Below are 72,089 nucleotides of genomic sequence, written 5' to 3'. Positions count from 1 at the left end.
TTTTTTTGGGTTGGGTTAATTGATTTAGGCCTGAGATTTAAATTAAAACACAGCCCAACTGATTCTCTTCTTCTTTTATTTCCTTTTCCTTCTCCATTTTTCAAAAAATAAAACTAAAATCCTAATTAAATTATAAAACCCGAACTAACTTTAAGGATATTAATTAACTCTAAGTAATAATTATCACAAATAATTAAATACTATATTAAAAACAATAATATTACTGTGGACATGGCCCTTGACAGGGAATTATGAAGGTCGAGCATTAAGGTTGTAGGTTAGGGGAAAGTTGTGAATATTTCTACAGCACAATAGAGTGAGACTAACTAGTTAGGAGTTAGACTAAGAATGTCATTGGTCGTCTATTGATGCAGGGCTTTACCTGCTAGTTTTACTATACCAGCCATCTATTTCGTATTTCGTATTTTGTATTTCATATCTCTTATATTGCTGTTATTTTATTATGCATTTTTATGGTACTAATATATCGACTCCTATTACCTTTTTGAGCTGAGGGTCTCCTGGAAACAGTCTCTCTACCCTTCGGGGTAGGGGTAAGGTCTGCGTACATATTACCCTCCCCAGACCCCACTTGTGGGATTATACTGGATCGTTGTTGTTGTTGTTGTTGTTGATTAAAAGCAAATCACACAATTTGACTAAAAACACACACATGTTATTTTGTGAATTTTTATTTTTGTAAAACACCTAATTATTAATTAATTCCAATAACGTAAAAAAATCAAATCTTAAATGCAGATGCTATATTTTTATTTTAATTTTTTATATTTTTATGCATTAATAAAATTAAACATGCACACAAACATATGCAAACAATCAGAAAATTCACACAATAATTCCTAAAAATAACATATAATTAAAGAAAAGACCTAATTTTGGGAATTCTTTTGGAGTAATTCGTATGAGGCAAAAATCACGTGCTCACACCCATTACCTTCCCACTCAAGAGATCCTGAAAAATACATAAATTAAGAAAGAAGACAATAAAGCAACTTAATTCCTTTGTAATATTTGAGACTGATAGCATATGTATTTGAAATCTGGAATGTATAAAACATTCTGCAGTGATTTATTGGTGAAGACTGAAGAAGCACCAGTGTGACTAATAGAAATTTGTTCACCATTAAGAAGAGAGATTTGTTCGCCATTAGGAAGATAAACCTTATTTCTATCCACATCTATCAATTTCTTGATTTCACTTAACAAATTCGAATATGAACCATATGATTAGAGGCCCCTGTGTCCACTATCCAGTTGCAATTAACTAGATGAGACAAGAAATATAAACTCTTAGGGTATCGTTGCCCTAAATCGCACATGCATGTATACACGTCAATATAATGAGGACTTATGATTAACTATCAACTAACTCTAATTTATATAGTAAAGAACACACTTAAAATAACTTTTTTTTAATTAATTTTACTAACTAAACTTCGTAAATTAAAAGAAGAAAATAAATAACTAACATACTTAGCATGCGGATTTTAATACAATAAGAAATAATATTTTAGTGTTATGATTAGCTAATAATATCTCATATAATAACACTCATAGAAATTTGACAATTCCCATTATCTTATTGAATTTGTTCTAAACCCTATATTTATATGAGATTAGGGATAAAAAAATGCTTTAATTATTTTTGCACTAACTGGCTTGTCATGACCCGGAATTTCTACCGTTGTGATCGTAATGGCGCCTAACATTTCACTTGCTAGGCAAACCAACATTAGAATAATTTATCCTTTTTAACAGTTTAAAATTAATTAATGAAGAAGAACTGATTCAACTACAATAATCAAATTATAAATGCGGAAGCTAAAACTGTAAACATCTGCTGCAAATCCCTGAATCCGATGTCAAAAGTGCACGAGCTACTAGAATAGTACATATAGGAGTTTGAAATAACAAAAAAGCTGTCTGAAAAGAAGATACACACCTAAATAAAAATGAGAAGGGGACTCCAAGAGCTACGGGTGCTGAGCAGATGTACCTCAAATCTCCGCAGCCTGTCCGATCCGAGCTCTCTAGTAGCCGCCGCTGGGAGCGACTCCAAAATATGCACAAGAAGTGCAGAGTATAGCATGAGTAAAACTGACCCCATGTACTCTATAAGTGCCAAGCCTAACCTCAATGAAGTAGTGACGAGGCTAAGGCGGGTCACCTACACTACAACCTATGCGCAATATAATAATGGCAGAAAATAGAAATACAGAACAGGATTTAACAATCAACTATAAACAATAACTAAAGCCTCAAGAAATGAACCAACATCATCCAGAATTACCAATCCTTAGCATTTCAAATTAGAAGATTGAAAACCAAACACATCTCAGGAAATGGAAACACATAGGTTGTTGCGGCGCGCAACCCGATCCCACTGTGTAACACAAAATCCTCCCTTATTTTTACCGTAATAACATCAGCAACAAAGATAATATACATAAATATATTGTGGTGCGCAACCCGATCCCATCATATAATAATATCAGTATGATAGTTCACCCTTATTTTACCATATCAATCCACCCCTATTGCACCTGTTGTGGCGTGCAACTCGATCCCACTGTATAATACATATTCACCCTTATTCCACCATATTAGTCCACCCTTATAACACCTGCTGTGGCGTGTAGCCCGATTCCACCATATCACTACCAAATACTCAATGCACAATCAGATCAACAGTTCAAACCACAAAACCTTTACGATCAATAAATAACAAACTGAACCAAAAGGAAAGCTAGTTCAATGTAGAAATCTACACGAGTAATACTACACAGCGAAACCAATCCAGTAATTAACAAATTAGAAGGTGCAGGTAAGTCAATTTAAGCAAATAGTAGGGAATCATGAAACTATGAAAGAGATAACATCATTAGCATGAGAAGATATTGATTAACAAGTAGCAGTTAAGCATAAAAAGCATTTAGAGCATATAACAGTTAAGATAGGGAAGAAAATAATTAAGGAAAAGCGGGAAATCAGGGAAAACAGATAATTTGGCAGCGTATAAGCACTCGTCACCTCGCATATAGGCCGCTCACATGAAATTCTTATAGCACATAGTCCAAGGGTTTCTAATTCCCTCAAGTCAAGGTTAGACACAACACTTACCTCGCTCCAAAGACCACTCAAAGCTCAACCACAACTTTGCCTTTCAAACAAGCCTCCGAACCGACAATATCTAGAAAATTACCAATCAAACGATTCAAAATAAGCCGTAGGAATCGCCCACGATTACAAAAGATTCAATTTAGGTTATTATTGAAAAAGTCAACAAAAGTCAATTCCCAGGCCCGTTTGTTCCAAACCCGAAATTCAGACCAAAATCTGATTACCCATTCACCCCAAGCCCAGTTATGTGATTTGTTTTGGAATCCGACCTCAATTTGAGGTCTAAATCCCAATTTCTCAAATATCCCTAATTCTACCCGAACCCCCAAATTTCCACCATGAAAACATAAGATTTTAGATTTAAAACTTGTGAAATGTAATGAAAGATTGAAAGAAAATGGGTTAAAATCACTTACCAATGATTTGGAGAAGAAAGAATCTTGGAAAATCGCCTCTAGTGTTCTAGGTTTTGAAAATTCGACGAATGAGAGAAAATCCCATCTAACTTAAGTTTTACACAGCTGGAGATGTTGCAAATGCGACCAGGGGTTCGCAATTGCGAACCCCGCAATTGTGAAAAATTCTTCGCAAATGTGAAGCTTCCCCAGCTCTGCTACTTTCGCAAATGCGAACAAGTGTAAATGCAGACCAGTATGGATCGCAAATGCGACCAAAATTTTGCAATTGCGAAAGTCCTCCCCCCATCCCACTTTTGGCTCGCATTTGCGAGCCAGACCACGAAAATGCAAAGTCTACAAATATGATACACCAGCTGCTAGGTTTTCTAAGTTCAAAACACTCTGTATCCTATCCGCAACTCATCTGAGCCCTCGGGGCTCCAAACCAAACATGCACACAAGTTCTAAAATATCATACGAACTTTCTCGCGCGATCAAATCTCCAAAATAATACCTAGAACTACGAATTGAATATCAAATCAAATGAAAATTTGAAGAAAACTTTAAAACTTCTATTTTCACAACCGAACGCTTGAATCACGTTAAACTAACTCCGTTTCTCACCAAATTTCACATACAAGTCATAAATATAATAATGGACCTGTATCGGGCTCCTGAACAAAAATACAAACCCGGTATCAACAAGACCAAACATTAGTTAATTCTTAAAATCATTAAACTTTCAAACTTTTAATTTTTCATCAAAAATCCATATCTCGAGCTAGGTACCTCGGAATTCGATTCCGTGCATATGTCCAGGTCCCAAATTACGATACGGACCCACCGGGACCATCAACATATGGATCCGGGTCCGTTTTCTCAAAATATTGACTGAAGTCAACTCAAATAAAGTTTTAAGGCAAAAATTCTTTTTTACTAGTTTTTAACATATAAGCCTTCTGGAAAAACACTCGGACCACACACACAAGTCAATGGAAGGCTAAAATGAGGAATTGGGTTTTACAATATGAGATGACCTATTGGGTCATCACATTCTCCACCTCTAAAACAACCGTTCGTCCTCGAACGGACATAGAAAAGTACCTGGGCTGGTGACAAGGTGTGGATATCTACTCTGCATGTCAGACTCGGACTCCCAAGTAGCTGCCTCGACGGGATGACCTCTCTACTACACTTGAATTGAAGGATGCCTCTTTGATCTCAACTGGCGAACCGCCGGGCTAGGATAGCCACCGGCTCCTCCTCATAAGATCCTTGTCTAACTGGACGGAGCTGAAATGTAGCACATGAGACGGATCACTGTGGTACTTCTGGAGCATGGAGACATGGAATACCAGGTGAACTGCTGACAAACTAGGTGGCAATGCGAGCTTGTAAGCCACCTCACCCACTATCTGAAGAATCTCAAAAGGTCCAATGTATCTAGGGCTTAACTTGCCCTTATTTCCAAACCACATCACACCCTTCATGGGTGATACCCAAACCAACACTCTCTCTCCAACCATGAATGCAACATCACGAACCTTATGGTCGGCATAACTCTTCTACCTAGACCGAGCTGTGTGAAGTCTATCCTGAATGATCTTAAACTTATCCAAGGCATCCTGTACCAAATTTGTACCCAATAACCTAGCCTCATTCGGCTCAAACCATCCAACTGCAATCGGCACCGCCTACCGTATAATGCCGCATAGGGATCCATCTGAATGCTCGACTAGTAGTTGTTGTTGTAGGCAAACTCCACAATTGGCAAGAACTGATCCCAAGAGCCTCCGAAGTCTATAACACAAGCACGAAGCATATCCTCAATTATCTGGATAGTGTGATCGGACTATCCGTCTGTCTGAGGTTGAAATATTGTGCTCAACTCAACCTGTATGCCCAACTCACGCTGTACTGCTCTCCAGAAGTGCAAGGTGAATGTGTGCCCCAATCAGAAATGATAGACAGAAGCACACCGTGAAGACGGACGATCTCGTAGATATAAATCTTCGCCAACCACTCTGAAGAATAGGTAACTGCCACAGGAATAAAATGGGCTGACTTGGTCAGCCTATCCACAATAACCAAAACTGCATCGAACTTCCTTTGAGTCCATGGGAGTCCAAAAATAAAATCCATAGTGATATGCTCCCACTTCCACCCAGGAATCTCTATCATCTAATGCAAACTACTAGGTCTCTAATGCTCGTACTTTACTTGCTGATAATTTAGACATCGAGCTACATATGCAACTATATCTTTCGTCATCCTCCTCTACCAATAATGCTGCCGCAGGACTTGATACATCTTGGCAGCACCTGGATGAATAAAATACTGGGAACTGTGGGCCTCCTCAAAAATCAACTCACAAAGTCCATCTATATAAGACACACAAACACGACCCTGCATCCTCAAAATGCCATCATCCCCAACAATAACCTTCTTGGTATCACCCTGTCGCACAATGTCCCTAAGGATAAGCAAATGAGGGTCATCATACTGCTGCTTCCTGATGGGCTCAAACAATAAACACTGAGAGACTGTACAAGCTAGAACACGACTTTGTCAGAAACATCCAACCTCATGAACTGATTGGCCAAAGCCTACACATCTAATGCAAGCGATATCTTACTGACTAGAATGTATGCAAGGCTGCCCATACTCACTGACTTTCTACTCAAAGCATCGACCACCACATTGGCCTCCCCGGGGTGATACAAGATGGTGATATTATAGTCTTTCAATAGCTCCAACCACCTTCTCTGCCTCAAATTGAGTTCCTTTTTGCTTGAACAAATACTGCAAACTTCGATGATCCATGAATACCTTACATGACACACCGTAAAGATAATGCCTCCAAATCTTCAACACATGAACAATGGCTGCCAAGTCTCAGTCATGAACATGGTAATTCTTCTCGTGTATCTTCAGTTGTTGCGATGCATATGCAGTCACCTTGCCTCCCTATATCAATACCGCACCAAGTCTAATATGAGATGTATCACAATATACTGTATAAGGTCCTGAACCTATGGGCAACACTAGCACTAGCACCATAGTTAAAACAGTCTTGAGCTTCTGAATGCTTGCCTCTCACTCGTCTGACCATCTGAACAGGGCACCCTTCTGGGTCAACCTGGTCAACGGGGCTACTATAGATGAAAATTCCTCCACAAAACGACGGTAATAGCCCGGCAATCCTAAGAGACTTCGGATCTCCGTAGCTGATGTGGGTCTAGGACAGTTTTGAACTACCTCAATCTTCTTAGGATCCACCAGAATATCCTTTACTAATACAATGTGCACCAAGAAAGCGACTGAGCTCAACCAAAACTCGCATTTTTAAAACTTAGCATATAACTGGTTGTCTCTCAAGTCTGAAGTACGATCCGAAGATGTTGCTCGTGCTCCTATTGACTGCGCGAGTAGATCAAAATATCCTCAATAAACACAATCACAAAGGAATCCAGGTAAGGCTTAACACCTGGTTCATCAAACCATGAATGCTGCTGGGGCATTTGTCAGCCCAAATGACATCACTAGAAACTCAGAATGCTTGTACCGAGTTTGAAATGTTGTCTTAGGGACATCAGATGCTCTAATTCTCAACTGATGGTAGCAAGGCCTCAAATCAATTTTCAAAAACACTTTGCACCCTGAGGCTGATTAAATAAGTCATCAATTCTCGGCAATGGATAGTTGTTCTTGATGGTGACTTTGTTCAACTGTCGATAATCTATTCATTATCCTCATCAATCCATCCTTCTTCACAAACAACATCGGCGCACCCCAGGCGAGACACTAGGTCTAATAAAGCCCTTATCGAGCAAATCATTCAATTCTTTCAACACTGACAGGGCCATACGATATGGCGAAATAGAAATGGGCTGAGTTCTCGGAGCCAGATCAATACAGAAGTCAATATCTCTATCGGGTGGCATCCCCGACAGATATACGGGAAACACCTCTGAAAACTCACGAATGACTGGTACTGAATCCATGGAAGGAACCTCCGCATTAGAATCACGGACATAAGCTAAATAAGCTGGACACCCCTTCTCGACTATATGTCGAGCCTTCACATAAGGGATAACCCTGCTGGTAGAATGGCCAGGAGTCCCTCTTCACTCTAATCGAGGTAATCCCGGCAAGGTTAAGGTACCATCTTGGCTTGACAGTCCTATATAACATGATAAGGTGACAGCCAATCCATACCCAAAATGACATCAAAATCAACCATATCGAGAAGTAGAAGACCTAAGCTAGTTTCAGGACCCCTGATGATAACCACACATGAACTATAGACATGATCTACAACAATAGAATCTCCCATAGGTGTGGACACATACACAGGAGCACTCAAAGAATCACGAGCCACAACCAGATATGAAGCAAAATAGGATGACACATAGGAATAAGTAAAGCATGGATAAAATAGAACTAAAGCATCTTTATGGCAAACTGAAACAATATCTGTAGTGACAGCATCGGATGACTCCGCCTCTAGCCTAACTGGGAAAGCATATCATTGGGGCAGGGCCCTACCACTTTGAGCTACATCCACAGGACGACCTCCTGCTAGCTGACCTCCACCTCTAGTAGCCTGACCTCTACCTCTAACGGCCTGACCTCCACCTCTAGCCGCTTGACCTATACATCTAGGTGATGGTCATACTGCCCTGCTGGAGGTGCTCGAATTGCTTGCGGTAGCTCTCTCTCTCTGAGTGATAGAAAGTAACTTCTTAAGAAGTACCTGAGAGAATTAAGGCTGTGCACGGATCGGAATTGATCGAATTTAGCATATTTCGGATTCGGATTCTAGAAAATGCAATCCGAATCTGATCAGAATTATATTGGATCGGATCGAATTTTAAAGTTTGGTTCAGACGGATCAGATTTTGGATCGTATTATTATGCCTCAAAGTTGCAAACTAATATGTATATTTTCTTTGTAAAAGAGGCAATACATTAAGAAAAATTCATGTTTATGCAATTATGAGAGTACTATGGTGCCAATATAGTTAAATCTAGAAATTATAAAGGTAATAATTTGGAGGAAGATGTAAAGGAAATACTGACTATCCGAATTAAAGTGTAGTATTTATACATTGCATAATAATTTCGAATTTAAGATCGGATCGGATTATAATATACCAATCCAAATTCGATCCATAAGATGAATTTTTAATAAACACAATCCGAAATCTGATACAATCCGAAATCCAAAATTTAATGGATCGGTTCAGATTTCAGATATCTGATTTGAATAAATAGCCCCAGAGAGAACTGGTCCCAAGTAAAGAGGAAACGACTCAGCTGGTCTGGTAGATACATAAGCCTTCCACCATCTCTTGGCAGAACCCATAATCTGAAATACAGCAAAGTCGACCCCATTGGTCTCCACTATGCCTATGTTTCGCAACATCTCATAGTAGCGGTCAAGATAATCTTGTGGGTCCTCAGAAGATGCTCCACTGAAGTGATCAGGGAAGAGTTTGGTAAATTTGTCCAATCTCAATAAGCCCTCAGAAATTATGGCATGACTACCACCAGCTTGTGCCGCATCAGCTTGCTGAACTACCCCAACTGGTGGAGCTGCTGGAGTCTGATAATGGGGAGCCATTTGCTACGGAGTATGGGTAGCGGGAGTCTGTGCTCCTCCCCCAGCCTGAGAGATGGATGGTGCCATAGGAAATGTACTGGCCTGGGCCACACTCTCCATAAGGCCCACCAAACAGACCAAAGCATCCTGAAGTACTGGGGTGGCGATGAACCCCCCGACACCTGAGGTGGTCTGACAGGCACAGTATGGATGGAATCTTCTCATCAAACTCTACCGGAGGCTCCACCGCTGGTGCCGCTGCTCGATCTCTTGGCTAAGCTCTACCCCTACCTCGGCCCTTGGCTCGACCTTGGCCTCAACCTCTGCTCCTCGTAGGAGTTGCTACTAGGACTTTGGCTGCTGTCCAGCTGAAGATGCGGTGCGTGTTCTCGCCATCTGCGAGAGAATAAGAATAGAAGGGTTTAATTAGCAATTATAGAATAAAATCGCACCATAGAGAAGAATTGAAGCGAAACTGTACCTAACTCCGTATTCTCTGAAAGATAAGTATAAATGTCTTCGTACCGATCCTCCAGACTCTGCTAAGTTTGCTCGTGACTCGTGAGACCTATGTAACTTAGTGCTCTGAAGCCAACGTGTCACGACCCAAAACTTTCACCGTCGGGACCTTGATGGCGCCTAACATTTCACTTGCTAGGCAAGCCAACATTAGAATAAACACAATCACAAAGAAATCCAGGTAAAGCTTAACACCCGGTTTATCAAACCATGAATGTTGCTGGGGCATTTGTTAGCCCAAATGACATCACTAGAAACTCAGAATGCTTGTACCGAGTTTGAAATGCTATCTTAGGGACATCAGATGCTCTAATTCTCAACTGATAGTAGCAAGGCCTCAAATCAATCTTCGAAAACACTTTGCACCCTGAGGCTGATTAAATAAGTGATTAATTCTCGGCAATGGATACTTGTTCTTGATGGTGACTTTGTTCAACTGCCGATAATCTATTCACATCCTCATCGATCCATCCTTCTTCACAAACAACATCGGCGCACCCCAGGCGAGACACTAGGTCTAATAAAGCCCTTATCGAGCAAATCTTTCAATTCTTTCAACTCTGACAGGGCCATACGATATGGAGAAATAGAAATGGGCTGAGTTCTAGGAGCCAGATCAATACAAAAGTCAATATCACTATCGGGTGGCATCCCCGACAGATCTACGGGAAACACCTCTAAAAACTCACGAATGACTAGTACTGAATCCATGGAAGGAACCTCCACATTAGAATCACGGACATAAGCCAAATAAGCTAGACACCACTTCTCGACTATATGTCGAGCCTTCACATAAGGGATAACCCTACTGGTAGAATGGCCAGGAGTCCCTCTTCACTCTAATCGAGGTAATCCCGGCAAGGTTAAGGTCACCATCTTGGCATAACAGTTCAATATAACATGATAAGGTGACAACCAATCCATACCCAAAATGACATCAAAATCAACCATATCGAGAAATAGAAGATCTAAGCTAGTTTCAGGACCCCTGATGATAACCACACATGAACTATAGACTTGATCTACAACAATAGAATATCCCATAGGTGTGGACACATACAAAGGAGCACTCAAAGAATCACTATGCACAACCAGATATGAAGCAAAATAGGATGACACATAGGAATAAGTAAAGCCCGGATCAAATAGAATTGAAGCATCTCTATGCAAACTGAAACAGTATCTGTAGTGACAACATTGGATGACTCAGCCTCTAGCCTAACTGGGAAAGCATAACATCGGGGTTGGGCCCTACCACTTTGAGCTACATCCCCAGGACGACCTCCTGCTGGCTGACCTCCACCTCTAGTAGCCTGACCTCCACCTCTAACGGCTTGACCTCCGTCTCTAGCCGCCTGACCTCTACCTTTGGGTAACGGTCATACTGCCCAGCTAGAGGTGCTCGAATTTCCTGCGGTAGCTCTCTCTCTCTGAGTGATAGAAATTAACTTCTTAAGAAATACCTGAGAGAATTAGGGCTGTGCACGGATTGGAATTGATCGGATTTAGCACATTTCGGATTCAGATTTCGGATTCTAGAAAATGCAATCCGAATCTGATCAGAATTATATCGGATCGGATCGAATTTTAAAGTTTGGATCGGATTGAATCGGATTTTGGATCAAATTATTATGCCTCAAAGTTGCAAACTAATATGTATATTTTCTTTGTAAAAGAGGCAATACATTAAGAAAAATTCATGTTTATGCAATTATGAGAGTACTATGGTGCCAATATAGTTAAATCTAGCAATTGTAGAGGTAATAATTTGAAGGAAGATGTAAAGGAAGTACTGACTATCCGAATTAAAGTGTAGTATTTATACATTGCCTAATAATTTCGAATTTCAGATTGGATCGGATTATAATATACCAATCCAAATTCGATCCATAATATGAATTTTTAATAAACACAATCCAAATCTGATCCAATCCGAAATCTGAAATTGAATGGATCAGTTTAGATTTCAGATATCCAATCTGAATAAATAGCCCCAGAGAGAACTGGTCCCAAGTAATCGCAGATGACTCAGCTGGTCTGGTAGATACATAAGCCTTCCACCATCTTTTGGCAGAACCCATAATCTGAAATACAACAAAGTCGATCCCATTGGTGTCCACTATGCCTATGTTCCGCAACATCTCATAGTAGCGGTCAAGATAATCTCGTGGGTCCTCAGAAATTGCTCCACTGAAGTGATCTGGGAAGAGTTTGGTAAATTTTTCCAATCTCAATAAGCCCTCAGAAGTCATGGCATGACTACCACTAGTTTGTGCCGCAACAGCTTGCTAAACTACCCCAACTAGTGGAGCTGCTGGAGTCTGATAATGGGGAGGCATCTGCTCTGGAATGTGGGTAGCGAGAGTCTGTGCTCCTCCCCCAGCCTGAGAGACGGCTGGTGCCATAGGAAATGTAATGGCCTGGGCCACACTCTCCATAAGGCTCACCAAAAAGACCAAAGCATCCTGAAGTACTGGGGTGGCGATGAACCCCCCGGCACCTGTGGTGGTCTGACAGGCACAGTCTGGATGAAACCTTCTCATCAAACTCTACCTGAGGCTCCACCGCTGGTGCCGCTGCTCGAGCTCTTGGCTAAGCTCTACCCCTACCTCGGGCCTTGGCTCGACCTTGGCCTCAACCTCTGCCCCTCGTAGGAGCTACTGCTAGGACTTTGGCTGCTGTCCAGCTGAAGATGCGGTGCGTGTTCTCGCCATCTACGAGAAAATAAGAATAGAAGGGTTTAATTAGCAATTATAGAATAAAATCGCACCATAGAGAACAATTGAAGCAAAACTGTACCTAACTCCATAGTCTCTAAAAGATAAGTATAAACGTCTTCGTACCGATCCTCCAGACTCTACTAAGTTTGCTCGTGACTCGTGATACCTATGTAACTTAGTGCTCTGAAGACAACGTGTCACAACCCAAAATTTTCACCGTCAGGACCGTGATTGCGCCTAACATTTCACTTGCTAAGCAAGCCAATGTTAAAATAATTTAGCATTTTTAACAGTTTAAAATTAATTAATGAAGAAGAACTGATTAAACTGCAATAATCCAAATTATAAATGCAAAAGCTAAATCTGTAAACAACTGTTACAAATCCTTGAATCCGGTGTCACAAGTGCACAAGCTACTAGAATATTACATACAAGGGTTTGAAATAACATAAAGCTGTCTGAAAAGAAGATACACAGCTAAATAAAAACAAGAAAGGGACTCTAGGAGTTGCGGGCGTTATGTAGCTGTACCTCAAGTCTCTACAGGCTATCCAATCTGAGCTCTCTAGTAGCCGCCGCTAGGACCGACTCCAAAATCTGCATAAGAAGTGCAGAGTATAGTATGAGTACAACAGATCCCATGTACTCTATAAGTGCCGAGCCTAACCTCGACCAAGTAGTGACGAGGTTAAGGCAGGTCACCTATATCTTTCATCATCCTCCTCTACCAATAATGCTACCGCAGGTCCTGATACATCTTGGCGACATCTGGATGACTAGAATATTGGGAACTGTGGGCCTCCTCAAGAATCAACTCACGAAGTCCATCTATATAAGGCACACAAACACGACCCTGCATCCTCAAAATGCCATCATCCCCAACAATAAGCTTCTTGGCATCACCCTGCCGCACTATGTCCCTAAGGATAAACAAATGAGGGTCATCATACTGCTGCTTCCTGATACGCTCAATCAATAAACACCGAGTGACTGTACAAGCTAGAACACGACTGCGCTTAGAAACATCCAACCTCATGAACTGATTGTCCAAAGCCTAAACATCTAATGCAAGCGATATCTCACTGATTAGAATGTATGCAAGTCTGCCCATACTCACTAACTTTCTACTCAAAGCATCGGCCACCACATTGGCCTTCCCGGGGTGATACAAGATGGTGATATTATAGTCTTTCAATAGCTCCAACTACCTCCTCTGCCTCAAATTTAGCTCCTTTTTGCTTGAACAAATACTACAAACTTCGATAATCCATGAATACCTCACACGACACACCGTAAAGATAATGCCTCCAAATCTTCAGCACATGAACAATGGCTGCCAAGTCTCAGTCATAAACATGGTAATTCTTCTCGTGTATCTTCAGTTGTTGCGATGTATATGCAATCACCTTGCCTCCCTACATCAATACCGCACCAAGTCTAATATGAGATGTATCACAATATAATGTATAAGGTCTTGAACCTATGGGCAACACCAGCACTAGCACCGTAGTCAAAACAGTCTTGAGCATCTGAATGCTCACCTCACACTCGTCTGACCATCTGAACAGGGCACCCTTCTGGGTCAACCTGGTCAACGGGCCTGCTATAGATGAAAATTCCTCCACAAAATAATGGTAATAGCACGACAATCCTAAGAAACTCTGGATCTCCATAGCTGATGTGGGTCTAGGCCAGTTTTGAACTACCTCAATCGTCTTAGGATCCAGCAGAATATCCTCTACTAATACAACGTGCACCAAGAAAGCGTCTGAGCTCAACCAAAACTTGAATTTTGAAAACTTAGCGTATAACTGGATGTCTCTCAAGTATGAAGTACGATTCGAAGATGTTGCTCGTGCTCCTCTTGACTTCAGGAGTAGATCAAAATATCCTCAATAAACACAATCATAAAGGAATCCAGGTAAAGCTTAACACCCGGTTCATCAAACCATGAATGTTGCTGGGGCATTTGTCAGCCCAAATGACATCACTAGAAACTCAGAATGCTTGTACCTAGTTTGAAATGCTGTCTTAGGGACATCAGATGCTCTAATTCTCAACTGATAGTAGCAAGGCCTCAAATCAATCTTCGAAAACACTTTGCACCCTGAGGCTGATTAAATAAGTCATCAATTCTCGCAATGGATACTTGTTCTTGATGGTGACTTTGTTCAATTGCCGATAATCTATTCACATCCTCATCGATCCATCCTTCTTCACAAACAACATCGGCGCACCCCAAGCGAGACACCAGGTCTAATAAAGCCCTTATCGAGCAAATCTTTCAATTCTTTTAACTCTGACGGGGCCATACGATATGGCAAAATAGAAATGGGCTGAGTTCTCGGAGCCAGATCAATACAGAAGTCAATATCTCTATCGGGTGGCATCCCCAAAAAATCTACGGGAAACACCTCTGGAAACTCACGAATAACTGGTACTGAGTCCATGGAAGGAACCTCCGCATTAGAATCACGTACATAAGCCAAATAAGCTAGACACCCCTTTTCGACCATATGTCGAGCCTTCACATAAGGGATAACCCTGCTGGTAGAATGGCCAGGAGTCCCTCTTCACTCTAATCGAGGTAATCCCGACAAGGTTAAGGTCACCATCTTGGCATGACAGTCCCATATAGCATGATAAGGTGACAACTAATCCATACCCAAAATGACATCAAAATCAACCATATCGAGAAGTAGAAGATCTAAGCTAGTTTCAAGACCCTCGATGATAACCACACATGAACTATAGACACGATCTACAACAATAGAATCTCCCACAGGTGTGGACACATACACAGGAACACTCAAAGAATCACGAGGCACAACCAGATATGAAGCAAAATAAGACGACACATATGAATAAGTAGAGACCGGATCAAATAGAACTGAAACATCTCTATGGAAAACTGAAACAATATTTGTAGTGACAACATCGGATGACTCAGCCTCTAGCCTGACTGGGAAAGCATAACATCGGGGCTGGGCCCTACCACTTTGAGCTACATCCCTAGGACGACCTCTGCTGGCTGACCTTCACCTCTAGCAGCCTGACCTCCACCTCTAACGGCCTGACCTTTACCTCTAGTCGCCTGAACTCTACCTCTGGGTGACGGTCATACTGCCCTGCTGGAGGTGCTCGAATTGTCTGTGGTAGCTCTCTCTCTCTGAGTGATAGAAAGTAACTTCTTAAGAAATACCTGAGAGAATTAGGGCTGTGCACAGATCGGATTGGATAGGATTTAGCATATTTCGAATTCGAATTTCGGATTCTAGAAAATGCAATCCGAATCTGATCAGAATTATATCAGATCAGATCGAATTTTAAAGTTTGGATCGGATCGGATCGGATTTTGGATCATATTATTATGCCTCAAAGTTGCAAACTAATATGTATATTTTCTTTGTAAAAGAGGCAACACATTAAGAAAAATTCATATTTATGCAATTATGAGAGTACTATGGTGCCAATATAGTTAAATCTAGCAATTGTAAAGGTAATAACTTGGAAGAAGATGTAAAGGAAATATTGACTATCTGAATTAAAGTGTAGTATTTATACATTGCCTAATAATTTCGAATTTCGGATCGAATCAGATTATATTATACCAATCCAAATCTGATCCATAATATGAAATTTTAATAAACACAATCCGAAATCCGATCCAATCCGAAATCAGAAATTGAATGGTTCGGTTCGGATTTCAGATATCCGATCTGAATAAATAGCCCCAGAGAGAACTGGTCCCAATTAAGAGCAGACGACTCAGCTGGTCTGGTAGATACATAAGCCTTCCACCATCTCTTGGCAGAACCCATAATCTGAAATACAGCAAAGTCGACCCCATTGATGTCCACTATGTCTATGTTCCGCACCATCTCATAGTAGCGGTCAAGATAATCTTGTGGGTCCTCAGAAGACGCTCCACTGAAGTGATCTGGGAAGAGTTTGGTAAATTTGTCCAATCTCAATAAGCCCTCAGAAGTCATGGCATGACTACCACCGGTTTGTGCCGCAACAGCTTGCTGAACTACCCCAACTAGTGGAGCTGCTGGAGTCTGATAATAGGGAGCCATCTGCTCCGGAGTGTGGGTAGCGGGAGTCTGTGCTCCTCCCCCAGCCTGAGAGACGGATGGTGCCATAGGAAATGTACCGGTTTGGGCCACACCCTCCATAAGGCCCACCAAATAGACCAAAGCATCCTGAAGTACTAGGGTGGCGATGAACCCCCCGGCACCTGAGGTGGTCTGACAGGCACAGTCTGGATGGAACCTTCTCATTAAACTCTACCTAAGGCTCCACCACTGGTGCCGCTGCTCGAGCTCTTGGCTAAGCTCTACCCCTACCTCGGCCCTTGGCTCGACCTTGGCCTCAACCTCTACCCCTCGTAGGAGTTGCTGCTAGGACTTTGGCTGCTGTCTAGCTGAAGATACGGTGCGTGTTATCGCCATATGCGAGAGAATAAGAATAGAAGGGTTTAATTAGCAATTATAGAATAAAATCGCACCATAGAGAAGAATTGAAGCGAAACTGTACCTAACTCCATAGTCTCTAAAAGATAAGTATAAACGTATTCGTACCGATCCGCCAGACTCTGCTAAGTTTGCTCGTGACTCGTGAGACCTATGTAACTTAGTCCTCTGAAGCCAACGTGTCACGACCTAAACTTTTCACCATCGGGACCGTGATGGCGCCTAAAATTTCACTTGCTATATAAGCTAACGTTAGAATAATTTAGGATTTTTAACATTTTAAAATTAATTAATGAAGAAGAACTGATTAAACTACAATAATCCAAATTATAAATGCGGAAGCTAAATCTGTAAACATCTGCTACAAATCCCTGAATCCGTTGTCAGAAGTGCACAAGCTACTAGAATACTACATACAAGGGTTTGAAATAACATAAAGCTGTCTGAAAAGAAGATACACAGCTAAATAAAAACAAGAAAGGGACTCTAGGAGCTGCGGGCGTTATGTAGCTGTACCTCAAGTCTCTACAAGCTATCCAATCTGAGCTCTCTAGTAGCCGCTGCTAGGACCGACTCCAAAATCTGCATAAGAAGTGCAGAGTGTAGTATGAGTACAACCGATCCCATGTACTCTATAAGTGTCGAGCCTAACCTCGACGAAGTAGTGACGAGGCTAAGGCAGGTCACCTATAATACAACTTGTACGCAGTATATAATAATGATAGAAAATGGAAACATAGAACAAGATTAACAGTCAACTATAAACAATAACTACAACCTCAAGAAATGAACTAGCATCATCCAGAATTACTGATCCTTAGCATTTCAAATGAGAACACTAAAAACCAAACATAGCTCAGGAAATAGAAACACATAGGTTGTTGTGGCGCGCAATCCGATCCCACCATGCAACACATAATCCTCCCTTATTTCATCATAATAACATCAATAATAGAGATAATATATTTAAATATGTTGCGGCGCACAACCCGATCCCACCATATAATAATATAAGTATCATAGTTCACCCTTATTTCACCATATCAATCCATCCTTATTCCACCTGTTGCAGCGTGCAACCCGATCCCATTGTATAATACATATTCACCCTTATTCCACTATATCAATCCACCCATATTACACCTTATGCGGCGTGCAACCCGATCCCATCATATTAGTACCAAATACTCAATGCACAGTCAAACCACAAAACCTTTGCGAACAATAAATACCAAACTGAACCAAAAGGAAACCTTGTACAATATAGAAATCTACAGGAGTAATACTGCACATCGAAACCAATCTAGTAATTCACAAATTAGAAGGTGCATGTAAGTCAATTTAAGCAAATAGCGGTGAATCATGAAACTATGGAAGAGCTAACATCATTAATTGGAGGAGATATTGATTAACAAGTAGTAGTTAAGTATGAAAAGCATTTAGAGCATCTAACAGTTGAGACAGGGATGGAAATAATTAAGGAAAAGCGAGAAATCAAGGAAAATAGATAATTCGTCAGCGTATAAGCACTCGTCACCTCGCATATATGCCGCTCACTTAAAATTCACATGACACATAGTCCGAGGGTTCCTAATTTCCTCAAGTCAAGATTAGACACAACACTTACCTCGCTTCAAAGACCACTCAAAGCTCAACCACAACTTTGCCTTTCAAACAAGCCTCCGAACCAACAATATCTAGCAAATTACTAACCAAAATATTCATAATAAGCCTTAGGAATCACCCACGATTGCATAAATTTAATTTAGTTAATTATTAAAAAAGTCAACTCCCAGGCCTGCTTGGTCCAAACCCGAAATTCGGACCAAATACGATTACCCATTCACCCCAACCGGGTCTAAATCCTAATTTCTCAAAAATTCCTAATTCTACCCAAACCCCCAAATTTTCACCATGAAAAAACTAGATTTTAGGCTTAAAACTTGAGAAATGTAATGAAAGATTGAAAGAAAATGGGCTAAAATCTCTTACCAATAATTTGGGGAAGAATGAGTCTTGGAAAAATCGCCTCTGGGGTTAGGTTTGAAAATTTCATGAATGAGAGAAAATCCCTTCTAACTTAAGTTTTACGCAGCTACAGATATCGCAAATGTGACAAGGGGTTCGCAATTGCTAATCCTGCAATTGCGAGAAATTCTTCGCAAATGCGAAGCTTCCCCAACTCTACTGCCTTCGCAAATGCGAACAAGTTTTCGCAAATGCAGACTAGTATGGATCGCACATGCGACCACAATTTTGCAATTGCGAAAGTCCTCCCCCCAGCCCACTGCTCGCAAATGCGCTGGCCTCTTTGCAAATACGAGACTCGCATTTGCGAGCCAGACCTTGCAAATGCGAAGTCTGCAGATCTGATACACCAGGTGCTAGGTTTTCTAAGTTCAAAACACTCCGTAGCCTATTCGAAACTCACCTGAGCCCTCGCGGCTCCAAACCAAGCATGCACAAAAGTCATATAACATCATACGAACTTGCTCGCGATATCAAATCACCAAAATAACACTTAGAACTATGAATTGGACACCAAATGAAATGAAATTTTCCAGAAAACTTTAAAACTTCTATTTTCACAACCGAACGTACGAATCACGTCAAACTAACTCCGTTTCTCACCAAATTTCATAGACAAGTCATAAATATAATAATGGACCTGTACCAGACTTCGGAACCAAAATACCAATTAAATATCAACAAGACCAAACATCAGTCAATTCTTAAAATCATTAAACTTTCAAACTTATAATTTTTCGTTAAAAATTCATATTTCGATTTAGGGACCTCGAAATTCGATTCCGGGCATACGCCCATGTCCTATATTACAATACGGATCCACCAGGATCATCAAAATATGGTTCCGGGTCCGTTTGCTCAAACATTGACTGTAGTCAACTCAAAAGAAGTTTTAAGGCAAAAATTCTTATTATTATCAATTTTTAATATATAAGCCTTTCGAAAAAATACCCGGATCATGCACGCAAGTCGAGAAAGGCTAAAATGAGATATTTAAAACTTCAAAACACAGAATTGGGTTTTGAAACATGAAATGACCTATCGGGTCATCACATGGCTAACCACTGCGAATAGGTATATTTGTGTCCTTATTCGCAAGTCAATCTCTAATGCCTATTTTCAAGATCGCGCTCTATTCAACACTATTGCAATCAAGAATTTCTTTTTTCAAGTTCTATCTAAGATTCATAAATAGTACTTCCTCCATCCCAATTTATGTGGCACCATTTAACTAGCATAGAGTTTAAGAAAGAAAGAAAGATTTTTAAACGTGTAGTCTAAAACAAGACTTAGATATTTATATTGCTATAAATTAGGGTTAAAAAAATATAACGATAAATTATTTCTATATATAGAAAGGTGATATTCTTTTTTGGGACAAACGAAAAATCTACAAAACATATTGTTCTTTGAAATTTTTTTGCAGCAATTTTAGTTGCCTGTATAGAGTAAAATATTGCATGATAGATATGTGGCTTTGAAAATTTGATTAATATTTGGTCTTTTGGCAGGTATCATTTTCTGCTATTCGCAAAAAAATTGACAATCTTGCTAAATCAAGTGCCGACATGACAGAGGAGCAGTTGGACTTTCTCCTCCTGAATCTCCAACACCTATCCAAGTATTGTGTTGAAAAATGTTATCCCTTAGTGACTGAATATGAGATTCTTCATATTGTATGTGGCAACATAAGGGATTTCCATCGATTGAAAATGAATGGCTGCGTTGAGCATGAGATTATTAAAAATGTCTTACCTCAGTTTCAACAAATGGCTGAGAGAGTAGGATGCTTCCTTTTGTATGGTGAATTAATTGATAGAGACTATGGACTCTCAAAGCCAACACATACCCTCTTGAAGGTTATTCCATTTGAAGTGGAGGTTATACACATATGTCATACAAATTTGAAATATTCAACATCAGCAGAAGTTGGATGCTTCATTGAGCAGCTCTTAGAAACCTCTCTGGACATTCTTCGAGAATATCTCATTCATCTACAAGAGAACATGGTAAATGTTATTACCACTAGAACTTCAGGGGCTCGAAACATTCATGTCAAGATAGAGTTCCTATTAATGGTTCTAATTAATATGCCCAAGGAGTTTATTCATCCTCTCCTTGGTACTTCACCTAGTGGCTAATCTCAAGTCTCTTCTCTCGACCGGATGGGCCTATGTCACTAGAACAGGTGAGGAAGACCTCCAATCACTGTACTGGCAATTCAAGATGAACTCCTTCCATGCCAACAATAATAGTACTAAACTTTCAAAAGAAGAGAGATGAGATCAAGCTTTGAAGTTGGTAGCTGAAAGAAAGCTGTTCGTGAAGGTCAGACCAGAGCATAAGGAAGGAAGCTCACTCAGAAGCGAATTCCGACTACTATTTTAGAGTACCGAAGCTCAATGGCATTGATCACACCTACGGCCAGAAGAAAGAAAATACCTAGCGCCCCGGTCCCTCCATTGATTGACTGGCTTAGAGGGCATTCCGCACAATGACCAATGCAATTCGCGCATCTGTCGGGAGACTTCCCCATGAGTGATGGACCCTTGTTCATCCATCTTCTACTTATACACTTAAATGATTTACTCAATTCCAATGCTTATTCAGTTGCTTTGATAAAAGTAGAAATTGGACTAGTGAAAGAAGATCTAGAATTGATAAGATCTATCTTTGTGAATGTTGAACAAGAATTGTATAAAGATCTTTGGGCACGTGTTTTAGATTTGGCATACGAGGCAAAAGATGTCATTGATTCAATTATTGTACGAGATAATGGTCTCTTACTTCTTATTTTCTCACTTCCCTTTGTCATAGAAAAGATCGAGCTTATCAAAGAAAAGATCTCTAATTTACTTGAGAAGATTCTCAAGAACAAGTGCCTCATTATTGTGAACTCTCTCACCAAGCATGTTGAAAGGAAGCCATTAAAACTGATCAATTAATCGTAGGTTTTAAAGAGGAGACATACTTGATAATTAGTAAGCTAACCAGTGGACTAAAAATGCTAGATGTCATTTCGATCACTAATATTCCGGGTTCGGGTAAAACTACTTTGGCATACAAAGTGTATAATGATAAGTCAGTTTCTAGTCATTTCGATATCCGTGCATGGTGTACAGTCGATACAAAATATGTCGAGAAAAAGTTATTGGAGAATATTTTTAATCAAGTTACAGGCTCAACTTTGAAAGTCATAGAGAATATAGATGTTGCTGATGAGCTACGGAAAAATTTGTTTAGAAAGAGGTTCCTTATCGTCTTAGATGACTTATGGGACACTGCAACATTGGATGAGTTAGCAAGACCTTTTCCTGAAGCTAGGAAAGGAAGTAGAATTATTTTGGCAACTCGAGATAAGAAAGTGGCTTTGCATGCACAATGCCACAGTGATCCTCTTGACCTTCGATCGCTAAGACAAGAAGAAAGTTTAGAGTTATTACAGAAAAGGGTTTTTGGAAAAGAAAGTTTGCCAGATGAACTATTGGATGGTAAAAGAGTAGTCAAAAATTGTAAAGGTCTTCCTTTGGTGGTTCATCTGATCGCTGGAGTCGTTGCTCGGAAGGAAAATAAAAAGTCTGTTTGGCTTGAAGTTCTAAATAGTTTGCATTCCTTCATTTTCCAGAAAGAAGAGGACGTGATGAAGGCTATAGCATTAAGTTATGACCATTTACCTGATCCTGTAAACCCGTGCTTACTTGACCTTGCAAGTTATGAGAAGGACACAAAAATTCCAGCCGATCATATGAAAAGATTATGGCGTGCCAAAGGATTTGTGGAACACACAGAGACGAACAATGTGGAAGAAGTGATGGATGTTTATTTGGAAAATTTAATTTCCAGTAGTTTGGTTATTTCTTTCAATGAAATAGGCAACGGTCGGACTTACCAAATTCATGATCTTGTGCATCACTTTTGTTTGTTAAAAGCAAGAGAGGAAAAGTTGTTTGACGAGATAAGTTCAAATGCTCTATCATCTTCTTCTTCTTCAGATCTTATGCCACGTGAAATGCAATTTCTTTATGATGATGAGGACTTTGGGCATAATGATTTTGTCATATTCGATTCAAAAAAGAAAAGGCATTCTGGTAAACACCTCTATTCTTTGCTGATATATGGGCACGAGCTGGACAATAGTCTTTATAATATATGTCACCTAAGACACTTTGAGGTTTCTTAGAGTATTGGAATTGTACGGCTCTTTTATCAAGGTGGATGATTATTTGCTGAATGAAATATGTACATTGGTTCATTTGAGGTTGTTAAATATTAAGACAAAAATTAAATCTCTGCCTTCGTCTTTTCTAAATTTCTGGAATCTGAAAATTCTGAAGGTGAAAAACGATGGATCGCCATTGATACTACTACTGACAATTTGGAATCTTGTAAAGTTGCAAGTGTTGGTCATAAATGATTGTTCTTTCTTTGATTTGGATACAGATAAACCAATAAAGGTAGCAGAGGACTCAAAGTTAGAGAACTTGAGAGAATTATGGGGATTCAAGCTTTCCTATTCGAAAGACATTAAGGATATTTTCATTCTACCAAAAGGCATACTCCCATTCTACCAAAAGGCAATTTTCTACAATATCTGAGTGATTATCCCATAGCAGCAGAGAGTTAACTAGTATGTTATCATGATTTGTAGAAAGTCAATTGTTATAATGGCATGGATAGGCCAAATGTGTAACGACAGTGGCATGAAATGAGCATTTTTTTAACGAATGATATGGATAGACCATTTCTGAAAGTTGAGTGGCATTTTTAGACATTTTCCGTTGTTTAAAGCAATGTTATCAATACACATCAAAGAATAGTCAACACTAAAAATAGCATCTTGACAAGAGCATATAAGTAGCAGATACTATAAAAGTTCAGCAAATGGAATTCCATTTGCATCATTTTACAAGCCATGACACAAAGTAATGACTTAGTACATATGAATCTCCAGAGAGAGTTACAACTAATATTTAACCAGACCATTTCATCAGAAGAACATGCCACTAGAAAGAGAAGAAAAAAATAGCGCTACATAACGATAACAATGTCTGCAAATAGCACATGCACAATAGAAAACTAACAAAATGAATAGAAATTTTTTGAGTTCTAGAGTAAAGAAAATTGGCTCCATCACATCCACGACGTATAGCAACAAAAGGGAGGAATAAACATTTTGTTTAGAAAAGGGAGGATTATAGCAAGTAGTCACCGGAATGCTTTGTGTACTGAACTGTCCTTTATTTTATCTATCTTCAGACGTCACAAGATATTAAACACCACTCTATCGATACACAACATTTACAGCTTTCAATAATTCAAATTCATCAAACTAATTATAATATTAAACATTGATTTGATATTTTTCTCTATTGGCAACAAGTATCAGTTTAAACTTGGCTTGCACTATAACCAATATAATACACAGGTAAATTATAATTTAAAGAAAAAAATGCATAAATACGCTCGAGCCTATAGCTGGATTCCCAACTACACACTCTACCTTTGTGGGGGTCCTATTACCCTCAAAGCTATATTTAAGTAGAATTATTTGCACCCTTTAAGCTTAAGTGGCAGAGTGCCACGACCCAAAGCCCACCTAGTCATGCTGATACCTAACCCAACCCGCTAGGTAAGAAAATTAAAAACTATCCAATTTAAGGAGATTTATTAAGAAAAGAAATAATAACACAACTACTTTTATACAAGAAATTCCACAAGGACTGGTAGTACAAATCATGAGCTTCTAATATTAGAATTTACAAAAGTTGTATGAAATAAATACATCATCTATTCGAAAGGTACATAAATATATTTTTATGAATCTAAGGCTACCATGAACAAGAGGCAGCTAGAATCGGAACGTATGTACATCTTCAAATCCAGCTCCCGTCGAACACAGCAACGTCAACATCCAACATCTGCATGCAAGGTGCAGAGGTGTAGCATGAGTACAACCGACCCCATTTACTCAATAAGTAACAAACCTAACCTTAGGTTGAAATTAGTGACGGGCTGGAATAAAGGTCAGGTAGGTAACAACAGTCCGTAACAATGTAAAGTAAGTAAATAAAGAAGTAACTAGGAGATAAAATACTCAACTTAATCATGGTTTCTGAAAATAGCTCGGTCTTTCAAGTACATTAGTGAAAACCCAAGTCATTTGCCGAAGTTGCCAAAAATATGAGTAAGTTCGAAAACAGTAATTTTTCCCAAAAATCCCTTCAGCAATAAATAAGTTGTTTCATTTTCTTTCCAGATAACCAGTGTAAAATGCATCATTATTCCCATGCCAAAATGTGAGAGATGTCATGAATGACGTAATACCATACATCATGAGGAAAATACATCTCTATGCCTGTATATCATCCGTGCATGTCAATGCAATGTATCTTAGAGATGAACTCATGTACTCACACTCTCAGAGTACTCGATCTCAATACTCACACGTTTCACTCATAATGCTCAATCACTCAGTACTGTATATGACCAATCCAGCCCAGGGAAGATCCATCCCAAAATGTATACATCAACTGATCATCAATCACTCAGTACTGAGTACGGCCAATCCAGCCCGTGGGGAAGATCCATCCCCAAGTATAAATGCTTTGGACTTGATCCATGTCCAGGGAAGATCCATACCTCAATATAAATGCTTCGGACAAGATCCATGTCCAAGGAAGTGTCACGACCCCAAAACCAACTGGGTCGTGATGGCACCTATCATGGAACTAGGCCAGTCGACACAATCCCCAAACCAATTAATATTTCACTCTTAGGATAAGAGCAATTCTATTTAACAATAAATCTTTACAAAGTGTTTAAAACAAAAGAACAATACGGAAAGAAAACCCGATATCGGGGTGTCACTAGTCATGAGCATCTATTATAGCTGTTTGGCAACATCAATACCAACATGGCCGGGACAATCACAAAGATACACTAAGGGAGAATAAGGAGGGAGAAAAACAGGGCTGCAATTGCCGCTACCTTGCTAACTCCGATGAACCTGAGTAATCAACATCCGCTACCGGGTTCATAAATACCCGAATCTGCACACAAGGTGCAGGGAGTAATGTGAGTATGCCAACTTAGTAAGTAATAAAAGTAAATAGAGATTGAGCAGTAGGAAACAAATAAATCCACATTGTCGCGCCCCCTTTTTTCCTCTTTTGACGGGGAAGTCCGGGTTTCGACATTCACAGGATATAATGACTCATTTCCTTTTGGGAATTGGGTATTGGTAGAGTCGACCTAACGGATTATGGTGCGCTAGGGCACCTAGAGCGATTAACTCTTGGGTTGGTTTGCATTACCAGAGATTAGGGTAAGGGCTCGAAGTAACCTCGAGGGAAAGGTATTAGGCACTCCTCTTGGTCTACAACTGTGGGTCTCGACCGAACTTATATTCACAAATTAGTCTATTTCAAGTAAACAATTGAATTAAATATGTCACAGGCAAAGCACGTTGGGATAATTCAAGTAGTAAATATTTGGACAAGTTGTAAAACAAAGGTTTAAATAAAAAGAAATTTGGTAAAGAGGGGTCCTAGGTTGGTTATCCTATAGGATCAGCCCACACAATGTCCGGTAAACACTCCTCGATGAGGGGATACACGTGACATTAGCACGCAGTCATCATATCTCATATCTACCATTCCCATCCCCTTATTGGTCATGCAAAGTGAGTGTTTGGTCAACGATTTCTATTGCGTGCTGCTACTCGTCCCTTCTTAACGGTCCTGGAGGGAGTTAGGGCCTCTACCTATAGGTGGTTCTAGACGGACCCTTAAGGTTTTAAAATCCGAAAAATCTAAGGCGACAATCAAAAACACTTAGGACTTTCAACATATAAAGGGAGCAATTAGAGGCTCACAGTTTCCTCCTCAAACAAACACATAAGCAACATGAGTCAAGCATAGTTAAGGTCTCTTATTAGACAATGTTTAAGGCATGATATCTAGGTGAATATGTAAAAGACAAACAACCTCTTTTAGACTCATAAGTTATAACCCTAGTAGTTGCCTATGGATTTTTAAAGCCTGTTAAGATCAGAAAACATTAAGCAATAGAGACAGTTTCAGAGATGCAGTTTTGAAAACGCCATAAGGGCTTGCCTATACGCGAAGTACTGAGGTCTATATTAATACATAAACAAAGCAGGTTTTGAAACGGACTTCTTTAATACCTATAGGCATGATATCTAATGAGATTGAGGCAGTTTGAAAGAAGTTGTTTTAGGAAATACTTAATACTTAATAAAATCAATTCAGAAATGAACTGGGCGTGATCAAGTTGACTTATTTAGACTAAATTAGATTAAAAGGCAGAATTTCGAATATGATTCCCTATAGGCATGATATCTAAGTGTAATACTGATTTTAACGATTTATAGGCATAGAAACATACATAACACTCATTGCACCAGAATCCGAATTAAGTTGTATAGGCATGACATCTATAAGTTAATCCGATTTTTTTAGACATTGAAAGCATGATTTTTATTACGAAATTATCCGAATCCTATAGGCATGGTTTCTAGACGTGACAAGATATAAAACCTTATAAACATTATTTCTAATTAGTAGAGCAAACAAATTTAAAAGTAAGAACCTAGGATCCTTTTAGAGAGATCCCCAAGCATCTTTGTTATAACAAGGTCGGCTACCGATCCGTTATTGCTTGATCTTTTGGGTACTTGCTGGGCGGGGGGAGCTATTTCCGGTGCTGCTGTGCTGGGAGTCTTCAGATGTCTTTGTAACCGAGAGATGGCCAACTGTTGTGCCTGCAACATTTCAAAAATAACATGAAGACTAACTTCCTATTCATCCCGGGCTGGGGTCTTTGGGCTTCCTGTTGATCGCCATGTTGTATGCTTCCGTTGGTGCGCGAGGTTTCATTGACCTGCTGCACGTCTTGCGAAACAATATCTGCTGGAATGGGTCCGGGTGCATTATCGGGGTTTTACGGTGGCACGCCAAAGACTGGAACAACCATACCGTTTTCTCCGTGATTTTCGTGGTAGTGGTTCTGAACCCCATTTACCGAGCCAGACATTTTGACCTGAAATCAAAAGATCTTGGACAAGAAAAAGTGTGAAAGATAACTTGCGTTTGTGTAATGAAACCAGCAAGAAAATAATCACTATTATTTTTAGCCCCACGGTGGGCGCCAAACTATTTACCGTAAAAATGGTAACAACAATTAAATTTGTAAATAGAATTCTAAAAATATGTGATCTATTTTTAGGCTAGTTGTTAGAGCAGTTGATGCTAAGAGTATGAAGTTTAATGAAGAGATACAAGCTAAAACAGGGTAGTAATAAAACTCAGGGGCTTGCCGCCCGAGCCTCTGGTTGGTCGATGAAGAAGCTTTGGGGCCGATATCCAGCTTGATCTCGAGCTGTCGGGGGCAGTCGGGAATGGGATAACAGTTAAGATATGATTAAACAGGGCTATTTAGGGCCGATACCAAGCAATAAATGAAGAACAAGTATGAAACTAATAACGCTAAGAGTAGCCTCGAGCTAGTAAGGATGAGCAAGTTAGAGTGAATAAAGAGAGAGAGAGAGAGATTATTGATCTTATGCAGGAATAGCTGGAGCAACATCAACCCTCTTACAAGTAGCGAGGGTTCCCCTTATATAGGAGGGGAATCCGTTTATAGATATGACGCTTCAGCATAGGCTCTGAACTCAGCCCTCTTACAACATGAATTAATTGTAAAGTATGGAGATGGGATGGCTAGATATGACGCTTCAGCATAGGCTCTGGATAGGCCGGCTCTGTCAGACTTTGCCGTGTGTCTTGGGAACTTCCCCTTTTAATCTAGCCTTGACCTTTGTCTTCTTTGAGTCGGGCCTCGATGAGCCCCGAGGGAGGGAACTCGGTCGCAACTCTACATCCTCGGGGTCTTGAGATATTCTTCCGAAGTGGCTTGATAGCGAGAAATTGAGTCATCTGATTTCGCCGCATACAACTGACTTCCTGGTATGTGATGGCGCTGGCTGGACTTGCTCCGGAATTTTGAGGACCCTCCTTAATATTCTGCCCTAGTTTCTGATTTTAGGGGAAATGAAAATTTTATTATGGTATGACCGAACCCATAAGGTTGCCTACGTATCCCCTCTTAAACAGGAATCAGGTCAAGCGTAGTTCAATTACATCAGAAAAGAAATGTGAAATAATCTAGGCATAGTATCTCTTGACTACATCTGAATTGATTGGTTTAGGCCAGATTTTTCCATCCATTCCTGCAAGTATGAGTGCTCCTCCCATTGGGACCCTATGAACCATGTACAGACATTGCCAGTTGGGAGAGAATATTCCTTTGGCTTCATCTTGATGAGGGAAGATTTCTTCAATACCAGCTGCCCTGGTGCGAACTGTCTTGGTTTGACTCTTTTATTGAAAGCTCTAGACATTCTGTTCTAGAAAAGTTGGCCGTGACATACTGCGTTCTTCCTCTTTCTGTCGATAAGGTCCAATTGATCATAGCGACTCTTTATCCACTCTACATCGCTGAGTTCAGCTTCCTGTATGATTTTTAAAGAAGGAATTCGGACCTCGGCTGGGATGACAACCTCGGTACCATAAACCAAATGTAAGAGGTTGCCCTGGTGGACGTGCGAACTGTGGTGTGGTACCCTAACAGAGCAAAGGGTAACTTCTCATGCCACTACTTGTGATTCTCTACCATTTTCCTTACTATCTTCTTATTGTTTTTATTGGAGGCTTCTACGAGTCCATTCATCTAAGGTCTATAGGCAGTGGAATTCTTGTGCTTGATTTTGAAAGTTTCACATATAGCTTTCATCAGATCAGTGTTGAGGTTGGCGGCATTGTCAGTAATAATGGACTCAGGAACTCTGAATCGGCAGACAATATGATCCTTGACAAAATCTGTGACAAATTTCTTGGTTACAGCTTTGTAAGATGCAGCTTCTACCCATTTTGTGAAGGAATCAATGGCTACCAGAATAAATCGGTGTCTGTTCGAAGCAGTGGGCTCAATCGGACCAATAATATCCATTCCCCAGGCGGCGAATGGCCAAGGTGAGATTGTTGCATTGATCTCATTCGGCGACACTTTTATCATATCGACATACACTTGACACTGAAAGCATTTGCGGACATACTGAATGCAATCTGTCTCTATGGTCATCTTTTTAGCCAAGAAGAAACCATTCATGTGCGGACCACAGGTCCCAGCATGTACCTCTTCAAGTAATTTAGAAGCCTCTTTTGTGTCGACACATATCAATAAAACCAAATCAGGAGTTCTTCTGTACAAGTTCCCTCTGCTATGAAAGAAGTGATTTGACAATCTCCAGAGTGTGTGTTTCTGAGTGTGATTTTGCATGTTTTGGGTATTCTCCTTTTGATAAGTACTCCTTGATGTCATGGAACCAAGGCTTTCCATATGCTTTTTCCTCGACATGAACACAATATGCCGACTGATTATGGATCCTCACTGGAATGAGATCAATATAGTTCTTATCTGGATGTTGTATCATTAATGACAAAGTGGATAATGCGTTGGCAAACTCATTCTGGATTCTGGGCACATGTCAGAATTCTATCTTTGTAAATCTCTTCCTCAATTCCTGCACGTGTTGCAGATATGGAAATATCTTGCAATTCTTAGCGGCCCACTCTCCTTGTACCTGGTGCACAAGCAAATCTGAATCACCGATCACCAATAACTCCTGAATGTTCATGTCGATTGCCATGTTGACCCCTAGTATACAGGCTTCATACTCTGCCATATTGTTGGTGCAAGGAAATCTGAGTTTAGCAGATACGGGATAATGTTGACCCATTTCTAATATCAAAATGGCTCCAATTCCCACTCCTTTGAAATTTGCAGCTTCGTCAAAGAACATTCTCCAACCGTCGTATGCCTCGGTAATGTCTTCTCCTACAAATTATACTTCTTCATCAGTAAAATACGTTTTCAAGGGTTCGTATTCTCCTCCTACCAGATTTTTAGTGAGGTGATCTACTAATGCTTGTCCCTTGACCGCCTTTTGAGTTACATAGACGGTATCGAACTCACTTAGTAGTATCTGCCATTTAGCCAACTTCCCAGTAGGCATGGGTTTCTTAAATATGTACTTCAGAGGATCCATCCTGGATATGAGGTATGTAGCTCTAGGCACAGAAGTAATGCCTCAACTTTTGAGCTGTCCAGGTCAAAGCACAGTAAATACATTAAGGTAGAGAATATCGTGCTTCATAGGGTGTGAACTTTTTCTCAAATAATATATGGCCTACTCCTTTCCTCCTGTCTCGTCATGTTGTCCCAAAACACATCTAAAGGCTCCATCTAACAGAGATAGATAAAGTAGTAAAGGTCGTCCTAGTTCTGGAGGGACCATAACTGGTGGTGTGGACCGGTACTCCTTGATCTTGTCAAAAACTTTCTAACAACCTCGGTCCAACTTGTCTCGGCATCTTTCCTCAGCATCTTGAAGATGGGTTCACATATGTCTGTGGACTGTGTTGTGAAGCGACTGATATAATTGAGACGTCCTAGGAAGCTCATCACGTCCTTTTTGCTCCTAGGTGGCGGTAACTCTTGAATAGCTTTGACTTTAGTCAGATCTAGATCGGCACCTCGGTGACTGACAATGAATCCCAATAACTTTCCTGCGGGAACCCCGAATGTTTACTTTGTGGGGTTTAGTTTCAAGTTGTAGCTCCTTAGCCTGTCAAATAACTTTCCCAAGTCCGCTATATGATCTGCGACCCTCTTGGATATGATAATGACGTCGTCCACATACACCTCTATTTCCTTGTGTATCATATCATGGAAGATGTTTGTCATGGCTCTCATGTAAGTGGCCCCAACATTCTTCAGACCGAATGGCATCATCTTGTAACAGTACACACCCTACGGTGTGATGAAAGCTGTTTTCTCTGCATCTTTTTCATCGATCCAAATATGGTGATAACCCACGAAACAATCTACAAAAGATTGGAGTTCATTCTTGGCGCAATTATCGATCAGGATGTGTATATTTTGGCAGTGGGAAGTTGTCATTGGGACTTGCTATGTTTAAATCCCGATAGTCAACACATACTCGGACCTTCCCATCCTTCTTTGGAACTGGCACAATGTTAGCTAACCAGGTTGTGTATTCAAGCACCCTAAGAACGTTGTCTTTGATCTGCTTGGTAACTTCATCCTTGATTTTTAAACTCATGTTTGGTTTGAATTTTGTGAATTTCTTCTTGGCTGGCGGACACATGGGATTAGTAGGCAACTTGCGAGCCAATATGGAAGTGCTCTAGCTGGTCATGTGATCATATGACCATGCGAAGATGTCCTCATATTCTTTTAGGAAACGAACGTACTCTTTCTTCTCTGTTGGTGACAAGTGAATGCTGATGTGGGTCTCCTTGATGGTCTTGGTGTCTCCCAAATTTATTGCTTCGGTCTCGTCCAGATTGGACTTAGGCTTATTCTCAAAATTTTCAAACTCCATGACAATTTCCTCAGGTATCTCGTCTCCTTATCTGAATCACTGTTCTCATGTTGCGTTGCCTCATTACATGTCACAGTCACTGGTTCATCAGGAAAAGTAATAATGGAGCTGTGGAAAGGAAAAGTTTAATGATAGTAGTGAATAATAAAGAGAAAATGCATTTGATTAAAACTTGAGAAATTGTTCAGATAAACCAGGGCTCAATGAATTGAGCATTTATTTTGAAATAAGTAAAGATTAAAATAAAACTACAGGAAATTTTAAATGCCTAAAGTAACTGTATAAGTAAATCTTGCCAAGCAACCCAAGGACTCGGCGGGCTTGGGAAAGTGTGGCGGTCCAATTTTTGAGAATAGCTCCCTTCGCCACAGTCTGAATAGTGAGGCCTTCTTCCTCTTCCCCCTAAATTATGGCACAACAATCCATGTCCTCGTCTTTCAAGAACAAATCCTTCATCCTAGCTAGTGCTTCTTCTTATGCAACTCCCCAGATTATGTCAGCCTGGTGAAAAGCTTGTTCCAAATGTGGCACGGGTTTCTCAAGAGGGTAGTACGGCTCGCGCCATGGAGGCAACCATTCATTGTACTATTGCCATGTATACTGGTATCCGAACCCAAAGGTGGTACCATGATTTTTCAGCCGTATCGGCTTGGTGATACCCTAGAGGTTCTTTCCTAACCTTTTGTTGGGTTCATATCCAGACCATGCTAGTATGCTTTCTATTTTGTCACAACACCACTTCTCGTTCTCGACGGCATTGACCCGTTCAATGTGATGATAGGTTTCCCCTCCTAGGCTTCTTCTATGCCCAATGGCAAGGATGGATTGACTAGTGTAGATGGGGTTACTCCCATCTCCATGAATGATTACCTCCTGACGATTCCATTCGAATCTTACAGCTTGATGTAGTGTGGAGGGCACGGCTCCAGCAGCATGGATCCATGGGCGGCCCAACAAAAGATTATATGAGGCTGGTATGTCAAGCACTTGGAATTCAACGTCGAACCATATTGGCCCATCTACAAGCAAAGATTGATATCCCCAATCGTGGCCCTCTAGGACCCATCGAAAGCCTTCATATTCATGTTGCCTGTCCGTATTTCATGGAAATATTTGTCCAACCTTTTCAAGGTGTCCAATGGACAAATATTTAAACTCGAAGCCCCATCCACCAAGACCATGGTAATGATCTTGTCTTCAAATTGTACCGTAATATGCAATGCTGGATTGTGATTCAGACCTTCGGGCGGCAGCTCATCTTCATGGAAGATAATCTTATGGCTCTCCAGCACTTGACCGACCATGTTGGCAATTTCTCCACCGGTGATATTATTAGGTACATAAGCCTCGCTCAGTACTTTCATCAAGGCGTTCTTGTTTGCCTCTGAATTCTTTAATAGTGACAGGAGAGATATTTGAGCAGGGACTTTGTTCAGATGGTCAACAACAAAATACTCTTTTGCCTGTACTTTCCTACATAGGTCATCTAGCCCGGTCTCAATGATAGGTTGCCTAGCAGTGGCATCCTTACTTGAACCACCCAAGTGTTCAGGTGTATAGACTCTTCCAGTTCTAGTAATTCCTTGTGCGGCGTCGGATTCCTCTATCTTAGTCTTCCTTTTTTGCCGAGCCTCAGCAACATAATCCCATAGTATTGCTTTTGAGTTGAATGGGGGGTGTGGTTGCTATTGTCACAGTAAAAGGTGTGACCACTTCTACTTCAAATGGAGCGGAGGTGGTTGCGGGCGAAACTACTTCTACCTCGAATGGAGCTGATGCAGTTACCTCGACATCAATAGGTACCTGAGTCTGAACCACGATAGGAGTAAGTGTGGCTGCAACCTTAAAGTCATCGCCTTCTCGAATGAGCCTGTTTGACCCCTCAAGGTCCCATTCTTCATTTGTTTCTATAACATGTACACCGTCACCTCTATGATCATGGAGGGGATTGTTGCAGACATTAGATGTTGATTCCTTTGCTTGTATGACCTTGTTGTCAATGAGCATCTGGATCTTATCCTTCAACGTTCGTCACTCAATAGTGGTGTGACCTTTCAAACCGTAATGGTACACATAAATTTTGTTCGAATTGACCCATTGGGATGGATTTTCTAATGCCACAGCGGGAACAAGAGTGACATAACCTACGACCTTTTAACCTTTCATATAATTGGTCGATGGGCTCAACAATGGCGGTGTATTGTCTAGGCGGCTTGCGGTCGAAGTTGGGTCTTGGTCTTGGATAATTTTGGTGAGTTGGTGGTGATTGAAAGTGGGATGATTGGGAATTATAGGTGTGATAGGCAGTGGCTAGTTGGGAATATCTAGGAGATGAAGGTTGATATGTAGGTGGTGATGCTTGGTATGTGGGTGGAGGTGTTTTATATACGGGTAGAGGTGTTTGATATGTGGGTGGAGGTGTTTGATAGGTGTTTGATATGTGAGTGGAGCTTTTGGGCCTTAGGCCACCATTACTGTCCCAACATCTCTCTTCTTCGATATGCCAACTGATTGTAGTGCCTTATTTATGGCATGCCGTGCCTTGAAATTCGTTACCATCCCACTCTTGATTCCTTCCTCGATCCTTTCCCCGAGCTTGATTATATTAGAGAATTTGTGATTTTCGATGACCATCAGTATCTTATAATATTGTGGATCCTGTGCCCTGAAAAAGAATTTATTCATCTGTTCTTCATCCAAAGCGGGCCAGACATTGGCGGCATCCGACCCCCAATGAGTAGCATATTCGCGGAAAGTCTTAGTAGGTTTTGTCTTGAGATTCTAAATGTAGAAGACATCCGGTGCATTCTTTGTGCTGAACCTGAACCGGTCCATGAAATCTGATGCCATGCTTACCCAATTGGACCATTTCTTGGGATTTTGGCTGATATACCAAGACAAAGCATCCCCAGTAAGGCTCCTTATAAAGAGCTTCATCCGAATCTTTTCATCTTTTCCAACCACGACAAGCTTGTCACAGTAGGTCCTTAGATGAACCCTGGGATCACCTTTACCATCAAACATTTCAAACTTGGGAGGTTTTTACACCTCCGGCAATTCCACATCTGGCTATATCAACTCTACATCGACTCTTTATCCATTCTATATCGTTGAGTTCAACTTCCTCTATGATTCTTAAAGAAGGAATTTCCACCTCGGCTGGGATGACAGCCTCGGTACCATAAACCAGTATGTAGGGGGTTGCCCGGTGGATGTGTGAACTGTGGTGTAGTACCCTAATAGAGCAAAGGGTAACTTCTCATGCCACTACTTGTGATTCTCTACCATTTTCCTTAGTACCTTCTTAATGTTTTCGTTGGCGGATTCTATATCTCCATTCATCTGAGGTCTATAGGCGGTGAAATTCTTGTGCTTGATTTTGAAAGTTTCACATATAGCTTTCATCAGATCACTGTTGACGTTTGCGGCATTGTAAGTAATAATGGAATCAGGAACTCCGAATCGACAAACAATACGATCCTTGACAAAAATCTGTGATGACTTTCTTGGTTACAGCTTTGTAAGATGTAGCTTCTACCCATTTTGTGAACTAATCAATGGCTTCCAGAAAAAACCAGTGTCCGTTCGAAGCAGTGGGCTCAATCGGACCAATAACATCCATTCCCTAGGCGGCGACTGGCCAAGGTGATCTTGTTGCATTGAGCTCGTTTGGCGACAAATTTTTCATATCGGCATGCACTTGACATTGAAAGCATTTACGGACAAACTGAATGCAATCCGTCTCTATGGTCATCCAGAAGTAACTGGCCCTGAGTATCTTTTTAGCCAAGATGAAACCATTCATGTGCGGACCACAGGTCCTAGCATGTACCTCTTCAAGTAATTTAGAAGCCTCTTTTGCGTTGACACATCTCAATAAACCCAAATTAGGAGTTCTTCTGTACAAGTTCCCTCCGCTGTGGAAGAAGTGATTTGACAATCTCTGGAGTGTGCGTTTCTGAGTGTGATTTGAATGCTCCGGGTATTCTCCTTTTGACAAGTACTCCTTGATGTCATGGAACCAAGGCTTTCCATCTGCTTTTTCCTCGACATGAGCACAATATGCCGAGTTATTATGGATCCTCACCGGAATGGAATCAATATATTTCTTATCTGGATGCTGTATCATTGATGACAAAGTGGCTAATGCGTCGGCAAATGCATTCTGTATTCTGGGCACATGTTGGAATTCTATCTTTGTAAATCTCTTCCTCAATTCCTGCACGTGGTGCAGATATGGCAATATCTTAGTATTCTTGGTGGCCCACTCTCCTTCTGCCTGGTCCACAAGCAAATTTGATTTACCGATCACCAATAACTCCAGAATGTTCATGTCGATTGCCACGTTGAGCCCTAGTATACAGGCTTCATACTCTGCCGTGTTGTTGGTGCAGGGAAATCTAAGTTTAGCAGATACGGGAAAATGTTGACCCATTTCTAATATCAAAACGGCGCAAATCCCCACTCCTTTGAAATTTGAAGCTTCACCAAAGAATATCCTCCAACTGTCGTATGCCTCGGTATTGTCTTCTCCTACAAATGATACTTCTTCATCAGTAAAATACATTTTAAAGGGTTCATATTCTCCTCTTACCAGATTTTCAGCGAGGTGATCCACTAATGCTTGTCACTTGACCGCTTTTTGAGTTACATAGACGATATCAAACTCACTTAGTAATATCTGCCATTTAGACAACTTCCCAGTAGGCATGGGTTTCTTAAATATGTACTTCAGAGGATCCATCCTGGATATGAGGTATGTAGTGTAGGCACAGAAGTAATGCCTCAATTTCTGGCCTGTCCAAGTCAAAGCACAGCAAGTGCGTTCAAGTAGAGAATACGGTGCTTCATAGGGTGTGAACTTCTTGCTCAAATAACATATGGCCTACTCCTTTCTTCCTGTCTCATCATGTTTTACTAAAACACATCTGAAGGGTGCATCTAACACGGATAGATAAAGTATTAAAGGTCCCCTGGTTCTCGCGGGACCAGAACTGGTGGTGTGGATAGGTACTCCTTGATCTTGTCAAAAGCTTTCTGACAATCCTCGGTCCAACTTGTCTCGGCATCTTTCCTCAGCATCTTGAAGATGGGTTCATATGTGACTGTGGACTATGCTATGAAGCGACTGATATAATTGATACGTCCTAGGAAGCTCATCATGTCCTTTTTGCTCCTAGGTGGCGGTATTTCCTGAATAGCTTTTACTTTAGTCGGATCTAGCTCGATCCCTCAGCGACTGACAATGAATCCCAATAACTTTCCTGCGGGAACCCCGAATGCACACTTTATGGGGTTTAGTTTCAAGTTGTACCTTCTTAGCCTATCAAATAACTTTCTCAAGTCCGCTATGTGATCTACGACCCTCTTGGATTTGATAATGACGTCATCCACATAAACCTCTATTTCCTTGTTTATCATATCATGGAAGATGGTTGTCATGACTCTCATGTAAGTGGCCCCAGCATTCTTCAGACCGAATGGCAACATCTTGTAACAGTACACACCCCACGATGTTATGAAAGTTGTTTTCTCTGCATATTCTTCATCCAACCAAATTTGGTGATAACCCACGAAACAATCTACAAAAGATTGGAGTTCATTCGTGGTGCAATTATCGATTAGGATGTGTATATTTGGCAGTGGGAAGTCTTCATTGGGACTTGCTCTGTTTAAATCCCGATAGTCAACACATACTCGGACCTTCCTATCCTTCTTTGGAACTGGCACAATGTTAGCTAACCAGGTTGGGTATTCAACCACCCTGAGAACTTTGTCTTTGATATGCTTGATAACTTCCTCCTTGATTTTCAAACTCATGTCTGGTTTGAATTTTCTGAGTTTCTACTTGATTGGCGGACACATGGGATTAGTAGGCAACTTGTGAGCCACTATAGAAGTGCTCAAACCGGTCATGTGATCATATGACTATGTGAAGATGTCCTCATATTCTTTTAGGAAACAAACATACTCTTCCTTCTCTATTGGTGAGAAGTGAATGTTTATGCGGGTCTCCTTGATGGTCTCGGCATCTCCCAAATTTACTGTTTCGGTCTCGTCCAGATAGGACTTAGGCTTACTCTCAAAATTTTCAACCTCCCTGACAATTTCCTCAGGTATCTCTTCTTCTTCCTAGGAATCACTGTTCTTATATTACGTTGCCTTATTACATGTCACAGTCACTGGTTTATCAGGAAAAATAATAATGGCGCTATGGAAAGGAAAAGTTTAAAGATAGTAGTGAATAATAAAGAGCAAATGCATTTGATTAAAACTTGATAAATTGTTTAGACAAATTAGGGCTCGATGAATTGAGCATTTATTTTGAAATAAGTAAATATTAAAATGAAACTACAAGAAATTTTAAATGCCTAAAATAACTATATAAGTAAATCCTGCCAAGCTACCCCTCCTCCTCAATTATGGCACAACAATCCATGTCCTCGTCTTCCAAGAACAAATCCTTTAGCCCAGCTAGTGCTTCTTCTTCTACAGTTACCCATATTGTGTCGGCCTGGTGAAAATCTTGTTCCAAACGTGGCACTGGTTGCTCAAGAGGGTAGTACGGCCCACGCCACGGAGGAGACTAATCATTATACTTTTTCCATGTATACTGGTATCCGAGCCCAAAGGTGGTACCATGATTTTTCAGCCGTATCGGCTTGGTGATACCCTAGAGGTTCTTTCCCAACCTTTTGTCGGGTTCATATCCGGACCATGATAGTATGTTTTCTATTTTTTCACTTCACCACTTATCTTTCTCGATGGCATTGACCTATTCAATGTGATGATAGGTTTCCCCTCCTATCCTTCTTCTATGTCCAATTGCTAGGATGGTTTGACTAGTGTAGATTGGGTTACTCCCATATTCATGAATGATTACCTCCTAACGGTTCCATTCGAATTTTACGGCTTGATGTAGTGTGGAGGGCACGACTCTAGCAGCATGGATCCATGGGCGGCCCAACAAAAGATTATATGAGGCTGGTATGTCAAGTACTTGGAATTCAACGTCGAACCAAGTTGGCGCCATCTGCAAGCAAAGGTTGATATCCCCAATCGTGGCCCTCTAGGACCCATCGAAAGCCTTCACATTCATACTGCCTGTCTGTATTTCATGGAAACCTTTATCTAACCTTTTCAGGGTGTCCAATGGACTAATATTTAGACTCGAACCTCCATCCACCATGACCCTGACAATGAACTTGTCTTCAAATTGTACCGTAATATGCAATGCTCGTTGTGATTCAGACCTTCGTGTGATAGCTCATTTTCGTGGAAGATAATCTTATGGCTCTCCAGCACTTAACCGACCATGTTGGCCATTTCTCCACCAGTGATATTATTTGCTACATAAGCCTTGCTCAGTACTTTCATTAAGGCATTCTTGTTTGCCTCTGAATTCTTTAATAGTGACAGGATAGATATTTGAGCAGGGACTTTGTTCAGATGGTGAATAATAGAATACTCTTTTGCCTGCACTTTCCTCCATATGTCATCTGGCCCGGTCTCAATGATAGGCTGCGTAGCAGTGGCATCTTTACTTGAACCTCCCAAGTGTTCAGGTGTATAGACTCTTCCAGTTCTAGTCATTCCTTGTGCGGCGTCAAATTCCTCTATCTTAGTCTTCCTTTTTTGCCGAGCCTCGACAACATAATCCCATGGTATTGTTTTTGAGTTGAATAGGGGTATGGTTGACACTGTCACAGTAAAAGGTGTAACCACTTCTACTTCAAATAGAGCAGAGGTGGCTGCAGGTAGAGCTACTTCTACCTCGAATGGAGCTGATGCAGTTACCTCGACATCAATAGGTACCTGAGTCTGAACCACGATAGGAGTAAGTGTGACTATAACCTTAAAGTCATCGCCTTCTCGAATGAGCCTGATTGACTCCTCAGGGTCCCATTCTTCATTTGTTTCTATAACATGTACACCGTCACCTCTATGATCATGGAGGGGATTGTTGCAGATATTAGATGCTGCTTCCTTTGCTTGTATGACCTTGTTGTCAATGAGCGTCTAGATCTTATCCTTCAGCGTTCGTCACTCAGCAGTGGTGTGACCTTTCATACCGGAATGGTACGCACAAGTTTTGTTCGAATTAACCTTTTGGGATGGATTTTCTAATGCCACAGTGGGAACGAGAGTGACGTAACCTGCAGCCTTTAACCTTTTATACAATTGGTCGAGGGTCTCAGTAATGGTGGTGTATTGTTTGGGCGACTTGCGGTCGAAGTTGGTTCTTGGTCTTGGAAAATTTTGGTGAGTTGGTGATGATTGGAAGTGGGATGGTTGGGAATTATAAGTGTGATGGATAGTGGATGGTTGGGAATATCTAGGAGATGAAGGTTGATATATAGGTAATGATGCTTGGTATGTGGGTGGAGGTGTTTGATATGTGGGTGGAGGTGTTTGATAGGTGGGTGGAGGTGTTTGGTATGTGGGCCCTAGGCCACCATTCTTGCCCCAACATCTCTCTTATTCAATATGCCAACTGATTGTAGTGCTTTATTTGTGGCATGTAGTGCCTCGAAATTCGTTGCCATCGTGCTCTTGATTCCTTCCTCGATCATTTCCCCGAGCTTGATTATATCAGAGAATTTGTGATTTTCGATGACCATCAGTCTCTCATAATATTGTGGATCTTGTGCCCTGACGAATATTTTAGTCATCTGTTCTTCATCGAAAGCGGACCTGACCTTGACGGCTTCCGACCTCCAACGAGTAGCATATTCGCAAAAAGTCTCAGTAGGTTTCTTCTTGAGATATTGAATATAAAAGACATCCGGTGTATTCTCTGTGTTAAACCTGAACCGGTCCATGAAATTCGATGTCATGCTTACCCAATTGGACCATTTCTTGGGATTTTGGCTGATATACCAAGACAAAGCATCCCCAGTAAGTCTCCTCACAAAGAGCTTCATCCGAATCTTTTCATCTTTTCCGACCCCGACAAGCTTGTCACAGTAGGTACTTAGATGAACCCTGGGATCACCTGTACCATCAAACATTTCGAACTTGGGAGGTTTCTACCCCTCTAGAAATTCCACATCTGACTGTATGCACAGATCTTCGTAGTTCAAACCTTCTATTCCTCTATCGCCTTCAACACCTTGAACTCGACTTGTTAACTTCTTGAGTTCTTTGGACATGTTCTTAATGAGCTGATCCCTCTCGGAGGGTTCCGATGCATAGGAGATTGGTTGGGTAGAATGTAGTATAGTTTCCACATATATGGGGTTGCTCTGATGGGTGCCAGGGACTTGGGTATAGTGATGGTCATTGGTGGAGTTTTGTGGATCGGTAATGAGTGGTGTTGTATTTTGGGGAGTGTGGTAAGTAGTGGTTGATGGGTACGAAATTAGTTGATGATGATGTTGTGTTGGAGTTGGTATTGGCAATGGATTGATATTTTACGGAGGAGCTGCATATTGATTTGGTGCGGTAAGATTTTGTGGCTGTTGGTTTTGTGTGTTTTGAGGAGGTGTTAGGTTCTTTGCTTTCTGTTGGTAGATATCAGGGACATTGAGGGTGAGTGACAAGTTTGCCAAATTGTGGACCTCCTCGAGTTCTCCTTGTAATTCTAGTATCTTTTGTTCCCGTCTCAGAACCAGGTCATTCGGAGCTGGAGTACTACGGCCGTCAGAAGTCTTTGCGTTCGTAATGTTTTCCTTTCGGATTCCACTTAAGTCGTCCATCTTTCATTTTCCTCTACCTTTTGTGTTTATTGGAGGAGTAGGAGGTGGAGGGCCTCTAGATCTAGTATGATATGGTGATGAGGCCCGTATGAGCGAACCAACCTAAGGGGATGGGAATAATAATAAAGATAAGCAAAAACAAAAAGGCAACAAGTCAGTGAGGATCCTGAAACGTTTGCAGTATTTAAACACATATTGCGAAATGTAAACTCGTATCCTAATTTGGATGCCTTGTTGTTCTCGAAGTAGGCCTAGCGACAAATAAATTTAGAGAACTTCAAATGCCAATAAATGCTTCATTTCATAATTTTAAAGTAGACTAATCCAAAAATGACACTAACATAATAATAAAACAATTCGCTACTAGCACTTGGCCTTATTACATTTTAGGGAAAGCACGTAAATCTAATCTATTTGGTCCAAGAAGGACCTTCCCCGGATTCGATCTTCCGGACTCCAGCTCTCCCAACTCGCGCAGTCCTAACAGCAAGTAGGCTCTGGCCAGATGTCCTCCCTCAGCTCCCTTAGCATTCTGGCAGTTTCAATCCTCTTTATGACTTTGCCCTCCAGCTCCACTATTCCTCGATCCAGATATTCCAGTTTCTTGTTGGAAGTGATTGCCATCTCTTTCCATTTCTCGATCAACCTCACGGTCCTCTCATGTATTTCCCGATGCTCATTCTTAAAGTCATGGACCCTCTTGCGTAGCCTGTTGTATTTGACATGGGCTTCAGCTTCCTCGTCTATGATTCTGTTCCCTCGACCACTCCTCGGTATCACCATTCCTTTCAGATTGTCTTCCAACCATGTCGGGTAGTGAGGCTCGCACACCGCGTGATATCTAGCTGGCTCAACAGTGTTTTTCTCCACAATGATTTTGTAGTGCCACATGTTCTGAGCTTGGCACTTGTAAGGGACGTTGTCGTCTTGGAACTCCGCCCTGAAATGACTTATCTTGACGGCCCTTGGTACAACCTATTGTCTGTCTACTTGCCTCATAACTCGCATAGGGACATATGGATATATCCCTCTCAACCCTATCAACACCAAGTGCGGAGCATCCCTGGACCTGATAATAAACTCGTTTGCTGGGAACCATTAAACCATACATTGCACCTGTCCCTCAGTCAGATTGTCAAAGAACTCTACCCATTCGCTGTCATTTTCTTGCTGAGCAAATCTGTCTGGAAAGTAGGTCATCTGCTTAAGGTGATGGAAGGCATTGTGGTCGTTCCAAGCTCTTCACGGAAATTCTTGACGATATCGACCCTTTTGGAGATGCTCCAACAACCATAACTGCAGAAATAAATTACAACCCTCGAAATGCTTGACCCCTTTTTGACAGCGCTCCAGGGCCCTGTAGATGTTGGCTATGATCACGAGGACTATAGTATATGTCTGCCCATTAATCCCTTCCATCAGCGTCTTGGCGACCATGGCCAACCTAGTGTGGATTCTTCCCCTTTTTATTGGGAACATTATCAGGCCTAGAAAGCACACAATGAACATGAACACTCTACGGTGGATGTGACCCAGTGAAGTGAAGGCGATCTCATCATGGAAAGCGCTGAAAGACTTGCTATGGCCATACCTATCGTACAGATATTCAAAAGGTATGTAGGAATCCTTCAAGCACACTAGGTCGATATTCCTTTTTAGCCCCATCATCTTCAAAAATCCCCTGCCCGTACGGTTTTCTGGTACCAAAAGCCCGGGACTGTCCGAAGTCAACCCCGCTAGTCCTCCTATTTCCTCTAGATGCGGTGTCATCTCTATGTGACCGAAATGGAACACAACTCTTTCCCTATCCCAGAATAAGGTTTCAGCCTCGATCAATTTGTTGTTTGGTTCGATATCTAGCAAGGAAGGCAAGTTACCCAAGTACTTTTTCACATGCTTCTTCTCACTTGAGGAAAGGTCCTCCTACCAATCTAGTAGTAATGGTGGGATGTTGCTAACCATATCGAATCTGGGGACCTCGTGCCTCATTTTCTGCAAAACAAAAGGGTTAGACCTTACCCCCACCGGACTCGACTATTTATACATTTATGATCAACATATCGACATTTATTCTCCAAATTAATGCACAAAACGTGGTTGCGTCTGTTGGGATTATAGAAAACCCGTTGGACTTTGGATAAAGCTTATCTTAAAGGATCATTATATGGACAACATAATTGATTCGACTAGGTTTGACCATGATGCATGCACAATTTAAATAGAGTAAGGTTTCTATGGGGTTTTAGACTGATACCCTCAAGCGGACAACTTGAGGGGGAAGGCACGGAACCGTCGACTGCATCGCTGATCGATTGTTTTTACCACAAATAAGCCTTTCTGAATTTAAGGGTAGTAAATAGGAAGAGCACAACCACTCATTAAAGCGTTGCTATAGGATTTGAGACGCACGAGTGGAATATGATGCGGAGCATGATTTATGCAGCAATTAATAATATGTAGTAAAGTATTTTCACGTAGGAAAATAAATATAGTATTTAAATAATTGAAAGATAGTTACAGGAAAATGTAAATAAAGAGACAAGTCAGTTTTAGGGCAATAAAGAAATCATAAATGCTTAAAAAATAGACAGTTAAATTCAAATAAGGGAGAAGGGTACATGATAAGCATGCTTGGACTAATTTGTAAATGACAGGTTCGGTATGGTAAGAGCCTAAAAGATATCCCCAGCAGAGTCGCCATGTTGTCGTGCCCCATTTTTTCCTCTTTTGATGGGGAAGTCCGGGTTTCGACATTTATGGGGTGTAATGACTCATTTCCTTTTGAGAATTAGGTATTGGAAGAGTCACCAGCTAACAGATTATGGTGCGTTAGGGCACCTAGAGCGATTAACTCTTGGGTTAATTTGAATTACCAGAGATTAGGGTAAGGGCTCGAAGTAACCTTGGGGGGAAGGTGTTAGGCTCCCCTCTTGGTCCACAACTGTGGGTCCCGGCCGAACTTATATTCACAAATTAGTCCATTACAGGTAAATAATTGAATCAAATAGGTCGCAGGCAAAGCACGTTGGGATAATTCAAGTAGTAAAGATTTGGACGAGTTATAAAACAAGGGTTTAAATAAAAAGGAATTTGGTAAAGAGGGGTCCTAGGTTGGTTATCCTATAGGATCACCCCACACAATGTCCGGTAAACAGTCCTCGATGAGGGGCTACATGTGACATTAGCGTGCAGTCATCATATCCCATATCTACCCTTCCCATCCCCTTATTGGTCATGCAAAGCGAGTGTTTGGTCAACGATTTCTATTGCATGCTGCTACACGTCCCTTCTTAATTGTCTTGGAAGGTGTTAGGGCCTCTACCTATAGGTGGTTCTAGACAGACCCCTAAGGTATTAAAAGGCGATAATTCTTAGGCGATAATCAAAAACACTTAGGACTTTCAACACATAAAGGGAGCAATTAGAGGCTCAAAGTTTCCTCCTCAAACAAACACATAAGCAACACGACTCAAGCTTAGTTAAGGTCTCTTATTAGACAATGTCCTAAGGCAGGATATCTAGGTGAATATGTAGAAGACAAACAATCTCTTTTATACTCAGAAGTTATAACCCTACCAATTGCCTATGGATTTTTAAAGCCTGTTAGGATCAGAAAACATTAAGCAATAGACACAGTTTTAGAGATGCAGTTTTGAAAATGCCCCAAGGGCTTGCCTATATGCGGGGTACTAATGTCTATATTAATACATAAACAAAGAAGGTTTTGAAACAGACTTCTTTAATACCTATAGGCATGATATCTAATGAGATTGAGGAAGTTTCAAAGAACTTGTTTCAGGAAATACTTAATACTTAATAAAACCAATTCAAAAATGAACTAGGCATGATCAAGTTGACTTATTTAGACTAAATTAGATTGAAAGGCAGAATTTCAAATATGATTCCCTATAGGCATGATATCTAAGTGTAATACTAATGTTAACGATTTGCAGGCATAGAAACATACATAACACTCGTTGCACCAGAATCCGAATTAAGTCCTATAGGCATGATATCTATAAGTTAATCCGATTTTTTTAGACATTGAAAGTATGATTCTTGTTACGAAATTATCTGAATCCTATAGGCATGGTTTCTAGGCGTGACAAGATGTAGAACCTTATAAACATGATTTCTACTTAGTAAAGCAAACAAATTTAAAAGTAAGATCCTAGGAGCATGATTTCTACCCATATTACCCCATAAAGCATGTATCTACCCACTCTTTTCACTAAATACCCCAATATTTGTTCACAAGTTATTACAGACCAATGAATGAATTACACAAGTAAATAAAAAATCAAGAAGCTATTCTATAGGTAGCCTTCAATTTGGCCCAGATTCCCCAAAGCCTCCAATGACCTCATATGCCTCAATTCTACAAACAATGACATAGTCTAGGTGCATCAAAGCTCCCTAAGGATCTTAAGAATCCCGGGCAATGCTTACACCTAGACTTGGTAACCAAAATTGAACAAGTGCAGTGCGAAAGGACCAACCTCAGTATGCCAGAGTTCAGAGGGTTCTCAACAGGACCCCAAGGCAGTACATATATTGTAGGGAGCAGAACTTATTGACTAAGAATATAGTGTAAGTGATTTACACAAGTTGGAAGGTTTTAGTAAAAACTGTATTAAAACAAGTGTCTTTTTGAAAGTAATTTAGTAAAGCAACAGAGACTGTTTGAAAAAGAGATTGGAATAGTTAACAAAGTCCAAACACCTTAGGATAAATTCATACACAACCAGGAGTTACATCATCAAGGTAGGTTTGGTAGTCACAAACAGGGGTAAAGAGGGTTTGTGAATACATAGGACACATAATTAAGCAAAAACCTGGGAATTATTATAGTCATGCCTAGAAGCAGCTAAGTAGACATAGTCACAAAATCAGACATAAAGAACAGACTCACATGCAGGGGGATAGGGATTTGGGGAATTCATGGCGGTAAACATATAACAAGTAAGAGATGATTGGTGTAGACATGTTAAGAAACAAACAGAAGGGGAAATATATTGATCTAAAAGGAGGGGAAGACATGATGACATGCTAATAATGTAACCCTCAACTACAAGTTTCACAACAAAACATTAAATAGAAGCAAACTAGAAACAAGATGAACTGAAAAAATAAGAGAATCATATTGTTGTTGGAACTTTGAGTTGAAACTAGGACATACGAGTAAAGAGGATAGTGAGCAGAATGAAAGAACAAGAGAACACAAATGGTTAGCCTTGGCTTGCAGCCGGCTAACTTAGAGCAGTAGCAAGTAGCACAAAAGAGAGAGAGAGAGAGAGAGCAAAAATATTTAAGTATGAGAGATAGTTTTGAACCAAGAGTATGTGTCTCTGTGTGTTAATGAGAGAGCATATATATAGTTTGAAACTAGGTAGAATAATAAGGTAAGAATCAAAATCAAGTATTAATTATGGAACTAGGTATCAATTAGTATAAAATTAGTAGAAGTACTCCCTTAATTAAGAGAGTTAATTTAAAACAGTAATGTCAAATAAGGAAAGAGATTGTCACGACCCAAACCGATGGGCCGCAACAGGAACCCGGTATTACTCAACTGAGTACCAATGTAACATATCTTTCTTATTACATTATCATATACACGTGACATGAGGGCCTAATAGGCCAACATAACTATTTATAACTCAAGACATAAGCCGACAAGGCCGTACAATCTTTCACGTACACTACATATGTCTACAAGCCTCTAAGAGTACATAAATGTCATAAAGGTCAGGACAGAGTCCCGCCATACCAAACAATACACGTCTAAATCATACCAGCCAAACAAGCAACTCTGAAGCAAATAGAGCATACCAACATCTTCCGCTGAGCTGATAGCGTATTTGGAGGGATCTCTACCTGTCTATTGGGACCTACGAGCATGAAACACAGTGTCCCCAGGCAAAAGGGACTTCAGTGTGCATAATGTACCGAGTATGTAAGGCACATAAATAAATACATAAGAGACATGGAAGAAATATAGAGTACATGACTCAACCTGTAAGTCCGAATAACTTCGTAAATCATAAATTAATTTTAGCATCATGCATATGATATGAATGTCATGTCGTGCGTAGGTACATGTTTCATAACATCATCAGCCTCTAAGGGCATCCCATCATATCATATCGGCCACTGTGGGCAAAATCATCATCGTATACAAGTTGATCAGGTGGTGGTACGTATATAACACCATAACCTCTCCCATATCCCATATGCATATATATATATACACCTATATACGCGTATATAATGCCGTTTGAATCATATTACAGCCACTATGGGCAACATCATCATCATATACCAGCTGATCAGGTGGTGGTGCGTATATAACGCCGTAACCTTTTCCCATATCCCATATACATATATTTACATATATAAGCGTATATAACGCCATCTGGTCATGGGTCAATGCTCATGAATACAATGCATAAAAGGTACGTTAATAAAATCTTTCAGAATTTCATAAGACTATTTTGTCTTTGAGCAATATCATAAAGTAAACTTTTTTTTTCTCAACTTTCATATTTTTCTAAGACCCATGAACAGATGATAAAATATTACGACACATGAATAGAGCCATTTATGGAATTTGTGCTTTTGCACGTTTCGTTCGTATTGGATGGATCATGCATAAAGAAAGAATGGATAGCCTTAACATCCCGAGCCGGTTTTCTTGACAATCCCTCCAAAACACATCAAACGCGACAAAGAATTTAACGGCAGATCGAAGTAGGGAAAAATTCGTATGATATTGCTGAGAAAGATTGTACCGTATTCCCCTCTGTTGAAGCATAGAATTGGAATTATAGTAAAGTCACGTCACACTCAATCTAGGTTTCCTGGTCAGCTTTATGATTATGTTTTCTTGTTCGAATTTCTTTACTATAAATGAATTGTTTAGATTCCACTCAAAAACAATTATGAAATATGAAATATCTTTTTTTTACAATTTAAAGCTGTACCATTCATCTGACGAAGCAAAATACAGTACTTCAGAACTCATTAAGAATAAAGCATAAACTATTTAATGCGCACTTATTTTATTCCTTTTTCTAGACTTAATAATGACTGATTAGGACTATTTATCGAAAATTCGTAGTGTCCTCAAAAGAGAATAGCCCTTGAAAATCAATTCCCCGTTTAATAAATAAAAATTGAAAAGCAATTGTTTCCACTAAAAGAATATAACCTGTCTTTCATGCCAATTTTTTAAATGAACCCGTAAAAGGGCGAAAATACAAATGGGCGAGGGAAAAATCAGATGGAACATTTTTTTTTGCAAAGAAGCGTTTTTGTATTTTGTTAAATATCCCTACACACATACTTAGAGAGAGACCTGTGAAAAGATCATGTAACTTATGATTTATCTTAATTCACGCCATGTAGCCATTCAATTGTAAAAGTCATTTTATAAGTTTAGGGGTGCTGCCACGTTAAAGTCTTTTAGGCTGATCCCATATTCAAATTAATTAATTAGGTAATATTCCATTACTCAGTAATTAACAAATTACCCGCATAATTAAGAATTGTCTCAAATTACTTAAAATTCTACTTATTTTTAATACATTTTATATAACTTACTATCATGGTCATGTGGTACCTCGTATTGCACTAGTTCATAAATACCGAGTATTTTAGCTCAGGCCGTATTTTATCCAAACATGCCAAACTTGTATGAATATTCGTTTTCTTTGACTTGCTTCCCCTCTCACATACACGAATTTACTTATCACTTGTTTGAAATAGCATAATGCTTAAAATTTCAAAATAATCTCATCCCCGAGCTTACGTCGATTAACTTACGACGAATCTTTAACATACGATAATGCAGGATGTAACATCATTCCCCCTTTTGGAACATTCGTCCTCAAATGTTGACTGGGGCTCTTATAATTTCATAGTCTATGTCTTCCGAATACTTTATTACTCTCCTTGCCATCTAAGCAATTGTTCTGTGATTAAATCCAAAGGCCAGGGCATTCCCCTCTTTAGACATCTTTCTCACACCACGACTTATGGTCGTAATCCTTCCATTCTCGTAATTGTTGCTACCTTCTATCATGCAACATGTACGACTCTGACCTTGTAAGTGTGCATATGCGTCTCTTCTTTCCTTTTTCCACCAACTTTTAGCCAATTTCTAGGCCTTACTTTGTAAACATTTACAGAGCTTTATAAGATATCTCTCTGGGCATATATAGGTATACTGAAGTTCTTCGCTCAGTACCTTGTAGAACTTGTGAATATTGCTATATCTTATTTCATAGATATGAATATTTGCCACATCTACATATGTCATACTATATCATAACTCTTACTTCGATTTATCATTACTGAGGTCTGCAACCAACTCCAGGTTACTCTCTTTTCTTATCCTTAAGACTGATGGTCTAATTTCATCTCATAATATTGAACTTCCATCCATTTATTATTGATTCACCTTAATATTGATTCATCACTACCACTGATAACTTGATCTCTTATGTAACAACGTCGCTAGGGCTCGTATTTCATCGGGGACATCCGGAATAATTTAGATTGATCTACCTATAGGTGATACTATACTTCCATAACCGTACTTTGTAGCATCCCAATACGACTCCCCTTATATGGGTATTTTAGTCCCTTATAATTCATGAATTGCTCTTCAAGTCATTACTCAATCGGAGACCCAAAAGTTATCCCTCATCTATCACAATTATGCCCTTATTCCACTACCAGCGCAACATTCCATCTCTTCTAAATGCTACTTGTCACGACCCTAAACCCGGACCCGGTTGTGATGGTGCCTCTCGTAAAAACAAGGCCAGACGACAATTCCAATTTTCCGATTTATTAACAATTAAGCATTTAGAAATAGTCGAAAACATAATAAAATAATCCAAAATAACAGATAATAACATAAATACGTGGAAGAACAACCCAACACAACCCGATGCTAGGGTGTCATTATTCATGAGCATCTATGAATCCTAATACAAGTCTAAAAAATCTATGAACTATTACAAAATGTCTAATACGAGATAGAAAAGATAAATAGGGAGAAACACGAGTCTTTGAACGTCAAACAGCTACCTCGTGAACTCCGAATGTCCGTTGGGAGCTCTCAACTCGCATTGGCAGGATCAACAGCGCATGAATTTGCACACAGGGGTGCATGGAGTATAGTGAGTACTCCAACTCAGTGAGTAACAAATGTAAATAAAGACTGAAAGCAAGAAATCACATAAGGCACAAAGCATTCTATAATGAAGCAGTAAAAGCATTTAAAATCAGTGAAAGATAGGTAAAATCCTTAACTCAAATATAGTTTCATAAAAAGCCTTTTTCAATAATTAAGCAGGTAATTGACAGTCAATTATGAAAAGTAAATACATAAAGTCTCGCCCCTCGGGAACAATCTCAACAAATCTGCCCCGAGGGCAACATCTCAAAACAGTACCAGCCCCTCGGGCAATCGCATAGATCAATACCAGCCCCACGGGCTCAATCTCACATCATAATGGGTAGTCGCACTCATTGGGGTGTACAAACTCCTAGAGGGGCCTCTTACGGCCCAAGCGCAATATCAAGCCACCTCGCGGCATCATCACTAGGCCTTAGGCATCATATCAGTCAAGCCACCTCGTGGCGTACATATCTCAGGCCCTCGGCCTCATAATCAGTATCAAATATTTCCTCACAACATAGGCCCTCGGCCTTACTCAGTCACAAATCCTCACAAGCCACTCGGGCAGTAGTACAACATGTTTCTCAGCCCAAAATAACATTTAAAAGATCATGTAAGTTTTAAAATAGAGTAAACATGGCTGAGTATGAAAAACAGTGAAATATAACATGACTGAGTTCAAGTATAAAGTCAAAACAGTGAGGAAATACCAGTAAAAATCCCTAAAGGGTTCAAATAGTTGGCAAAAGGCCAAAATATGGCATTCAGCCCAAATTATGATGATAGCAAATAGATTTCAATCAAATACGCGATAAAATAGTCATTCAGGACAGACTAAGTCATAATCCCCCATAGTGCACGACCCCACGCTCATCATCAAGGGTGTGTTTCACTTCAATATAGCACTACGATGTGCAATCGGGGGTTTCGAACCCTCAGAACATCATTTATAATCATTACTCACTTCGAACCGGTCAAATCTCTAGATTATGACGTTTTGCCCCTCGAATCGGCCATCACTCGCGTCGAATCTATCCAAAATCAAAACGAGGACGTAAAAATATGCTACGGGAACGAAGCCCTAGCAAAATAATCAAAATACGACACAAATACCGAAATTACAAAAACCCGACCCCCAGGCCCGGGTCTCGGAATTCAATTTTTATATCACTAGATTCCTTATCTCCCCATGAGTTCATACATATCAAAAGTTCTGAAATCCGACCTCAAATGGTCCTTCAAATCCTCAATCAAAGGTCTAAATTTCCAAGCCCTAGTTCTTCAATTTTTGGCTTAATTTCCATGTTTTTCTAGGTGGAATCTACATAAGAATCGAGTTTTAAGTCCAAGAATCTTACCTCCAATTGATTCCCCTTGAATCCCTCTTCAATCCCTTTCAAAAACCTCTAAAAACAACCAACAATGGAAGTAAATAACCCCACATTCGCGGACAAGACAACCTTTTAAACCTTCTGCCCAGGCCTAAATTCCTTCTTCGCGAACGTGGTCAAAGCCTCGCATTTGCGAGCACAAAAAATAACTTTGACCAAAATCCTCCTACGTTAATGCGACAGGACCATCTCGAACGCGATGATTCCTCAAACTTACCCTTCACGAACGTATACCCTCTCCCACGAACGAGATGAACAACCTCAACCTCGGTCCCAGCTGACCAAAAGACTCTACGCGAACGCGACTCCCTTATCGCGAATGCGGTGCACGATCATCCAGCCCTTCGCGAACGCGAAGGCTAAAATTCCACTGACTCTTCGCGAACGCGATGGTCCACTCGCGTACGCGAAGAGTAAAAACCTGCAACAACTCAACCTGTAATTTCTTCAACTCCAAACTTCACGAAATGGTCTGATTGACCACCCGAAACTCACCCGAGGCCCCGAGACCTCAACCATAGGCACAAACATATCCCAATACCTTTTCCAAACTTGTTCCAATCTTCAAAACACCTCAAACAACATCAAATAATTCCAAAGCACATCAGATTCAAGATTGACTTTCAAAAATCATTCGTATTCTGCTTTTGATCAAAAACTAACCAAATCACGTCTGAATGACTTGAAATTTTGCATACACATCCCAAATGACACAATAGAACCACTGCAACTCTCAAAATTTCATTTCGACCCCTAGATCAAAATCTCGCCTACCAACCGGAAATCGCCAAAATATCAACTTCGCCAATTCAAGCCTAAATCTACTCCGAACCTCCAAAACTCATTCCGATCGCGCTCCTAAGTCCCAAATCAGCTCCCGAAGCTAACCAAACCATCGGAACTCACATCCGAGCCCTCTAACACATAAGTCAATATCTAGTTGACTTTTTCAACTTAAGCTTCCTCAAAAGATACTTAGTATCTCAAACCTTACCAAAATCATTCCGGATTCGATCCGACCAACCCGAGACCACATAACACGGATAAACAAAATATAAAGAAGTAGAAATGGGGAAAACAGAGTGGTAACTCATGAGACGACTAGCCGAGTCGTCACATCCTCCTTAACTTAAACCAACGTTCGTCCGCGAATGAATCAAGAAACATACCTAAAGCCTCAAATAAGTGAGAATATCTGCTCCGCATCTCCCTCTCGGTCTCCTAGGTAGCCTCCTCCACAGGCCTACCTCTTCACTACACTTTTACTGAAGCTATATCCTTTGACCTCAACTTCCGAACCTGACGACACAAAATAGCTACTAGATCCACATCATAAGTCAAATCATCATCCAATTGAACCGTGCTGAAATACAAAACATGAGACGGATCCCCAATATACTTCTGAAGTATAGAAATATGAAATAACAGATGCACACTCGACAAGCTAGGTGGCAAAGCAAGCTCATAAGCCACCTCCCCAATCCTCCGAAGCACCTCAAAAGGCCTAATGAACCGAGGACTCAATTTACCTTTCTTCCCAAATCTCATAACACCCTTCATGGGTGAAACCTTCAACAGAACCTTCTCGCCAACCAGGTAGGACATGTCCCGAACCTTCCTATCAGCATAGCTCTTCTATCTCGACTGCTCTGTACGAAGCCTCACCTAAATAACCTTCACCTTTTTCTAAAGTATCCTGCACTAAGTCTGTCCCCAATAGCCTAGACTCACCCGACTCGAACCAACCAACTGGAGATCTACACCGCCTCCCGTACAAGGCCTCATATGGAGCCATCTAAATTCTTGATTGGCAGTTGTTGTTATAAGCAAACTCTGCAAGCAGTAGAAACTGATCGTGTGACCCTCCAAAATCAATGACACAAGCACGCAACATATCCTCCAATATCTGAATAGTGCGCTCAGACTGCCTGTCCGTCTGAGGGTGAAAAGCTGTGCTCAACTCAACCTGAGTACCCAATTCACGCTGCACAGACCTCCAAAACTACAAAGTAAACTGAGTTCCCCTATCTGAAATGATGGAAATTGTGACACCATGAAAATGAACAATCTCCCAGATATAGATCTCTGCCAACCGCTCTGAAGAATAAGTAGTACACATAGGAATGAAGTACGCAGACTTGGTCGGCCGATCCACAATCACCCAAATAACATCGAACTTTCTCAAAATCCGTGGAAGTCTAACAACAAAGTCTATAGTGATCTTATCCCACTTCCACTCGGGAATATTCATCTACTAAAGCAAGTCACCCGGTCTCTGATGCTCGTATTTCACCTACTGACAATTGCGACACCGAGCCACAAATCCCAAAATATCTTTCTTCATTCTTCTCCACCAATAGTGCTACCTTAAATCTTGATGGCGCCTCTCGTGAAAACAAGCCCATCCACATTGTGCACACAAATCCAGCCCTGCATCCTCAACACCCCATCATCACCAATGGTCACATCTTTAGCATCATCATGCTGAACTATGTCCTTAAGGATAAGTAAATGCAGATCATCATACTGGCGCTCTCTGATGTGATCATATAAGGAAGACCGAGAAATCACACAAGCCAATACCCGACTGGGCTCCGAAATATCTAATCTTGCAAACCTATTGGTCAAGTCCTGAACATCAACCGCAAGAGGTCTCTCCCCAACTAGAATAGATGCCAAACTCCCCATACTCACCGCCTTTCGGCTCAAGGCATCGGCCACCACATTGACCTTTCCTGGATGGTACAATATAGTGATATCATAATCTTTAAGAAACTCCAACTATCTCCACTGCCTCAAATTGAGATCCTTCTGTTTGAACAAGTGCTGGAGGCTACGATGATCAGTAAACACCTTACAAGACACATCGTACAAGTAATGCCTCCAAAACTCCAACGCATGGACTATGGAAGCCAACTGCAAATCATGAATGGGGTAGTTCTTCTCATGGGGCTTCAACTGATGAGAAGTATAAGAAATAACTCTACCCTCCTGCATCAATACACAACCAATGCCAACTCTCGAAGCTTCACAATACACGGTATATGAACCTGAAGCTGATGGCAAAACCAACACTGAAGTTGTGGTCAAAGCTGTCTTGAGCTTCTGAAGGCTCTCCTCACACTCGTCTGACCATACAAATGAAACACCCTTCTGAGTCAACTTGGTCAAGGGCGATGCGATAGATGAGAATCCCTGAACGAAACGATAATAATAATCCGCCAAACCAAGAAAGCTGGGAATCACCGTGTGCCTCTATCTTCTTCTTCGGATCAACCTGAATACCCTCGTTGGATGCCACGTGCCCCAAGAAAGCCACTGAACTGAGCCAAATATCACACTTGTAGAATTTTGCATAAAGCTTCTCCTCCCTCAATCTCTGCAACACAACTCTCAAATTCTCTGTGTGCTCCTCTTGACTACATGAATACACATGAATATCATCAATGAAGACTATGACAAACGAGTCAAGATAAGGCCGGAACACACTATTCATCAAATGCATGAATGCTGATGGGGCATTGGTCAGCTCAAAGACATCACCAAGAACTCATAATGACCGTATCGGGTCCTGCAAGCTGTTTTAAGAATATCGAGTCCCTGATCTTTAACTGGTGATAACCTGAACGGAGATCAATCTTGGAGAACACTCTCGCTCCCTGAAGTTGGTCGAATAAATCATCAATGCAAGGCAAAAGATACTTGTTCTTAATTGTTACCTTGTTTAATTGCCTATAATCAATGCACATCCTCATAGTGCCATCCTTCGTTTTCACAAATAGAACCGGCGCACTCCAAGGTGACACACTAGGCCGAATGAACCCTTTACCATGGAGTTCCTGAAGTTGCTCTTTTAATTCCTTCAACTCCACTAGTTTTATACGATACGGCGGAATAGAAATGGGTTGAGTGCCCGGCACCAGGTCAATACCAAAATCAATATCCTTATCTGGTGGCATGCTCGACAGGTCTGTAGGAAACACATCAGGAAAATCCCTCACAACTGGAACATAATCAATACTAGGAGTCTAAACACCGACATCCCTCACGAAGGCTAGATACGAAAGCCAGCCCTTCCCAACCATACACTGGGCTATCAAGAATGAGACCACTTTACTGTGAACATAACCAGTCACACCTCGCCATTCGATCCGTGGCACACCCGGTATAGTCAATGTAACACTCTTAGCATGACAGTCCAAAATAACACGATACGGAGATAGCCAATCCATGCCCAAAATAACATCGAAATCCACCATACACAATAATAAAAGATCCACGCGGGTCTTCAGACACCCAATAGTCACCACACACGACCGGTACATACGGTCTACAACAATAGTATTGCCCACCGGGATAGATACATGAACAGGTGAAGCAAGAAACTCACGAGGCATACCCAAATAACGAGCAAAGTATGACGACGCATAAGTAAAGGTGGAACCGGGATCAAATAACACAAAGTCATCTCTGTGGCAGACTCAAACAATACCTATAATAACATCATCTGAAGCAATAGCATTGGGTCTGCCCGGAAGTGCATAGAAACGGGCGTGACCGCTACCTGATCGACCTCCCCCTCTAGGGTGACCCCTAGTTGACTAGAGGGTGGTAGCGAAGTAACTGGCACTGAAGCCGATGACTGATTCACCTGCACGCCTCAAACTGGAACCAACATAGCACATAACTTTGCAATCGACTAATTAATAGTGGACTCCCCCACTTGGCTCGAAGCCATAGACCAAAAAATACACAATAACTCAAAACGCATATACTTTATTGCTGCCATAATACCATAGTGTGATTAAACTCAATCCTTCATAAGCTCGTGAAACATTGACCATCTGGTACTTTATATCTCTTGCAAATCTCGCATTCACTCTTGTAGTAGTCAAGCCTACTCTCTTGAGCAACCCAAATTCAAATCGTAAAACATACATTTCCCTGATAACAGAGATTTTCCAATAAATGACACAAGGGATTAAGCAAACTTCAGAACAATCTGCAGGAGATAACCCCACCTGATTTTCCTCAAACTAACGTTTCTGTATACCTTCCACCATCATAAACATTACACAGTCACTTAAACTTCCTGAGTCTGAACTTAGACCGCAACATGAAATTTATTCCACTCCCAACTAGGAAATATCGAAAGATTCTTCATACACCCATAACTCGGGGCTATACCTCAAACCAAGATGAAAATCGAGCACCTAATAGTCCTTATATCCTCCAGCTGACCCTTCTCGTCGCTTCCAAATCACATGAATACATATTGCAGTCACATCACACTCATCACATAACTATCCAGTCATCACCTACTTAATAGGGATACAACAGAACATATGGATCCAGAAACATGCGCTCACAAAATCAACAGCTTAGGGCTCAAGCTATAGGCAAAAATCCGACCTCAAGTCTTCCTAACTGGCCCAACAACAACACATAGGGATCACACCTCGCCCCTTGATCGGGGAATCACAAGCCATCGATGCATATCCGATACAGAGCGCTCATGTGTGCATACAAATGCATGGAAGGAATTCAAAGAGTTACTTTTCAAGCTGAATCAAGGACGCATGATAATAATTCAAGAATGTGAAATTTTTCCTAATGGTTCTGCAGCCTCTCAAGGATAAATACAAACATCTCCGTACCGATCCGAGAGACTCTACTAAACTTGCTCATGACTCGTGAGACCTATGTAACCTAGGCTCTAATACCAACTTGTCACGACCCTAAACCCGGACATAGTCGTGATGGCGCCTCTCGTGAAGGCAAGTCCAGTCGACACTTCCCATTTTATGATTTATACAATTAAGTATTTAGAAATAGTTGAAAACATAATAAAATAATCCAAAGTAGCAGATAATAATATAAATACGTGGAAGAACAACCCAACACAGCCCGATTCATGAGCGTCTATGAATCCTAATACAAGTCTAAAAAGTCTACGAACTATTACAAAATGTCTGTACAAGATAGAAAAGATAAAAAGGGAGTAACACGGGCCTACGAATGTCAAGCAGCTACATCGTGAACTCTGAATGTCTGCTGGGAGCTCTCAACTTGCACTGGCAGGATCAGCAGCGCCTGAATCTGCACACATAGGTGCAGGGAGTAAAGTGAGTACTCCAACTCAGTGAGTAACAAATGTAAATAAAGTCTGAAAGCAAGAAATCATGTAAGGCACAAAACATTCTATAATGAAGTAGTAAAACCATTTAAAATCATTAAATCAGTGAAAGATAGATAAAATCCTTAACTCAAATGTAGTTTCATGAAAAGCCTTTTTCAATAATTAAGCAGGTAATTAAAAGTCAATTATGAAAAGTAAACACATAAAGGCTCGCCCCTCGGGCACAATATCAACAAATCCGCCCCTCGGGCAACATCTTAGAATAGTACCAGCCCCTCGGGCAATCACATAGAACAATACCAGCCCCTTGGGCTCAATCTCACATCACAATGGGTACCTACGCTCACTGGGGGTGTACAGACTCCTAGAGGGGCCCCTTACGGCCCAAGCACAGTGTCAAGCCACCTCGTGGCATCATCACTAGGCCCTCGACCTCATATCAATCAAGCCACCTCGTGGCGTACATATCTCAGGCCCTTGGCCTCATAATCAGTATCAAATGTTTCCTCACAACATAGGCACTCAGCCTTACTCAGTCAAAAATCCTCACAAGCCACTCGAGCAGTAGTAAAACATGTTTCTTAGCCCAAAATAACATTTAAAAGATCATGTAACTGTTAAAACAGAGTAAACATGGCTGAGTACGAAAAACAGTGAAATATAACATGACTGAGTTCAAGTATAAAGTCACAACAGTAAGGAAATACCAGTAAAAATCCCTGAAGGGTTCAAATAGTTCGCACAAGTCCCAAATATGGCATTCAACCCAAATCATGATGATAGAAAATAGATTTCAGTCAAATACACAGTAAAATAGTCATTCGGGATGGACTAAGTCCCATTCCCCAATAGTGCACGACCCCACGCTCATCATCAAGGGTGTGTTTCACTTCAATATAGCACTACGATGTGCAATCCTGGGTTTTGAACCCTCAGAATATCATTTACAATCATTACTCACCTCGAACCGGTCAAATCTCTAGCTCGCGATGCCTTTGCCCCTGAAATGGGCCTCCATTCGCGTCAAATCTATCCAAAATCAGAATGAGGATGTCAAAATATTATAAGGTAACGAAGTCCAAGAGAAAATAATCTAAATACGACACAAATCACAAAATTACCAAAACCCGACCCCCGGGCCCGCGTCTCGAAATTCAATTTTTACATCACTATATTCCTTATCTCTCCACGAGTTCATACATATCAAAAGTTCTGAAATCCAACCTCAAATGGTCCTTCAAATCCTCAATCAAATGTCTAAATTTCCAAGCCCTAGTTCTTCAACTTTTGGCTTAATTTATATGATTTTCTAGGTGGAATTCACATTAGAATCGAGTTTTAAGTCCAAGAATCTTACATCCAATCGATTCCCCTTGAATCCCTCTTCAATCCCTTTCAAAAAGCTCCAAAAACGACCAACAATGGAAGAAAATAACCCCACATTCGCGGAAATGCCTCTATCTTCTAAACCTTCTGCCCAGGTCTAAATTCCTTCTTCGCGAACGCGGTCAAAGTCTAGCATTTGCGAGCACAAAAAATAACTTTGACCAAAATCCTCTTATGTGAATGCGCCAAGACCATCGCGAATGCGATGATTCCTCAAACTTACCCTTCACGAATGCACACCCTCTCCCGCGAACGCAATGAACAACCTCGACCTCGGACCCAGCTGACCAAAAGACTCTACGCGAATGCGACTCCCTTATCGCGAAAGCGATGTACGAGCAGCCCTTCGCGAATGTTAAGGCTAAAATTTCACTGACTTCCACTAACTCTTCACAAACGTGATGGTGCACTCGCGAATGCGAAGAGTAAAAACTTGCAATAGCTGAACCTGCAATTTCTGCAACTCCACACTTCACGAAATGGCCCGATTAACCACCGAAACTCACCCGAGGCCCCGGGACCTCAACAAAAGGCACAAACATATCCCAATACCTTATCCAAAGTTGTTCCAATCTTCAAAACACCTCAAACAACATCAAATCAACCAAAACACATCCAATTCAAGCCTAACTTTCAAAAATCTTCCGAATTTCGCTTTTGATCAAAAACCCAACCAAACCACTTTCGAATGACCTGAAATTTTGCACACACATCCCAACTGACACAAAAAAACTACTACAATTCTCAAAATTCCATTTCGACCCCTAGATCAAAATCTCATCTACCAACCGAAAATCGCCAAAATATCAACTTCGCCAATTCAAGTCTAAATCTACTCCGAACTTCCAAAACTCATTCCGATCATGCTCCTAAGTCCCAAATCACCTCCCGAAGCTAACCAAACCATCAGAACTAACATCTGAGCCCTCTAACACATAATTCAACATTCGGTTGATTTTTCCAACTCAAGTTTCCTCAAAAGAGACTAAGTGTCTCAAATCTTACCAAAATCATTTCGGATTAGATCCGACCAACCCGATACCACATAACACGGATAAACAAAGCATAAAGAAGCAAAAATGGAGAAAACAGAGCGGTAACTTATGACACGACTGGCCAGGTCGTCACACTACTAGTCTTAGAATCATTTGAGTTCATTCTGGCTATACCAAGCCTTATATAATTTAGAGAACCCATAAGCTCTCTCTCATTTCCGTGGGCTTAATCCCGAGGGATTATCCATTCTCGTCACCTTCTCACTTGACCTTTCTTATCCTTTTCCTGTCTTTCTACAATCTTGTTGCTCTACCATACTTTAGCTTGCGATTCATACATATCCATTTATATCGCTCGCATCCTTCTTTCAACTTGCTTGCACCCTAGATTTCCTTATGTTGTTCTAGAACGTTAAGCGAGAAATCACATTGTCTGAAACTCTTCTTTACTTTTTAACTAGACCTCTCGATACTTAGAAACCATAGGCTAGAAGATATTCCACTAATGAAACCGCTATCTTCACTGGATACTGAATCCCCGTGCTTCTAAACTTTTATCTGAAGTATGGACTATTCACAATCTTCTGCATTTGAGTATCTCGTATGTTGTTCACTTTTACCTTACCGCCTTAAAAGTTTGCATCGTATATTCTATCTGTTTCATGATCTCCCTTCCACATATGTATAATTCACATCCATAACTTGAAGCTCTATTGTAATACTCGCACCTCTGGTAGATACACGATCCGGTGGGAGTTTCGTACTGACTTCTTATAAGGCTGGCACTTCTTCTAACTAGCTTCCTCGTAGAGCCATTATAGATCATAGTTGTTGTGTTATTTCTCTTGAACATATGATATTAAGAGTGATTCTATCATTTTCTCAAGCACAACTCCTATAATTTTTCTAGGACCAATTCCCTCCTCCTTTTGATCAGCCTTTACGTAGGCTTAAGCTATCTTCCGATTTGTGGCTCATGGTATCAGTTATTACCTTATCCTTTCATGGGTGTTATGGAATATCCATGATACAATCTTCTAACAATTCAATCCTTTGTCTATGACTTGAGCTCATTTCTTTCTTTTAACATATATCAGAGTTTTCTATGGCTGTATAATTGTCAACAGATATGCTGCTTGGATAATGCTCCAAAATCTTGAGTGTATCTATAACGTACTAACTCTGGATCATTGATCAAATAATTCCTTCGTTCCATCTTAGCTTTCTTTCAACGTAAGCTATTACTTTTCCTGGTCTTTCTGCCCCCTCGTTGCGTCCATACATAGCTTATCTTAGTTCCCACATTTGTCAGAGTTTTCATACAACTCATATGATCTCGAATATTACTTTTAATTCTTACTTCCCGTTCATTAGCCACGGTAGGTGCCACTTTCCTTTGGAATGCTTCCAATGTTGTTGCGAAATTGTTGTTACACGACCAATTCTTCTTTAGGTCATTGTGAGTAGGTTGAAGCCTTCTTTCTTATCTCCTTAGCTAGTCTTTCGTTGTAGTAATTAGGGAGAACCCTTGACTCTTGTAAAGCTGTAAGCTTATTACGAACCTTTTTGATGTCGTTACTTGCCTGTAATCATCCGCAGTTGCTTACCTCCATGCCCTTGTGCTTGTATGGTTGCTTATGAACGGATATTTTAACTGCCTTCCCAGTGGCACTTTCTTTTTTCCCTGTAACACTCATACGGTATCTTTAGCTACACCAACTCTTGTTTGAATATATCTCAAGTATTATAATGATATTCTTCGAGGCTGAATTCTCCATATTGGGTTATACTATGTTTATCTTACACGATCTAATGACTCGTCTGTAACCTTTTGTTTAGCCATAACTGAGATCTTCCTGACCAATTACTAACTATTCGTTGGCCCATTCTCATATTAATATTCCTCGTAATCTTTCTTGGTTTATTTACTTTGTTTTAACTTACGTCTCACACTGGCTCCTTATTTATTAATAACAGCTCATGCAGGAACCTTTACTCCCTCTTCTTAACGTCGTGCATGCACAATATTCTTGAATTGTAATGTATCTGTAAGATTTGGATAAGTGCCAACTCATTCCTCATTCATTTATCTCATTCTTCCCTTACCATTCCATAGTCAGTAGAACCACTTAATTCTGCCACATTACTCCATATTCTCCCCCTCCCCCTTTAGAGGTGTACTAAAAGCTGAAGCCATGAGGATCTACGGATAGGTGTTTTTCCTCTTCATCTTTGGCATCATTTTGCAACATCAATGATCCTTACTCGCCTTGTGACAATCCTTCTGTACCAAGGATGACAAATTCCCTTACTCGCAAGGGTGACACTTAGCTTAACTGGAACATACAGTCTCTAAAGCTTAACTTTGCTCACATTGCTTGCTCTAGGGAAGCGTCTCCCTGAATGACCATTCTCTAAATTCCTCATGAATCTCCTTCTGTGGTACATTCTATTACCGCCGGAATGAAATCTAAAAATACCATGATGCCGAGTACTTTCCAATCATTCAGTCCCTAATTCATATTTAATTTATCTTATTTACCAGCCCATACTGATTTCTATTACTCTGGGTTAACTCTCCCTTATGGTAGTCGCATTGGAGTCATGAACTTATTTCTCGAAATGAGGATATAAACTTATGGCCTATACTCTTTTCTTGTTTTAAGGCCCATCATCTTTCGTCTCTTCCTTCATTTGACAATAGGTTCTGTAATACTCTACCGTTTTCATCCATGTATCACACCTTATTCATAATACTTCCTTATCTCTCTTCTCATTAATCTGCTAATATTTCTGCATATCCCTTTTCTTGTGAAAACTTCAATACGACATTCTTTCGCTTTTAGCTTTCCTTTGCTCCATCCAGTGGCTATTCAAGTTGCTTAATATTCTCACTTTACTAGGGACACGAGCCACACTAAGGTAATACTTATCCCTTCAAGGCTTATAGTGCATGTCTTTGTAGTATACATATCTGGCTGCACTATTTTAGAGTGCACCATCAAGGTGTCTCATAAAGGGATCTATTAGCACATTTGCAATATCATTCGGAAATGTCAACTAACGCAATTAATTCATCCATCATATCTTCTTATCTTCTTATACTTTTGTTAATCCCCATAGGGCATATCTAGAATGGGTGCGACCAATTGTATATACCTCTATTACTATTTAATAAAACTCAAAAGGCTTATATTCCTCTACCTCAATTATAAATGCCGTTAGCCTTCATTGATTGGGTGCCTCGTACCCTTCTTCATCTTGCTTCTTTTGCTTGTTGAAACCTGTATTTATCTTCTTAATCTCTCATTGTCTTTTATCATAAAGATGGATAGACATTCTTACCTTAAGTCTTCTTATCAGGAAGCTTGCACCTTTCAGTACACTCATGATCTGCTAAAGACATCACATTTACTTGTTGTAGGCATTATATAAAAATCCAATTCCTCTGACTCAACTCTTCCACAACTATCTCTCTTTCCAATCTTTCTTTCGGGACGTAGGTATCGTCTTATTACGAATAATAAAAAAAATCAAAATTTGAATTTTTATAAGTGAGCTTTACACACGATCTAGAGTAAGAAGAAAGAGTGACAATCCTAAATATCGTGTAGCCTCCTGCTTAAAGTGTGGTGCACGACACACCCATAAACAAGACTCTAATAGACACAGCTTGTAGACTCCCTAGGACAGAACTGCTCTGATATTACTTTTGTCACGACCCAAACCGATGGGCCGCGACAGGCACCAGGTACCTTACTCAACCGAGTACCAATGTAATGTATATTTCTTATTACATTATCATATACACGTGACATAAGGGCCTAATAGGCCAACATAATTATTTATAACTCAAGACATAGGCCGTACAATCTTTCACGTACACGACATATGTCTACAAGCCTCTAAGAGTACATAAATGTTATAAAGGTCAGGACAAAGTCCCGCCATACCAAACAAGTAACTCCGAAGCAAATGGAGCGCACCAACATCTTCCGCTGAGCTGATAGCCTACTTGGAGGCTCTCGACCTATCTATAGGGACCTGCAGGCATGAAACGCAGCGTCCCCAGGCAAAAGGGACGTTAGTACGAATAATGTACCGAGTATGTAAGGCACATAAATAAATACATAAGAGACATGGAAGAAATATAGAGTACATGACTCAACCTGTAAGTCTGAATAACTTTGTAAATCATAAATTACTTTTAGCATCATGCATATGCATATGAATGTCATGTCGTGCATGGGTACATGTTTCATAACATCATCATCCTCTGAGGGCATCCCATCATATCATATATGCCACTGTGGAAAAATCATCATCGTATACCAGCTTATCAGGTGGTGGTGCGTATGTAACGCCATAACCTCTCTCATATCCCATATACATATATATATACATACCAATATACGCGTATATAACACTGTTTGAATCATAATTCAGCCATTGTGGGCAACATCATCATCATATACCAGTTGATCAGGTGGTGGTGCGTATATAACGCCGTAACCTTTTTCCATATCCCATATGCATATATTTACATATATACGCATATATAACGCCATTTGGTCATGGGTCAATGCTCATGAATGCAATGCATGAAAAGTACGTTAATAAAATCTTTCAGAATTTTATAAGACTATTTTGTCTTTGAGCAATATCATAAAGTAAACTTTTTTTTTTCTCAACTTATTATTTTTTTGAGACCCATGAACAGATGATAAAATATTACGACACATGGAATTTCAGGAATATAGATATCTCTAATACTTTTACGAATAGAGTCATTTATAGAATTTGTGCATAAGCATGTTTCGTTCGTATAGTATGGATTATGCTAAAAGAAAAAAGGGATAGCCTTAACATACCTGAGCCGGTTTTCTTGACAATCCCTCCAACATACGGTAAACGCGACAAAGCATGTGACGACGGATCGAAGTAGAAAAAAAATCATATGATATTTTTGAGAAAGATTATACTGCATTCCCCTCTATTGAAGCATAGAATTGGAATTATAGTAAAGTCACGTCACACTCAATCTAGGTTTCCTGGTCAGCTTTATGATTATGTTTGCATGTTCGAATTTCTTTACTATCAATGAATTGTTTATATTCCACTCAAAAACAATTATGGAATATGAAATATCTTTTTTTTTTGTACAATTTAAAGTTATACCATTCACCTGACGGAGCAAAATACAGTACTTAAGAACTCATTAAGAATAAAGCATAAGCTATTGAATGCACACTTCTTTTCTTCCTTTTTTCTAGACTTAATAATGACTGATTAGGACTATTTATTGAAATCTTTTGTAGTGTCCTCAAAAGAGAACAACCCTTGAAAGTAAATTGCCCGTTTAATAAATAAAAATTGAAAATCAATTGTTTCCACTAAAAGAATATAACCTGTCTTTCATGCCAATTTTTTAAATGAACCCGTAAAAGGGCGAATATACAAATGGGCGAGGGAAAAATCAGATGGAACATTTTTTTTGCAAAGAAGCATTTTTATATTTAGTAAATATCCCTACACACATACTTATAGAGAGACCTATGAAAATTTCATGTAACTTATGATTTATCTTAATTCGCGCCACGTAGCCATTCAATTGTAAGAGTCATTTTATAAGTTTAGGGGTGTTGCCACGTTAAAACCTTTTAGGCTTATCCCATATCCTAATTAATTAATTAGGTAATATTCCACTACCCGGTAATTAACCAATTATCCACATAATTAAGAATTGTCTGAAATTACTTAAAATTCTACTTATTTTTAATACACTTTATATAACTTACTATCATGGTCATGTAGTACCTCGTATTGCACTAGTCCATAAATACCGAGTATTTTAGCTCGGGCCGTATTTTATCCAAACATGCCAAACTTGGATGAATATTCATTTCTTTGACATGCTTCCCCTCTCACCTTCACGAATTTACTTATCACTTGTTAGAAATAGCATAATGTTTAAAATCGTAAATAATCCCATCCACGAGCTTACGTCGATTAACTTACGACGAAACTTTAACATACAAAAATGCAGGATGTAATAGAGATCACATAAGACTAGCATATAACACACAAGGAAATAGTTTCAGCATAGTGCAAGTATAGAACATGTAATTAAGGCTAAGTACATAATATCCCAATTAAGGAAATAACATAAGAGTCGATTGACAGTATTGTCGACCATAAAATAAGGCATGGAAAATAACTTAGAGGTTGAAAATTAGTAGAGAATATTACAAGAGATTAGAAGGATATCAATCACAGGGAATCAAGGATTCCAATGGATAATAGTACTGATTTAGGGGTGAATTACCATAAATTTCTATGAACAAACGAAATAAACACGCAATAGGCAAGAAGAGGCAAAAATCAGAAACCCTAATAGCATAGTAGGGTAAATATCACACAAAACCAGGGATTCGCATGGAATATAGTACTAATTAGAGGAGTTTAACAGAATAAATATAGTATAGACAGAAGAAGCAAAAAAAATTAGAAACCCCAATGAGCATAGTAGGGTAAAATCATAGAAAACTCAGAGATTCATGAGAAACAAGCAAGCATATAGATTAAACGAACAAATCATCAAATACAGACTCAGAACCCAGGGTTAAGACCATGAAATAGGGTTTCACATAGACGAGTTGAAAAAGGAGTAGAAACGCAGAATCAGTTGAGATATGCAAAGGATAAGGGTTAAACATAAAGAAAAATCGGTTTAAACAAGTGTAAAAGAAACACCGAGAAACCCTAACTTTAAAGAAAGTAAAAATAGCTTGAAGTTGATGATTTTTCAAAAGAGGTTCGAGAACAGTGTAAAACATAGAAGGAAAAAACTCGAATCGTTTAAAAATGGCCCTGATTTAAGAGATACAAACGAAAATTAGGGTTTCAGAAGAAACCTAAATAGAGATGGAAGAACCTGCTTAACACTTCAAAGATCGTAAAAAATATAGTGTGACTTTGACCAAAATCACACCGGAGAGGCCATGAACAGCCAAAGCAGCAACCCTAGATACAAGTCATCATGGCCCATGGCCCTTGAAGGCCTCAGAAAGGATGAGCAAGGCAATGGAGGAGCCATTGGAGGCTTAGGGTTGAAGAGTGGTCGCCGGAGAAGACCGGAGAAGGGAAGCGGTTGAAAAGGATTTAGGGTTAGGTTGTGAGAAGAGAGGAGACGAGAGGATTCAGAGGCGGCGGGCTGTAAACAATGACTAGGGTTAGGGGGGTATTAAGATTAAAAAAGGAAAGAATGGGTATGGATCGTTGATCTAGGAGATCAACGGCCAAGATTTGATCGGGTAGATGGGTTTTGGGTTTGGGTAAGTGTATATAGGTCTGGGTCGGTTATTTTAATAAGAAATTGGGTTGGGTTTGTGTCCAATTTGGGCTGCAATTGAAATGCCAAATTTGGCTATAATTTAAATAGCCAATTTTCCCTATTTTAATTTATAATTCATAATAATTAATTTCTAAAAATAAATTTGTGTACCAAAATAATTTAAAATATGTAATTATCATTTTAAAAAAATAGGGACTAATTTTACGCATATAAAGTGTAATTATACATTAAATGGGCTAACATTACAATTATGCAATTTAGTTAAAAATACCAAATGCAATTATAAAAATTCATAAAAAATATATTAACCATATTTTGGTATAAGTATAGAAATTAAATGAATAAATCATCATAAAAATAATTTGGGGAATAATTATTGAAATTTTATGAATAAAAGGGGAGAAAATAAATCAATTTAAATCCTTAAAATTATGGAAAAAATTATAAAAACCTTGTGCATGCTTATATATGCTATTTCAAAGGTATTTATGCATATAAAAAAATATATAGGGAAAAATTAGGTATCAACACACATCATGATAACTCAATAAGCACAACTTGCTTTCAAATCAGAATATAAGTCAAATCATCTCATTTAAAATATAGTCTTTGTTAAAAATCATTTGAAGATGCTTCCCAACAGTTTCAATAGAGGTTTAATGCAGTTTAAAGTAAGTGACGAAAATCATAATCAGCCCCTCAACAAAACATAGTTCGTACACAACCCCTCGGGCAAACATGAATAGTAAACAGCCCCTCAGGGAAACCTCTCGGTCACTTATATATATCTCATAACATAAAAATCTCAGTGAAAATAACAAGGCCAAATCAATAACTAAATTCCAAACATTTCGTAACAACTCCGGTTTCAATGAAAGTTGTTTAAAATATTTGATTAACATTTTCAATAGAGGCTCAATTTTAAAAGGAGTGAAAATAGTAATTTCATAAAACAAGCCCTTCGGGCAAAGCATCACTTGTATATATATAGCCCCTCGGGCAAGCCTCTCAATCACTCATGACTCAACTCTCTTCAATCAACACTCACACTCAGCACTCACGCTCAATAGGTACTTTATAATAACCGTTGCAGCGTGCAACCCGATCCACAAGTATATAGTCGACTGCGCTCACTGAGGATGTGCAGACTCCGGAGGGGCTCCTACATCCCAAGCGCTATTTCGCTGCGGTGTGCAGCTCGATCTATATATCGATGCGGCATGCAACTCGATCCATATATATATATATATATATATATATATATATATATATATATATATATATATATATATATATATATATCACTGCGGTATGCAACCCAAACCATTTATATATGATCCTCAAATTCAGGACCTCGGCCTCCCTCAGTCATCAAACTCACAAGCCACTCGGGCTATCAGTAAAACAGGGTATCCATCCCAAAATATCATTTTTTATGCTTCAAAGGAGTAATAAATACTGAGTTATGAAATCAATAAAAAACATAACGTGACTGAATACAGATCTTAAGTCAAAACAGTGAGGGAATAATAAAGAAAAGCCCCTAAGGGCCCAAACAATTTGGCATGAGGCCCAAATATGGCATTCAACCCAAAACATAGTAATATTTCCCAAAACACCAGTGTATCAAATAGTTTTCAGTCAAATAAGCAACTTAAGAGTTGCTACGGGATGGACCAAGTCACAATTCCCAAAGGTGCACGCCCCCACGCTCGTCATCTAGCATGTGCGTCACCTCAATATAGTGAAACGAAGTGAAATCCGGGGTTTCATACCCTCAGGACAAGATTTACAATCATTACTTACCTCAAACCGGATGAAAATCTACACCGCAATGCCCTTGCCACTCGACTCGGCCTGAAACCACCCCGAATCTATCCAAAATTAGAATCATATCATCAATACATGCTAAAGGAACAAGGCCCACGCAAAAATTATCAAAACAAATAAAAAATACCCGGAATTTCTCAAACTCGACCCTGGGGCCCACATCTCGAAATCCAACAAAAATTACAAAACTAGAAACTCCTCTTACTCCCGAATCTACACATACCAAAATCATCAAAATCAGACCTGAAATGGCCCATTAAATCCCCAATTTAAACTCTCTAATTTCAAGCCCTAATCTCCTAATTTCTTCTCAAAATTTTCCACTAATATCGTGATTAAGCAAGGGAATAATTGCCATAAATACATAATACAAGGTCCAAGTAGCTTACCTCACTGAAAACACTTGATTCCCCTTGAAATCATTGCTTGGAGCTCTAAAATCGACCAAAAATGGTGGAAGAATGACCAAAATTCGTGAAGGAGCCATTATATACATTCTACCCAGCACTTCCACATCTGCGGTCCCCACTACGCATCTGTGAGGACGCATCTACGCAAAATTCTCCGCTTATGCGGAATCTCATTAAAAGGGAATTCCCACTTCTGTGGTTGCCTGACCACAACTGCTGTCATCGCAGATGCGGGGACCAAACCGCACCTGCGACCCCCGCTGCGCATGTGCGCTAGATAACCGCTTCTTCGTACCTTGCACCTACGGTCCACAATCCGCATGTGCGGATATGACAGAAACAACAACTTCAGCTGCTCTAATTCAAGTCTAATCTTTCTGAAAACATTCCGAATTCATCCCAAGGCCGCTGGGACCTCAACCAAAAATATGAACAAGTCACATATCACCATTCAAACTTATTCCAACCTTCAGAACACTCAAAACAATATTATAACATCAAATCACCCTCGGATTCAAGCCTAAGGATTTCCAAATTTTTGAATTCCACAAACGATGTTAAAACCTATCAAACCTCGTCCAAATGACCTGAAATTTTGCACACACGTCACAAATGACACAACGGACCTACTCCAATTTTTGGAGTTCCATTCTCACCCCTGTATCAAGATTTCCAATGCTGATCGGAAAACACCAAATTTCCAATTTTGCCAATTACAACAGCAACAACCCAGTATAATCCCACTTAGTGGGGTCTGGGGAGGGTAGTGTGTACGCAGACGTTACCTCTACCCTGGGGGTAGAGAGGCTGTTTCTAAATAGACACTCGACATCCTTCCCTCAAAGAACTCCCACATTTCTGTTGGGGAGATTCAAACTTACAACCTCTTGGTTTTAAGTAGAGGTTGTTTACCATTAGATCCAATTTAATCCTAAATTTACCACGTACCCCCAAAATACATTCCAAACACGCTCATAAGTCCAAAATCACCTGATGGAGCTAACCAAATCATAAAAATCTAAATTTGATGTCAAATACTAAGAAGACAAGACTGGGTCAAACCTTTCAAATTTAAAGCTTCAAGTTGAGAATCAATCTTCCATATCTATTCTGATTAACATGAAAACCACAATCGATGATTTACATAAGTCATAATACATCATAGGGGGATACTCATGCCCGAGAACTGGCGAGTGAAGTGAAAATACTCAATACAACCGGTCAGGTCGTTATAGAAATATCCATCCCTCAATTTAAATCAACCGCGCTCACTTGGGTGTGTATAGATGTGATGACCCTAAAGGTTATTTTATGTTTTAGAATC

General features: G+C 40.1%; 1 protein-coding gene and 1 pseudogene across 1 annotated transcript; one reads left to right on the top strand and one right to left on the bottom strand.

Annotated features, from left to right (window-relative positions):
- The first annotated feature begins 19,155 nt into the window (after positions 1 to 19,155).
- LOC104243191 (putative late blight resistance protein homolog R1B-17) lies at positions 19,156 to 23,481 on the top strand (annotated as a pseudogene).
- A 16,196-nt stretch (positions 23,482 to 39,677) lies between these two features.
- On the bottom strand, positions 39,678 to 41,383 carry LOC138879887 (uncharacterized). The gene is made up of 2 exons (XM_070159531.1): positions 40,838 to 41,383; positions 39,678 to 40,373 (listed from the first exon to the last, which is right to left on the bottom strand). The coding sequence occupies exons 1-2, from the start codon at positions 41,381 to 41,383 to the stop codon at positions 39,678 to 39,680; spliced, it is 1,242 nt and encodes a 413-aa protein (XP_070015632.1).
- Positions 41,384 to 72,089: the final 30,706 nt, after the last annotated feature.

This window comes from Nicotiana sylvestris, chromosome 10 (genome assembly GCF_000393655.2).
Source record: "Nicotiana sylvestris chromosome 10, ASM39365v2, whole genome shotgun sequence".
Classification (NCBI taxonomy): domain Eukaryota; kingdom Viridiplantae; phylum Streptophyta; class Magnoliopsida; order Solanales; family Solanaceae; genus Nicotiana; species Nicotiana sylvestris.
The sequence above is the reverse complement of the archived record's forward strand: the minus strand, read 5'-3'. Positions and strand labels throughout refer to the sequence as shown.

Bases quoted from the DNA above. Each gene is read 5' to 3' on its own strand.
- LOC138879887 (XM_070159531.1), bottom strand. From the start codon at position 41,383: ATGTTTGATGGTACAGGTGATCCCAGGGTTCATCTAAGTACCTACTGT. The intron at 40,374-40,837 runs GCAAGAATGGTG...ATTGACAACAAG, and splicing joins TGAATAAGAGAGATGTTGGG to GTCATACAAGCAAAGGAAGC.